The sequence below is a fragment of the Aegilops tauschii genome, chromosome 2 (genome assembly GCF_002575655.3).
Source record: "Aegilops tauschii subsp. strangulata cultivar AL8/78 chromosome 2, Aet v6.0, whole genome shotgun sequence".
Classification (NCBI taxonomy): Eukaryota; Viridiplantae; Streptophyta; class Magnoliopsida; order Poales; family Poaceae; genus Aegilops; species Aegilops tauschii.
The window spans coordinates 516422126-516494214 of NC_053036.3; positions in this window are offsets into that span (position 1 = coordinate 516422126).

Genomic DNA, 72089 nt, shown 5'->3' on the forward strand with positions numbered 1-72089 from the left:
CCCTTGGCGACGGACGCGCTTCCTTCAGCAGCGGCGGCTTCTCCTCCGGTGAGAGCACCAGCGGCGGTGGCTACCACGTCGCCGAGCTTGCATCGGGGAGGGCAACGTGTCGTCTTGTCGCCGCGCTTCGGTGAAGCGGGAGGAAGACTCGGACTGAGCCTAGGGGCCGCCGGAGCCTGGTCTCGGGAGCTGTTGCGGTCGTGCAAGCCACTTTTATTTAACCTTTCCTTTCTCCCGCATTTGAAAAAAGTAGAGGGCCCCGCTGGGCGTGTAACGAACCAAGGCACTCGTGCCATTATGCTATGTTTGTTATTTTGATATTATGCCGAGATACCGATATTCCGATCAGGTGCGGTTAGGATAACTTAGCTTGATATGCTTGTTGTAGTCTCCGGCCTCGCGAGGGTGCGCTTTCTCTAGCAACATCTGGCGAAGTTTTCTTCTTAATGACTCAGGAGCCGTCGGGCCTCAGGAGGCATCATGCTGCTGCAGATTTATTAGAAAACCTCACATGGTGTCATGCCCTTCCTGGCGCAAGCCCCCAAGCGTGGGTTGGTTGTGGCTGGTGTACCGCGTCGCGATGCCCGGAGGCATGGACTTGGGAGGGTGCGCGTGCCCACAAGCTCGTTCGAGAGCGTCTCGCGAGGATTTAAGGACCGAAGCTCTGGGACGACAGGGCTTTGGTAAGGTGTGGTCTTTGGTGAGTGCCAAGCGCACACCCCTACCTAGCCCCCGCGCGCGGGACGCGCGAGGAGGAGCGACGGGCAACTGCCGCTCTTCTTGGGACAAGGCTGGAGAGGTGAACGAACAAGAGAAAAAAAGCTCCAGCTTTGGCAAACGAGAAATGCGAAAACTCCAAATTCCATTAAGAAGTTGCAAACCAACTACAGAAAGGAAGCAAAAGAACAACCACGTCCGGCACCTAGTCTAGTCTTCTCACCAGCGCGTAGCTAAGTGCTGCCACTAGGACGTGGGAGGGAGCCCCCGTGAGGCCCGCGGGCGACACTCAGGAGACTCCGGGGTGTGTACAGCCCCACTCATTATTACGTGAGAGTGTCACGAGCGGAGACCTTCACAAGCACTGGGTCTTGCTTCATGGGTAGAACTTCCGGAGGTGCTGGATGTTCTAGGCGTTCTGGATGGGGACCCCGTCCTGTGTCTCCAGGCGCGCGGCGCCAGGCCTGGAGACGCGGGCGATCCTGAACGGGCCCTCCCACATGGGTGAGAGCTTATGCAGCCCCTCCCTGGAGAGCACCCGCCTCAGGACGAGATCACCCACCTCGAGCGTCCTGGAGCGGATGCCGCGGCCGTGGTACCGCCACAGCGCCTGCTGGTACCTTGCCGCTCAGAGCGAGGCTTGACGGCGGCGTTCCTCCCCCAGCACGAGGTCCATCCCCCGCGTGGCATCCTGACGTGCCTCGTCAAACGCCAAGACCCGCGTGGAGCGATGCTTGACCTCGTGAGGGAGAACTGCTTCGGCTCCGTAGATGAGGAAGAATGGGATCTCGCCCATCTGCTTGGTTGCTGTGGTGCAGATGGACCACAACACGGACTGGAGCTCATCGAGCCAGCCCCTGCTGCAGGCCTCAAGCTTCTTCTTGAAGGTCCTTGCCTTGAGACCTCTCAGGACCTCTGCGTTGGCACGCTCGGCCTGGCCCTTGATGAACTTGACGGCCGAGCCGGCCGGGATGGTGCGGACAGCTTCCACCTCCGCCCACTTGGTGAACTTGTCAATAGCGATGTATAGGTAGCGGTAGCCCCCGGGCGCCCGTGGGAATGGTCCCAAGATGTCCAGCCCACAGACCGCGAAGGGCCATGTGAGCGGGATGGTCTGGAGGCCCTGAGCGGGTTGGTGGATCTGCTTGGCGTGGAACTGGCAGGCTTCACAGGACTTCACCAGCTCGGTGGCGTCGTTGAGTGCCGTGGGCCAGTAGAACCCGCTGCGGAATGCCTTGCCCATGAGGGTGCGCGATGAAGAGTGATGCCCACAGTCCCACCATGTATATCGGCCAGCAGTTCACATCCCTGCTCCCTGGAAATGCACCGTAAGGAAACGTCGTTTGGATGCTTCCGATAGAGCTCACCGTCCTGGTTGCAGTATGCAGTGGCCTGGTGGGCCACACGCTCTGCGTCTTCCTCCTTCTCCGGCAGGGTGCTCCGCAGTAGGTACGCCTTGAACTCCTCGGTCCAACACCCCTCCTGAGGTTCCAGTGCGAGGAGGAGGCGGGCTCCTGAGGTCGGGCCACAAGCCGAGGCGCCCAACGGAGGAACCTGGGGGAGGTCCTCGTGAGGCGGTGCTGGTTCTGTGGTGGGTGGAGCTGCAGACGGCTTGAAGAGCCGCTCCTCGAATACGCCAAGCTCCTGAGGCAGACACCGGGATGCCCTCTTGGCGATATCATCTGCTTCCTTGTTTGTGCCTCGTGGCACGTGCTGCAATTCCAGGCCCAAGAATCATTTCTCAATTTTGCGTACCTCCTCAAGGTATGCCTCCATGTGCTCATCCTTTGGTGTGTACTCCTTGTTGGAGAAGTTGACGAGGAGTTGCGAGTCGCCCCTGATGGTGAGGCGCCTGGCCCCCAGTGCTGCAGCGTCCTTGAGGCCCGCGATCAGGTCCTCGTACTCTCCAATGTTGTTGGAGACCTTCTCGCCGTGTTGGAAGCAGAGTTGCACGGCGTAGTAGAGCTTGTCTTTGGTGGGCAAAATCAGCATAGCTCCAGCCCCCGCGCCCTGGCATGAGAACGCGCCATCGAAGTACATGATCCAACCATCTGGTGCCTCGTCGCCGGGTATGAGGGAGCAGTCCCCGCACACTTCACGGTCAGGGGTGTCAGTCCATTCCGCCACAAAGTTGGCGAGGGCCGCACCCTTGATGACCCTGGTGGTGCTGAACTCCAACTGGAACGCCTGCAACTCAATGTTCCATTCGGCGACCCTTCCCGCAGTGTTGGGGCTCCTGAGCACCCTTTCCAGAGGGTAAGCTGAGAAAACTTTGATGGGGTGGCCTTGGAAGTAATGGCGCAGCTTTCGGGAGGCGACGAGGAGCGCGAGAAGTAGCTTCTGTGGCATGGGGTAGCGCGCCCGTGCGTCTCGCAGCACCGTGCTGACGAAGTATACCGGGTGCTCAACAAGGGAGGAGGTGTTGGTGAGGTCTTGCAACTCCTGAGTCTGCGGGCCCTCAGGAGCCTTATCATTCGCCATGGCAGCCGTGACCTCAGGAGTACCGTCCTCAGGAGACCCACTGCCTGTGGGGTTGGCCGTGGTCTCAGGAGCATTGTTGGCCGGTGGTGCAGTCGGGGCCACATGAGCGTTGTTGGCCGGTGGTGCAGTCGAGGCCTCAGGAGTGTCATCTTGAGACCGCGGCGCCCCATCTGGTGATGTGGTGCCCCGTGATACGTCCATTTTGCATCATGTTTTCCTACTGTTATTTATGATGTTTTTATGCATAATAATAATAGTAATTCAAATGCCTTTTCTCTCATAATATGCAAGGTACACACAAAGAGGGAGAATTCCGGCAGCTGGAAATCTGGACCTGGAAAAGCTACGCTAGGCTACCTATTCTGCACAACTCCAAACAAGCTGGAACTCCACGGAGAATTTTTATGGAATATATGATGAATATTCGAGCAATAAGTACCAGAGGGGGCCCACCAGGTGGGCACAACCCACCTGGGCGCGCCAGGGAGCCCAGGCGCGCCCTAGTGGGTTGTGCTCACCCAGGCCCACCTCCGGTGCCCATCTTCTGGTATATAGGACATTTTTACCTAGAAAAAAATAAGGAGAGGACTTTCGGGGCAGAGCGCCGCCGTCTCGAGGCGGAACTTGGGCAGGAGCACTTTTGCCCTCCGGTGGAGCGATTCCGCCGGGGGAACTTCCGTCCCGGAGGGGGAAATCATCGTCATCATCATCACCAACAACTCTCCCATCTTGGGGAGGGCAATATTCATCAACATCTTCAACAACACCATCTCATCTCAAACCCTAGTTCATCTCTTGTATTCAATCTTGTTACCGGAACTATAGATTGGTGCTTGTGGGGGACTAGTAGTGTTGATTACATCTTGTAGTTGATTACTATATTGTTTGTTTGGTGGAAGATTATATGTTCAGATCCAATATGCTATTTAATATCCCTCTGATCTTGAGCGTGATTATCATTTGTGAGTAGTTACTTTTGTTCTTGAGGTCACGGGAGAAATCTTGTTGCAAGTAATCATGTGAACTTGATATGTGTTCGATATTTTGATAGTATGTATGTTGTGATTCCCTTAGTGGTGTCATGTGAATGTCGACTACATGACACTTCACCATATTTGGGCCCAAGGGAATGCATTGTGTATTAGTAAGTAGATGATTGGTTGCGAGAGTGACAGAAGCTTAAACCCCAGTTTATGCGCTATTCCGTAAGGGATTGATCGGATCCAAAAGTTTAATGCTATGGTTATTATTTATTCTTAATACTTTTCTCGTAGTTGCGGATGCTTGCGGGAGGGTTAATCATAAGTAGGAGGTTTGTTCAAGTAAGAACAGTACCTAAGCACCGGTCCACCCACATATCAAATTATCAAAGCAGCGAACACAAATCGAACCAACATGGTGAAAGTGACTAGATAAAATTCCTGTGTCCCTCAAGAGCGCTTTGCTTATCATAAGAGACCGTTTTGGCCCGTCCTTTGCCTCAAAAGGATTGGGCTACCTTGCTGCACTTTTGTTACTATTATCGTTACTTGCTCGTTACAAATTATCTTGCTATCAAACTACTCTGCTACTTACAATTTCAGCACTTGCAGACATTACCTTGCTGAAACCACTTGTTATTTCCTTCTGCTCCTCGTTGGGTTCAACACTCTTACTTATAGAAAAGAGCTACAATTGATCCCCTATACTTGTGTGTCATCACCCCGTCGTGAGCCCTTGACCGGACGCTCCTCCCTCACTGCTACCAGCGCTGCGCTGGCTGAGTGAGGCTTGGCGGCCAAGTAGAGCACCAGGGGCTCAAGGGGATGTGGTGCCACCATCACCGGTAGGTTGGTGATGTACTTCTTGAGTACTTGGAAGGCCACGTTGGCCTCTGGAGTCCACTCGAATGGTCCCTTCTTTTTCATCAGCTTGAAGAACGGAAGGGCGCGTTCTCCCAATTTGGAGATGAAATGCCCCAGCGAGGTCACGCAACCCGCCAGCTTCTGCATCTCCTTGAGAGTCTGCGGTGGGCTCATCCTTTCTATGGCCTTGACTTTCTCTGGGTTAGCCTCGATCTCTCTGTGCGACACCAAGAAACCCAGCAGCTTGCCGGATGGGACACCGAACACACATTTCTCTGGGTTGAGCCGCAGGTCCACCGTGCGCAGGCTGGCAAATGTTTCTTCCAGGTCTTCAATAAGGGTCCTTTCGTCCCGAGACTTCACCTCTATGTCGTTGACGTATGCCTCAACGTTCCTCCCGAGCTGCTGGCCCAGAGCGATGTGCATCAGCCGTTGGAAGGTGGCTCCGGCGTTACGCAGCCCGAATGGCATGCAGGTGTAGCAATACACCCCGCATGGGGTCAGGAAAGCCATCTTCTCAACATCTTGCACCGCCATCTTGATTTGGTGATAGCCTGAGAAGGCGTCCAGGAAGCACAGGAGGTCGCACTCGGCAGTGGAGTCGACGATCTGATTGATGCGTGGAAGCGGAAAGGGGTCTTGAGGGCAAGCCTTGTTGAGGTTGGTGAAGTCGGCGCACATGCGCTCCTTTCCGCCCTTCTTGAGGACGATGACCGGGTTCGCCAACCATTCTGGGTACCGCACCTCCCGAATGACACCAGCATCGTGCAGTTTCCGGGTCTCTTGGACGATGAACGACTGCTTCTATGTGGACTGCCGCCGCGCCTTCTGCTTCACCGGTCGCGCATTAGGGCACACCCTTAGGTGATGCTCGATTATTCCCTTGGGATCCCAACCCGATCCTTGGGCTCCCATGCAAACACTTCCTTGTTCGCGCGTAAGAAGTCAACCAACGCCTTTTCTTGATCTGGAGAGTGGTTGGCACCTATGGTGAAGGTGTCACCCGATACCCCATCTTCATCGACCAACACCTGCTTCGTCTCAGCCCGATCTTGAGAGAACAACTGCTTCTTCTTTGTTGGAGCAGCCCCCGGGATCTCTGCCGCCGCGGCCCTGAAGGTGAGCTTGAGGGCCAACAGGGCGTCCTTGGTGTCTCCTGCCACGGTGAGGACGCCGCTGCTTCCCGGCATCTTCATGAGGTTGTAGGCAGGGTGAGTCGCTGCCATGAACTTGGCCAGGGCCAGGTACCTGTAACGCCCACGATGCGGCTATATCTCCCACGTGTCGAGGCACGACTTAGAGGCATAACCGCATAGTGGTTTTGTCGCAAGAAGGGTCATCTTCACACAATCCCATGTAATGAACAAGAATGGGATAAAGAGTTGGCTTACAATTGCCACTTCACACAATACATAAATATTATTCATACATCATCCAAAATACAAACATATAGATCGACTACGGTCAAAATCCAGATGAAAATAAGACAACCCCAAATGCTAGATCCCCGATCGTCCCAACTAGGCTCCACTACTGATCATCAGGAAAAGACACATAGTAACGACCACGTTCCTCGTCGAACTCCCACTTGAGATCGACCCCATCATCTGACTGGCATCGTCGGCACCTGCAACTGTTTTGGTAGAATCTGTGAGTCACGGGGACTCAGCAATCTCACACCCGCGAGATCAAGACTATTTAAGCTTATAGGAAAAGGAGGTGTAATAAGGTGGAGCTGCAGCGGCAAAAGCATATATGGTGGCTAACTTGCGCAAATGAGAGCGAGAAGAGAAGCAACGGAACGGACGTCATCTAGCAATGACCAAGAAGTGATCCTGAACACCTACTTACGTCATGCATAACTCAGACCGTGTTCACCTCCCGGACTCCGCTGAGAAGAGACCATCACGGCTACACACGCAGTTGATGTATTTTAATTGGGTCAAGTGACAAGTTATCTACAACCGGACATTAACAAATTCCCATCTGCCTCATAACCGCGGGCACGGCTTTCGAAAGATATTACCCTGCAGGGGTGTCCCAACTTAGCCCATCATAAGCTCTCACGGTCAACGAAGGATAAACCTTCTCCCGGAAAGACCCGATCAGTCTCGGAATCCCGGTTTACAAGACATTTCGACAATGGTAAAACAAGACCAGCAAAGCCGCCCGAATGTGCCGACAAATCCTGATAGGAGCTGGACATATCTCGTTCTCAGGGCACACCGGATGAACACTACGTACAGCTAAAACCAATCCTCGAGTTTCCCCAAGGTGGCGCTGCAAGTGGCTCTAGTTTGGACCAGCACTCAGAGGAACACTGGCCCGGGGGTTTAAATAAAGATGACCCTCGGGCTCGCGAAAACCCGGGGGAAAAAGGCTTAGGTGGAAAATGGTAAAACCAAAGTTGGGCCTTGCTGGAGGTGTTTTATTCAAGGCGAACTGTCAAGGGGGTCCCATAAATCACCCGACCGCGTAAGGAACGCAAACTCAAGGAACATAATCCCGGTATAACAGTAACTAGGGCGGCAAGAGTGGAACAAAACACCAGGCATAAGGCCGAGCCTTCCACCCTTTACCAAATATATATAGATGCATTAATTAAATAAGAGATATTGTGATATCCCAACATATCCATGTTCCGACATGGAACAAACTTCAACTTCACCTGCAACTAGCAACGCTATAAGAAGGGCTGAGCAAAAGCGGTAACTTAGCCAAACAACGGTTTGCTAGGAAAGGATGGTTAGGGGCTGACATGGCAAAATGGGAGACATGATATAACAAGTGATAGGTAGCGTAGCATGGCAATAGAGCGAACAACTAGCAAAGCAAAGATAGAAGTGATATCGAGGGGTGGTCATCTTGCCTGCAAGGTTCTCAGAGTTGTCGAAAGCTTGATCCTCGTAAGCGTACTCAACAGGTTCCTCGTTCACGAACTCGTCTCCCGGCTCTACCCAAGACAAGAACACAAGCAACGGAACCACAATCAATCACGAGGAATGCACAAGCAACATGATGCAAAACATGTATGATATGCAAGATATGATATGCGATGCATATGCGTGCTCCGGAAGGAAAATGATGAACAAGGCAGTAACTTGGCAAACCAAGCATGCCACTGGAAATATGGGATGATTTCGGTCGAAATCAATATAAAGATCACCGGAATCGGATGCACGGTTTGCAAATGGCAAGCAAAACAAGAATGACACGAATCTGCGATTAACAGCATGATAGCACTTAAAATGCAACAAACAACAATACTACCGCACCCCAACATAGCAACAAAGCACATGACAGTAATCTACAGGAGATGCTTGACAAAAGATGAACACTGAGCTACGGCTAGTTCTCAACATATCAAGCTCAAACAAGCATGGCAAAAGTGCAAAAGATAACAGGTTCACAGACTTGGTGAAAAACTGGACATGGCAGAAAACAGCATCAGGTAGCAATGTTCAGAGCACGAAAACAACATGCTACAGGAACTTAACATAGCAAAACAAGGCATGGCAGTGTTCTACTAAATGCACATGACAAAAGTCCCTTACTGACCATAAGCTAAAAAGGACCAGAAGATATGATGGCAAGCATGTAAACATAGCAAGTTTCGTTATCAGGTTTCAGACTTTGCAGAAAACAGAGCATGGCAGAAATAATAATATGTAGGCCTCTTTGTGAGCTTGATGCACTCACTACAGAGAAATCCACTACAAACCAAGCACACCTACAGCAAGATGGCATGTTTATGAAGCTATCCATGGCAATAACAAAAGCATAGCATGTATGGATCAACTACAATAAGCTTGGCAAATTGCATATCATGTTAAGAATCTGCCAGAAATATTTTATAGCAAAAGTAGAGCAAGATTGAGTCATGCTATAGCTCTCCATAATTTCAAACAATTGCAGGAATGGATCAATCACAACTATATCTACAAAACATCCTTACTGAACATCTCCAAAATATGCATGGATCTCTCTGTAGCATCAAGTTTACATGGCAACAAAATAACAGCAGACAAGGACTTGGAGAAATCACTAAGACCCTGAAATCAGAAATATTACGGGGCCTACTTTGCATGCTTGTGATAGTCACCACAGAGATCACAAAAATACATGGACTATACCACTGGAAAGATGGCATGGCGTACTTCAAAACACATGTAGAGCTCATGCTCATAAGATGCACAGATTTAATGATACAAAAATGACAAATCTCCAAGTTCTGATAAGAACCAGAGAATAACAGCAACTAGCCCTCTTCCAACAGAGATTTGGGCATCAATATGATCTCTAGTGAACATGGTGCAATTGAACAAAATGAAGAGCATCACGAGACGAATAATTTGACATATTACACGCGCGAATCGGAGCTACATGCAAGGAGTTATGGCATCACGAACATGAGCATATGCTAAAAAATCAGGACTTAGAAAATATTGTAGGGTTACGGGAGTCAACGCTCCTCACCACATCCGATCGGGCCCGATGAACTCGCCGGCGGGAGAGAAGAGAGAGGGAGCGGCGGCCGTCGGCGGGGGAAGGAGGAGGCGAGGCGACGCCGGAGGGGGGCGCCGGCGGCGGGCTACGGCGGCGGGGCGCCGGCGAGCTCGCCCGGCGCGGCGGCGGCGCGGGGCCGCGGTGGCGCGCCGGCGCAGCCTCGGGCACGGGCAGGCGTCGCGGGCGGCGGCGGTTCGGGCCGGGCGGGCCCCGCCTGGGCCCGGCGGGCCGGCGCGCGCGGGGAGGAGAGAGAGGGCGCGGTGCGGGATGAGGTGGCGCGACGGGATTCGTCCGGGACGGTGGCGCGGACACGTCCGGCGGCGGAGGATTTCGTCCGGGCGCGAGGTGGAAGAAAGGTAGGGTTTGGACTGCGATTGTTATTTCGGTATGCCCACATATTTATAGGTAGAGGGAGCTAGGAGGCTCCAAATGAGGTGCGGTTTTCGCCCACACGATCGTGATCGAACGACCTAGACCATGGAAGAGAGTTTGGAGGGGTTTTTGCTGGACACTCAAATGGACTTTGCGGATGCCCGGTTAACCGTTGGAGTACCAAACGACCTCCAAATGGAACGAAACTTGACCGGTAGTCTCCGGGTGGTATATTAAGGCCATTTGACAAGTCTCGGTCCATTCCGAGAAAGTTTGACACCCGCACACGAAAGGAACCAGAGGGGTGCACCGGGGGAGATAGGAGCGCCGGATTGCAAAACGGACAACGGGGAGAATGCTTGGATGCATGAGACGAACACGTATGCGAATGCAATGCACATGATGACATGATATGAAAATGCATGACATGACAAAATGCAAAACGAAAGACAAAACCCGACCACGGAGGGAATATCATAACACATAGCCGGAAATGGCAAGAGTCGGAGTTACAAATATGGCAAGATACATGCGGGGTGTTACAGTACCCGAGGATGGCGTTGTACGGGAGGATGATGCGAGCGATGTCGAAGTCGATAAGCTCGGTACGGTAGTTGTCACGGGTGCCGAAGGTGACGGGGAGTCGGATCTGCCCGAGGGGGCTGGTGGAGCCGTCGACGAGTCCGGAGAAGGGCTTCGTAGGGCGGAGCCGGCCATGGGGCACATGAAGCAAGCCGAATACTTCCACCGAGAGCACATTGAGGCCGGCTCCACCGTCGATGAGGGTCTTGGTGACCGCCACGTTGCAGATGGTGGGGGTGCAGAGCATCGGGAGCGCACCGGCGCCGGCTGTGACCGCGGGGTGGTCCCCGGAGTCGAAGATGAGGTCGGCCTTGGGCGCCGCCCAACCTGGCGGTGCCGCCTGCTGCACGTGGAGCATGCCCGCTTGTTGAAAGAACTGCTTGATGTGGTGATCTGAGGGCGGCGCCTGCGAGCCACCGAGGATGGCTGCGACGGCGTGAGGTGCCGGCGCCCCGAAGCGTGTGACGAAAAGGCCTTGCAGCTCCTCCCAGGAGGCCACCGAAGATTCCGGCAGGCCTAGGAGCCAGGCGCGTGGGGCGCCCGTGAGGGCCATGGGGAGCCAATTCGCCATGACTTTGTCGTCGCTGTCGGCCGCCTGAACCGCCTCTTCATACGCCCGGTGAAACCCCACTGGGTCCACCGCACCGTCATAGTGAGGCGGCATCTCTGCCTAAACTTGGGCGGCCACTGCACTTGTCGTAAGGCGGGGGTGAAGGCCCGGAGACCCACGGTGCCTCCGTGCGCGCCTGTCGATCCGGTCGGAGGAGCGGCGCCCGCCATGAGAGCTAGATGACGTGTGCGGAGTACGGCGGACAAAGAGGCGAAGCTTCGATGCACCCCTACCTGGCATGCAAAATGTCGGATTTCGGGTTCCGCAAACCCTTGAGAGGTTCGAACTCTGGGGTGCGTGTGAAGAACTCGTCCTCCCCAGTCCGCCTACTCGCTAATCTCACAGCCTAGCTCGACGAACTAAATGGAAAAGAGACAACAGTTTACCCAGGTTCGGGCCACCTTGCGGTGTAAAACCCTACTCCTGCTTTGTGGTGGATTGGCCTCGAGGGGCCGAGGATGAACTAGTACAGTGGCGAACAACCTTAGGAGGAGAGGTGTTCTTGGGCTCGAGTGAGCTGGTGTATGTGATGGTGGAATGGATCCTCTGTCCCGTCCTATGGTGGTGGCTAAGTCCTATTTATAGTGGCCTTGGTCGTCTTGCCAAATGAAGGGCGGGAAGGGATCCCACAACGGCCAAATTCGAAGGGAGACAACTAGTACAAGCTATCCTAACAAAAGTAGTCTTCGCCTTCAAAAGCCTCTGGTCATGACGCCGTGGTGGGCTCGGAGATGACCTCCATCCTACCGTCCCGGCGGTCTTGGTCTTGTTGCACGGGAATGGAAACCTTTGGCTGATTCCTCAGGACTCCGCGCATGCACTTGCCTCCTTAGCACCAAAGAGGAAACTGGTACACTGCGCCCGCTGGCGCCCGCCTGGCCTTGGTCGTCATGGCTCGCGTCATCCAAGCCTCATGAGGTGACGCTTGCATAGAACTCTCTGCCCCTCGGGAGCTAGCCTGAGGAGGCCGCTCCTTGTGGGGGTCTTGGTGTCATCTGCCTCGCGAGGGTCTTGAGTTGTTGTCGCTGAAGTTGGGCCGTACCAGGCCGTCGATGGAGCCACGCCGTGGGCTGCAGGCAGGCAAGTCTAGGTACCCCTGTTCCCAGAACACCGACAGTTAGGTTTACCTTAATTCTTCTTTCGTAGTTGCGGATGCTTGCAAGAGGGGTTAATCATAAGTGGGAGGATTGTCCAAGGAAGGGTAGCACCCAAGCACCGGTCCACCCACATATCAAATTATCAAAGTAACGAACGTGAATCATATGAGCATGATGAAAACTAACTTGACAATAATTCCCATATGTCCTCGGGAGCGCTTTGCTTTATATAAGAGTATGTCCAGGCTTGTCCTTTACTACAAAAAGGACTGGGCCACCTTGCTGCTCCTTGTTTACTTTCGTTACTTGTTACCCGTTACGATTCATCTTATCACAAAACTATATGTTACCGATAATTTCAGTGCTTGCAGAGAATACCATGCTGAAAACCACTTGTCATTTCCTTCTGCTCCTCGTTGGGTTCGACACTCTTACTTATTGAAAGGACTACGATAGATCCCCTATACTTGTGGGTCATCACTGAAGCACGTCCAGCCACCGCGGCGGGATGGGGATTGGGTAGGTGGCGACCTGATCCTGCATGGAGTAGTGGACGCCGCACACGGTCCTCCCGTAGTCACCATAGGCGAACGTGTCAACGCAGGCGCAGGCGCAGTGGTACTCGGGCTTGCCAATGTCGCGGTCGATGAAGCGCTGCATCACCACCACCAGCACACAGAGGAGGGTAGGGCACAACCGGCACGACTGATGTCGCTTGAAGCTACGTGGTATTTCCCAAGAGAGGAAGGGATGATGCAGCATAGCGGTGGTAGGTATTCCCCTCAGATATGAAACCAAGGTTATCGAACTACTAGGAGAATCAAGCAACACAACGTAAACAGCCCCTGCACACAGATAACAAATCCTCGCAACCCGACGTGTTAAAGGGGTTGTCAATCCCTTCCGTGGTACGGTGCCTCAAGATAGGCAAACTGACGTGGGATAAATTGTAGTAGATTGATAGATCGAACGCCAAATAAAATAACTAGAAATAAAACACAACAAGGTATTTTTGTATTTTTGGTTTAATAGATCTGAAAATAAATGGAAGAGAAAAGTAGATCACAAAGGCAAATATAAGAGAAAGAAGACACGGGGCCGTAGGTTTCACTAGTGGCTTCTCTCGAGAAAAATAGCAAATGATGGGTAAACAAATTACTATTGGGCAATTGATAGAACTTCGAATAATCATGACGATATCCAGGCAATGATCATTATATAGGCATCACGTCCAAGATTAGTAGACCGACTCCTACCTGGATCTACTACTATTACTACATCGACCGCTATCTAGCATGCATCCAGTGTATTAAGTTCATGGAAAAACGGAGTAATGCAATAAGAACGATGACATGATGTAGACAAGATCTACCTATGTAGAGATAGACCCCATCGTTTTATCCTTAGTAGCAACGATACATACGTGTTGGTTCCCCTTCTGTCACTGGGATCAAGCACCGTAAGATCGAACCCACTACAAAGCACCTCTTCCCATTGCAAGATAAATAGATCAAGTTGGCCAAACAAAACCCAAATATCGGAGAAGAAATACGAGGCTATAAGCAATCATGCATATAAGAGATCAAAGAAACTCAAATAACTTTCATGGATATAAAAAGATATAAATGATCATAAACTCAAAGTTCATCAGATCCCAACAAACACACCGCAAAAGAGTTACATCAAATGGATCTCTAAGAGACCAATGTATTGAGAATTAAGCGAGAGAGAGGAAGCCATCTAGCTACTAACTATGGACCCGAAGGTCTACAAAGAACTACTCATGCATCATGGGAGAGGCACCAATGGAGGTGGTGAACCTCATCCGAGATGGTGTCTAGATTGGATCTGGTGGTTCTGGACTCTGCGGCGGCTGGATGAATATTTCGTCGACTTTCCTAGGGTTTTGGGAATATTGGGGTATTTATAGAGCAAAGAGGCGGTCCGGGGGGCACCCGAGGTGGGCACAACCCACCAGGGTGCGTCTGGGCCTCCTGGCGCGCCCTGGTGGGTTGTGCCCCCCTCGGGGCACCCCCTAGGTGCAGCCAGGGCCCATTATGTTCCTTCTGGTCCATAAAAATTCTCCGTGAAGTTTTGATGCATTTGGACTCCGTCTGATATTGATTTCCTGCGATGTAAAAAACATGCAGAAAGCAACAACTGGCACTTGGCACTATGTCAATAGGTTAGTACCAAAAAATAATGACTATAAAATGATTATAAAACATCCAAGATTGATAATATAATAGCATGGAACAATCAAAAATTATAGATACGTTGGAGACATATCGACGACCTCCTTGCGTCGCTCCTCACTGCCCACCCTACCCGAGGGTTCAGTGCATGGCTGACATGGCCTCCTTGCGCCGCTCCTCGCTGCCCGCTGATACGTCTCCAACGTATCTATAATTTATGAAGTATTCATGCTGCTATATTATCATTCTTGGATGTTTTACAATCATTTTATAGCAACTTTATAGCATTTTTTGGGACTAACCTATTGACATAGTGCCAAGTGCAGTTGTTGTTTTTTGCTTGTTTTTTGCATCGCAGAGAATCAATATCAAACGAAGTCCAAATGCAGCGAAACTTTTTGTGGATTTTTTGGACCAGAAGACATCCAGTGGGCCAGAGAAGCACGTGGGGGGTGCCCCGAGGGGGTACAACTCACCAGGGCACGCCTGGGCCCCCAGGCGCGCCCAGGTGGGTTGTGCCCACCTCGATGGCCTCCCACACCCCATCTTCGCCCTATAAATCGTCAAATATTCCAAAACCCTTCGGGGCAGCCCTAGATCAGAAGTTCCGCCGCCGCAAGGCTTTGTAGCCACCGAAAACCAATCTAGACCCCGTTCCGGCACCCTGACGAAAGGGGGAATCATCACCTGTGGCCATCTTCATCATCCCGGCGGCCACCACGATGAGGAGGGAGTAGTCCACCCTCAGGGCTGAGGGTTTGTACTAGTAGGTATGTGTTTAATCTCCCTCTCTCATGTTCTTGATATTGCATGATCTTGATGTATTGCGGGCTTCGTTAATATAGTCGGATCATATGGTGTTTTCCCCTCTCTATCTTGTTGTGATGAATTGAGTTTTTCCCTTTGAGATTTCGTTATTATCGGATTGAATACTTTTATGGATTTGAGAGCACTTGATACATGTCTTGCATACGAATACTCGTGGTGACAATGGGGTATCATATTGATTCACTTGATATATGTTTTGGCACTCAACTCGCGGATTCCCGCGGTGACATTGGGGTAATCTATGCATAGGGGTTGATGCACGTTCTCATCTTTTGTTTCTCCGGTAGAAATCTTGGGGCACTCTTTGAAGTTCTTTGTGTCGGATTGAGTATTACGAACCTGAATTTGCTTTGGTGTTATTTTAGTATGAACTCTTGGTTAGATCGATCGGAAAGAATAGCTTGTTGTTATTTTAGTACGAACTCTAGGATAGATTGATCAGAAAGAATAGTTTGAGGTGGTTTCGTACCCTACAAACAATTTATTCTTATGTTCTCCGCTAGATAGGAACTTTGGAGTGATTCTTCATCGCACTTTGAGGGATGGTTATATGGTCCAATTATATTAGCATTGTTGAGAGATTGCACTAGCGAAAGTACAGACCCTAGGCCTCATTTTCAAGCATTGTAATACCGTTTTTGTGCCTGTTTACTATTTGCTACCTTGCTGTTTTTATTTATTCAGATTATAAAAATATATTTCTACCATCATATTACACTTTTATCACCATCTCTTCGCCGAACTAGTGCACCTATACAATTTTCCATTGTATTAGGTGTGTTGGGGACACAAGAGATTTCTTGTATTTGGTTGCAGGGTTGTTTGAGAGAGACCATCTTCATCCTATGCCTCCCGTGGATTGATAAATCTTAGGTCATCCACTTGAGGGAAAATTGCTACTGTCCTACAAAACTCTGCGCTTGGAGGCCCAACACGTGTCTACAAGAATAAAGTTGAGAAGTGATACGTCCATTTTGCATCTTGTTTTCTTACTGTTATTTATGATGTTTTTATCCATAATAATACTTTTTGGAGTAATTCTAATGCCTTTTCTCTCATAATTTGCAAGGTACACACCAAGAGGGAGAATTTCGGCACCTGGAAAAGGTACGTCTGGCTACCTATTCTGCACAACTCCAAACAAGCTGAAACTTCACGGAGATTTTTTATGGAATATTTAAGAATTATTGGAGCAAATAACTACCAGAGGGGGCCCACCAGGTGGGCACAACCCACCTGGGCGCGCCAGGGAGCCCGGGCGCGCCCTGGTGGGTTGTGCTCACCCAGGCCCACCTCCGGTGCCCGTCTTCTGGTATATAGATCATTTTGACCTAGAAAAAAATAAGGGGAGGACTTTCGGGATGGAGCGCCGCCGTCTCGAGGCGGAACTTGGGTAGGAACACTATTGCCCTCCGGCGGAGCGATTCCACCGGGGGAACTTCCCTCCCGGAGGGGGAAATCATCGTCCTCATCATCACTAACAACTCTCCCATCTTGGGGAGGGCAATCTCCATCAACATGTTCAACAGCACCATCTCATCTCAAACCCTAGTTCATCTCTTGTGTTCAATCTTGTTACCGTAACTATAGATTGGTGCTTGTGGTTGACTAGTAGTCTTGATTACATCTTGTAGTTGATTACTATATGGTTTATTTGGTGGAAGATTATATGTTCAGATCCGTTATGCTATTTAATACTCCTCTGATCATGAGCATGTTTATCATTTGTGAGTAGTTACCCTTGTTCTTGAGGTCACGGGAGAAATCATGTTGCAAGTAATCATGTGAATTTGATATGTGTTCGATATTTTGATAGTATGTATGTTGTTATTCCCTTAGTGGTGTCATGTGAACGTCGACTACATGACACTTCACCATATTTGGGCCTAAGGGAATGCATTGTGGAGTAGCAATTAGATGATGGGTTGCGAGAGTGACAGAAGCTTAAACCCCAGTTTATGCGATATTCCGTAAGGGACCGATTGGATCCAAAAGTTTAAGGCTATGGTTAGAATTTATTCTTAATACTTTCTCGTAGTTGCGGATGCTTGCGGGAGGGTTAATCATAAATAAGAGGTTTGTTCAAGTAAGAACAGCACCTAAGCACCGTTCCACCCACATATCAAATTATTAAAGTAGCGAACATCAATTAAACCAACATGATGAAACTGACTAGATGAAATTCCCGTGTACCCTCAAGAACGCTTTGCTGACTATAAGAGACTGTTTTGGCCTATCCTTTGCCTCAAAAGGATTGGGCTACCTTGCTGCACTTTTGTTACTACTATCGTTACTTGCTCGTTACAATTTATCTTGCTATCAAACTACTCCACTACTTACAATTTCAGCACTTGTAGACATTACCTTACTGAAAACTACTTGTCATTTCCTTCTGCTCCTCGTTGGGTTCGATACTCTTACTTATCGAAAAGAGCTACAATTGATCCCCTATACTTGTGGGTCATCAAGGCTATTTTCTGGCGCCGTTGCCGGGGAGTGAAGCGCCTTTGGTAAGTGGAATTTGGTAAGGAAACATTTATATAGTGTGCTGAAATTTATTGTCACTTGTTACTATGGAAAACAATCCTTTGAGGGGTTTGTTCGGGGTATCTTCACCTCGACCAGAACCACAATTAGCTACCCCTCAACCTACTGCACCTACTGAAAATATTGAATATGAAATTTCTTCAGGTATGATAGAACAACCGCCAGCTAATCCTTATGCAGGAGATGGAACCGAACATCCTGATATGCACTTGATATATGTAGAACAAATTTGTGGATTGTTTAAGCTTGCAGGTTTACCCGAAGATGAAGTGCTGAAAAAGGTTTTCCCTTTATCTTTGAAGGAAAAAAATCATTGGCATGGTATAGGCTATGCGATCATATTGGATCATGGAATTGGAATCGTTTGAAATTGGAGTTCCACCAAAAAATTATCCTATGCATCTAGTTCATCATGATTGGAATTATATATATAATTTTTGGCCTCGTGAAGGAGAAAGTATCGCTCTAGCTTGGAGGAGGCTTAAGTCAATGTTATATTCATGCCCCAATCATGAGCTCTCAAGAGAAATTATTATCCAGAACTTTTATGCTCGGCTTTCTCGTAATGATCAAACCATGCTTGATACTTCTTTTGCTGGTTCTTTTGTGAAGAAGACTATTGAATTCCGGTGGGATCTTTTGGAAAGAATTAAATGCAACTCTGAAGATTGGGAACTCGACGAAGGTAAAGAGTCAGGTATTAAACTTGAATATGACTGTGTTAAATCTTTTATGGATACCGGTGCTTTTCAAAAGTTTAGCACTAAATATGGACTTGACTCTGAGATAGTAGCCTCCTTTTGTGAATCATTTGCTACTCATGTTGAATTGCCTAAAGAGAAGTGGTTTAAATATCACCCACCTATTAAAGAAGAAATTAAAGAACCAGTACCAGTTAAAGAAGAAACTATACTTTATAATGTTGGTCCAGTTGTTCCTTCTGCTTATATTGAGAAACCACCTTTTCCTATTAGGATTAAGGAACATGCTAAAGTTTCAACTGTGGTTAACAAAAGCTATATTAGAACACCTAAACCTGATGAACAAATTAAAGTAGAACCTAGCATTGCTATGGTTGAAGATCTCTTAGAAGAAGATATGAATGGGCATGTTATTTACTTCTGTGAAGAAGCTGCTAGAATTGCCAAACCTGATAAAAAGGATAAACATAGACCTGTTGTTAGCATGCCTGTCATCTCAGTTAAAATAGGAGATCGCTGTTATCATGGTTTATGTGACATAGGTGCTAGTGTGAGTGCTATTCCTTGCACCTTATATCAAGAAATTATGAATGACATAGCACCCGCAGAGATAGAAGAAATAGATGTTACTATTAAGCTTGCTAATAGAGACACAATATCACCAATTGGGATTGTTAGAGATGTTGAAGTCTTGTGTGAAAAAAAAAATACCCTACTGATTTTCTTGTTCTTGGTTCCCCACAAGATGACTTATGTCCCATTATTTTTGGTAGACCTTTCTTGAACACCGTTAATGCTAGAATAGACTGAGAAACAAACTGTCGGTGTTAGTTTTGGTGATGAGTCTCATGAGTTTAATTTTTCCAAGTTTAGTAGAAATCTTCATGAAAAAGAATTGCTTAGTAAGGATGAATTAATTGGTCTTGCTTCTATTGTTGTACCACCTGCTGACCCTTTAGAACAATATTTGCTAGACCATAAAATGATTTACATATGCATGAAAGGAATGAAATAGATAAGATTTTCTTTGAACAGCGTCCTCTGCTTAAACACAATTTGCCTATTGAAACTCTAGGAGGTCCTCCTCCACCTAAAGGTGATCCTGTGTTTGAATTAAAACAATTGTCAGGCACTTTGTGATATGCTTATCTTGATGAAAACAAGATATATCCTGTTATTATTAGTGCTAACCTTTCAGAACATGAAGAAGAAAGATTATTGAAAGTTCTAAGGAAGCACCGAGCTGCTATTGGATATACTCTTGATGATTTAAAGGGCATTAGTTCCACTCTATGTCAGCACAAAATTAATATGGAACCTGATGCTAAACCCGTTGTTGATCACCAACGTCGGTTAAATCCGAAGATGAAAGAAGTGGTAAGAACGGAAATATTAAAACTTCTGGAAGCAGGTATAATCTATCCTATAGCTGATAGTAGATGGGTAAGTCCTGTTCATTGTGTCCCTAAGAAAGGAGGTATAACTATTGTTCCTAATGATAAGAATGAACTTATTCCACAAAGAATTGTTACAGGCTATAGGATGGTAATTTATTTTAGAAAATTAAACAAAGCAACTAGAAAAGATCATTACCCTTTGCCTTTTATTGATCAAATGCTTGAAAGATTATCTAAGCACACACACTTTTGCTTCCTTGATGGATATTCTGGTTTTTCACAAATACCTGTTTCTCAACCTGATCTAGAAAATACCACTTTTACTTGTCCTTTTGGAACCTATGCTTATAGACGTATGCCTTTTGGTTTATGTAATGCACATGCTACCTTTCAAAGATGTATTACTGCTATATTCTTCGACTTTTGTGAAAAGATTGTTGAGGTTTTCATGGATGACTTTTCTGTTTATGGGAAGTCTTTTGACGATTGTTTAAGCAATCTTGATCGAGTGTTGCAGAGATGTGAACAAACAAATCTTGTCTTGAATTGGGAGAAGTGCCACTTTATGGTTAATGAAGGCATTGTCTTGGGTCATAAAATTACCGAAAGAGGTATTGAAGTGGACCAAGCTAAGGTTGATGCAATTGAGAAAATGCCATGTCCTAAAGATATAAAAGGTATTCGTAGTTTCCTAGGTCATGCTGGTTTCTATAGGAGATTCATCAAAGACTTTTCTAAAATTTCTAGGCCTCTTACTAGTCTTTTGCAAAAGGATATTCCTTTTGTTTTTGATGATGATTGTTTAGAAGCCTTTGAAACACTCAAGAAAGCCTTAATTTCTGCACCTATTGTTCAACCACCTGATTGGAACTTGCCTTTTGAAATTATGTGTGATGCTAGTGATTATGCTGTTGGTGCTGTTCTAGGACAAAGAGTTGATAAGAAATTGAACGTTATTCGTTATGCTAGTAAAACTCTAGACAGTGCTCAAAGAAATTATGCTACTACTGAATAAGAATTCTTAGCAGTGGTGTTTGCTTGTGATAAACTTAGACCTTATATTGTTGATTCCAAAGTATCTGTTCACACAAACCATGCTGCTATTAAATATCTTATGGAAAAGAAAGATGCTAAAACTAGACTTATTTGATGGGTTCTCTTGTTACAAGAATTTGATTTACATATCGTTGATAGAAAGGGAGCTGAGAACCCCGTAGCTGATAATTTATCTAAGCTTGAAAATGTGCTTGATGACCCACTACCTATTGATGATAGTTTTCCTGATGAGCAGTTAGCTGCAATAAATGTTTCTCATAGTACTCCTTGGTATGCCGACTATGCTAATTACATTGTTGCTAAATATTTACCACCTAGCTTTACTTACCAACAAAAGAAAAAAATCTTCTATGATTTAAGACATTACGTTTGGGATGACCCACATCTTTATAAAGGAGTAGATGGTATTATTAGACGTTGTGTATCTGAGCATGAACAGGGACAAATCCTACGGAAATGTCACTCCGAAGCTTATGGAGGGAATCATGCTGGAGATAGAACTGCTCACAAGGTAGTGCAATCTGGATTTTATTGGCCTACTCTCTTCAAGGATGCCCGTAAGTTCGTCTCATCTTGTGATGAATGTCAAAGAATAGGTAATATCAGTAAGCGTCAAGAAATGCCTATAAATTATTCACTTGCTGTTGAACCATTTGATGTTTGGGGATTTGATTACATGGGACCTTTTCCTTCCTCTAATGGGTATAGACATATTTTGGCTGCTTTTGATTATGTTACTAAATGGGTAGAAGCTATTCGAACCAGTAGTGCTGATCACAACACCTCTATTAAAATGCTTAAGGAAGTTATTTTCCCAAGGTTTGGAGTCCCTAGATATTTAATGACTGATGGTTGTTCACACTTTATTCATGGTGCTTTTCGTAAAATGCTTGCCAAGTATGATGTTAACCATAGAATTGCATCACCTTATCATCCTCAGTCTAGTGGTCAAGTTGAACTTAGCAATAGAGAAATAAAATTATTTTTTCAAAAGACTGTCAATAGGTCCAGGAAGAATTGGTCTAATAAATTAGATGATGCACTTTGGGCTTATAGAACAGCATATAAAAATCCTACGGGTATGTCTCCTTATAAAATAGTTTATGGAAAAGCTTGTCATTTGCCTCTTGAGTTAGAACATAAAGCATTTTGGGCAGTTAAAGAACTCAATTATGATTTCAAACTTGCTGGGGAAAAGAGGTTATTTGATATTAGCTCATTAGATGAATGGAGAACCCAAGCTGATGAAAATGCAAAATTATTCAAAGAAAAGGTTAAAAGATGGCATGACAAAAGAATCCAAAAGCGTGAGTTTAAAGTTGGGGAATATGTTCTTTTGTACAACTCTCGTTTTAGATTCTTTGCAGGAAAACTCCTCTCAAAATGGGAAGGCCCCTATGTCATCGAGGAAGTTTACCGGTCCGGAGCCATCAAAATAAATAATTCCGTAGGTACTAACCCGAAGGTTGTCAATGGGCAACGAATAAAGCATTATATCTCAGGTACGCCTATTAATGTTGAAAGTAATATTATCCAAACTTTGACACCGGAAGAACACATAAAAGAGTCCTTCCGGAACACTCCAGAATCGTGAAAATAAGGAGGAACGTGAGACGGTAAGTAAACGGACTCCGAAAATTCCGCAAAAATATTTTTTATCAGTTTTGTAATTTTTAAGAATTTAGAAAATAAGCAAACTTCCAGGAAGAGTCCCCAGGTGGGCACAAGACACCAGGGCGCGCCAGGCAGCCTGGCGCGCCTAGGTGGGTTGCGCCCACTTGGGACACCTCCCGGACTCTGTTTTTCTTCCGTATGCTTGTCCTCCAAGATAAAAAAAATTTATATGTACTTCCCGAACCTGTTGATCACCATATCGCGGAGAAATCCTCTGTTCTCTTTTCCTTGTTGTTTTTTGTCAGATCCCATCTACCATGGCTGATTCAAGCTCCTCCAAGGACAAGTTCTTCAAGAACGTCATCAACCCATATCTGCGAGAGGTGGTGCAGCACCCTCAAGTCATTGAGATGCATGAGGGGGTGCTTCACCTTCGTGATGTGCCCTGTCCCAAGGGGATGGGAACCGTGGAGTCTAGGCTCGATGCTATGGAGCAAGATGTCTTCCGATGCAAGGGGATGGTGGAGTGTGGACTCCATGCCAATCACCTCATGATCACGGACCTCTCCCGTGATCTCAGGGTGGATGGCAAGCCCATGAAGGACATCGTCTTCACCCTCAACGAGCAAATCAATTTCCTCCAAAGCCAGATCTATGATCTCCAAAACCATGTCTTCGAATATGAGGCAAGGTTTAAAGGTATGAGTTTGGCTGCTAGTTGCAGGACCCGTGAGACTCACTCCTCCTCTTATGATGGTGGACCACTGCCATGGAAACCCGAGGACAAGATCATTTCTTCATCACCACCACCATCTTCTTCATCACCAAAGGGGAATTGAGTATCAGGTATAGGCACTCCCCTTGGCATCCGCTAAGCTTTGGGGAGGTGCCCCGGTATCGTATCATCCCACTATCCTTTTGCTTTTACTTATCTTAGTTCGATCTTTTGCTTTAGAATGAATTAAAGTTTAGTTCGATCCTTTCTTCTTTGAGAGTTTGCTTAGTGATCTATCCTTGTAATCGTGTGCAAGTTATATAATAAAATTTAGTTTGAGTTTTTGCTTCTTTACTTTCATGTTGCAAATAAAGAAAAGAAACAAGAAAGAAAAAGAGAAAGTAAATAAATAAAAGAAAGAAAATAAATCAAGAAGATCATATACTAATCCTAAGGTAGGTGATGGCACCACATAAGGAAAAGTATAAGTAGAAAATTTTATTAGAGATTGGCAAACATAGCATTAGTCAATGATGCAACTCATGAAAGAATTAATAAGGGAAGAGAAGATTCACATATAAATGTACTATCCTAGAAATCTTTTGTGATTGTGAGCCCTCATCAAAATATTATATGTCAAAATTGTTGACATTGGACAAGGAAGACAACTTAATGGTTTATGTTTGTTTGTATTCACATAGAAGTCATATTGTCATAGATCCTTTAACATGTGATGCTTGCCCCTATCTTTGCTAGCCAAAAATTCCGCACTAAGTATAGATACTACTTGTGCATCCAAAAACCCTTAAACCCAAATCTTACCATCAAGTGTCCACCATACCTACCTAGGGATTGAGCAAGATCCCTCAAGTAAGTTGTCATCGGGCAAAAAGGCAATAAAAATTGCTTCTAAATGTGTGAGATCATTTAGTGTAAGAGAAAATTGAGCGTTGCACGAACTTGTGATGGTGAAGAATAAAAGAGACAGACTGCATAATAAAGGTCGCTATCACAAGGGGCAATGCAACGTGACGTTCTTTTGCACTAAGGGGTTGAGCATACAAACAAATAAGCGCATGGCAACCTCTGCTTCCCTCTGTGAAGGGCCTATCTTTTACTTTTATGTATTTACTTTTATGCAAAGAGTCAAAGTTTTCCTTCTATTCCTGTTTATTTTTCTCCTTTGGCAAGCATCATGTGGTGAGGAAAGATCTAGGCACATATGTCCAGTTGAATATAGATAGCATCAGTTATTATTTTTGACACCACCCTTGAGGTGAATATGTTGGGAGGCGAAACTATAAGCCCCTATCTTTCTATGTGTCCGGTTGAAACGTTTTGCTCATGTGTACGGGGTGAGTGTTAGCAATCATAGAAGACTATATGATGGTTGAGTATGTGGACTTGCCTAATGGCCCCGACACGTGACCCTTCCTGAAAAGATGATGAATTGTAGTTGCAAAGTTGACTGAGAACATAGTTTGTTGGTTTCTAATAGAGTTTTTGCTTTATACTTCGATTGTGTGATGAACTGTTACTTATTCATGAGAAGTGTATGATAAAAGTCTTATGTTTAAATTTGTTGCTGTTATAATAATCAACATGATGCTTCTGTGTCCGTATTTTGTTTTTATCGACACCTCTCTCTCAAAGCATGTGGACATGTTTTTCGATTTCGGTTTTCGCTTGAGGACAAGCGAGGTCTAAGCTTGGGGGAGTTGATACATCCATTTTGCATCATGTTTTCTTACTGTTATTTATGATGTTTTTATCCATAATAATGCTTTTTTGGAGTAATTCTAATGACTTTTCTCTCATAATTTGCAAGGTACACACCAAGAGGGAGAATTCCGGTAGCTGGAAATTTGGACCTGGAAAAGCTACGTCAGGCTACCTATTCTGCACAACTCCAAACACGCTGAAACTTCACATAGATTTTTTATGGAATATTTAAGAATTATTGGAGCAAATAACTACCAGAGGGGGCCCACCAGGTGGGTACAACCCAACTGGGCACGCCAGGGAGCCCAGGCGTGCCCTTGTGGGTTGTGCTCACCCAGGCCCACCTCTGGTGCCCATCTTCTGGTATATAGGTCATTTTGACATAGAAAAAAAATAAGGGGAGGACTTTCGGGACGGAGCACCGCTGTCTCGAGGCGGAACTTGGGCAGGAACATTTTTGCCCTCCGGCAGAGCGATTCCACCGAGGGAACTTCCCTCCCGGAGGGGGAAATCATCATCCTCATCATCACCAACAACTCTCCCATCTTGGGGAGGGCAATATCCATCAACATCTTCAAGAGCACCATCTCATCTCAAACCCTAATTCATCTCTTGTGTTCAATCTTGTTACCGTAACTATAGATTGGTGCTTGTGGGTGACTAGTAGTGTTGATTACATCTTGTAGTTGATTACTATATGGTTTATTTGGTGGAAGATTATACGTTCAGATCCATTATACTATTTAATACTCCTCTTGTCATGAGCATGTTTATCATTTGTGAGTAGTTACCTTTGTTCTTGAGGTCATGGGAGAAATCATGTTGCAAGTAATCATGTGAACTTGATATGTGTTCGATATTTTGATAGTATGTTGATGACCCACAAGTATAGGGGATCTATTGTAGTCCTTTCGATAAGTAAGAGTGTCGAACCCAACGAGGAGCAGAAGGAAATGATAAGCAGTTTTCAGCAAGGTATTCTCTGCAAGCACTGAAATTATCGGTAACAGATAGTTTTGTGATAAGATAATTTGTAACGGGTAACAAGTAATGAAAGTAAATAAGGTGCAGCAAGGTGGCTCAATCCTTTTTGTAGAAAAGGACAAGCCTGGACAATTTCTTATATGAAGGAAAACGCTCCCGAGGACACATGGGAATTATCGTCAAGCTAGTTTTCATCACGTTCATATGATTCGCGTTCGGTACTTTGATAATTTGATATGTGGGTGGACCGGTGCTTGGGTGCTGTCCTTACTTGGACAAGCATCCCACTTATGATTAACTCCTATTACGCATCCGCAACTACAAAAGAAGTATTAAGGTAAACCTAACCATAGCATGAAACATATGGATCCAAATCACCCCTTACGAAGCAACACATAAACTAGGGTTTAAGCTTATGTCACTCTAGAAACCCATCATCTACTTATTAATTCCCAATGCCTTCCTCTAGGCCCAAACAATGGTGAAGTGTCATGTAGTCGACGTTCACATAACACCACTAGAGGAGAGACAACATACATCTCATCAAAATATAGAACGAATACCAAATTCACATGACTACTAATAGCAAGACTTCTCCCATGTCCTCAGGAACAAACGTAACTACTCACAAATCATATTCATGTTCATAATCAGAGGGGTATTAATATGCATATAGGATCTGAACAAATGATCTTCCACCAAATAAACCAACTAGCATCAACTACAAGGAGTAATCAACACTACTAGCAACCTACAGGTACCAATCCCGGACTTGGAGACAAAGATTGACAAGAGATGAACTAGGGTTTTAGAGGAGATGGTGCTGGTGAAGATGTTGATGGATATTGGCCCCCTCCCGATGAGAGGAGCGTTGGTGATGATGATGGTGATGATTTCCCCCTCCCGGAGGGAAGTGTCCCCGGCAGAACAGCTCCGCCAGAGCCCTATATTGGTTTCGCCAAGGTTCCGCCTCGTGGCGGCGGAGTCTCGTCCCGAAAGCTTGCTTATGATTTTTTTCTCGGACGAAAGACTTCATATAGCAGAAGATGGGCACCGGAGGGCCACCAGGGGGCCCACTATTCTTGTAGCAAGAGAACCCATCTAATAAGTCTAGGTTTAGCATCTTTCTTTTCCATAAGATATTTAATAGCAGCATGACCAGTGTGAATAGTTACTTTAGAATCAACAATATAAGGTCTGATCTTATCACAAGCAAATACAACTGCTAAGAATTCTTTTTCAGTCGTGGCATAATTTCTCTGGGCATTGTCTAGAGTTTTACTAGCATATTGAATAACATTTAATTTCTTATCAACTCTTTGCCCTAGAACAACACCTACAGCATAATCGCTAGCATCACAAATAATTTCAAAAGGTAAATTCCAATCAGGTGGCTGAACAATAGGTGCAGAGATTAATGCTTTCTTAAGTATTTCAAATGCTTCTACACAATCATCATCAAAGACAAAAGGAATATCTTTTTGTAATAGATTAGTCAGAGGCTGAGAAATTTTTGAGAAGTCCTTAATGAACCTCCTATAAAAACCGACATGACCTAGGAAACTTCTTATACCTTTGATGTCCTTGGGACATGGCATCTTTTCAATAGCATCAACTTTAGCTTTATCCACCTCAATACCTCTTTCATAAATTTTATGCCCCAAGACAATGCCTTCATTTACCATAAAGTGGCACTTCTCCCAATTCAAGACAAGATTTGTTTCTTCACATCTCTGCAAAACTCGATCAAGGTTGCTCAAGCAATCATCAAAGGAGGATCCATAAACGGAGAAATCGTCCATGAAAACCTCACATATATTTTCACAAAAGTCAGAAAATATAGCCATCATGCATCTTTGAAAGTTAGCAGGTGCATTACATAAACCAAAAGGCATACGTCTATAAGCAAAAGTACCGAAAGGGCAAGTAAAAGTGGTCTTCGCTTGATCATCAGCTGACACAGGTATTTGAGAGAAACCAGAGTAACCATCTAGAAAGCAAAAATGTGTATGTTTGGATAATCTTTCTAGCATTTGATCAATGAAAGGCAAAGGGTAATGATCTTTTTTAGTAGTTTATTTAATTTGTGGAAATCAATTACCATCCTATAACCTGTAATAATTCTTTGCGGAATCAATTCATCTTTATCATTAGGAACGATAGTGATACCTCCCTTCTTAGGGACACAATGGACAGGACTTACCCACTGACTATCAGCAACAGGATAAATTATACCTGCCTCAAGGAGCTTTAATATTTCCTTTCTTACCACTTCTTTCATCTTAGGATTTAGCCGCCGTTGGTGATCAATAACTGGTTTGGCATCTTTCTCCAAATTTATTTTGTGTTCATATAGAGTGGGACTAATGCCCTTAAGATCATCAAGAGTATATCCAATAGCAGCACGGTGCTTCTTCATAGTTTTCAATAATTTTTCTTCCTCATGCTCTGAAAGGTTAGCACTAATAATAATAGGATATATCTCCTTTTCAGAAAGATAAGCATATTTAAGAGTATCAGGTAATGGTTTAAGCTCAAACACGGGATCACCCTTGGGTGGAGGAGGATCCCCTAGGATTTCAACAGGCAAATTGTGTTTCAGAATGGGTCCTTGTTTAAAGAATACTTCATCTATTTCCCTTCTTTCATTCATAAACATATCATTCTCATGGTCTAGCAAATATTGTTCTAAAGGATCACTAGGAGGCACGGCAATAGAAGCAAGACCAATAATTTCATCCTTACTAGGCAATTCCTCATCACGAGGTTGTCTACGAAATTTAGAGAAATTAAACTCATGAGACATATCATCCAAACCAATAGTAACAACATCCTTTTCGCAGTCTATCTTAGCATTAACAGTATTCAAGAAGGGTCTACCAAATATAATGGGACAAAAGCTATCTTGTGGGGAAACAAGAACAAGAAAATCAGCAGGATATTTAGCTTTCCCACACAAGACTTCAACATCTCTAACAATCCCAATCACTGAAATAGTATCTCTATTGGCAAGCTTAATGGTGACATCGATTTCTTCTATCTCAGCAGGTGCAATATCATGCATAATTTCTTTGTATAAGGAAATAGGTATTGCACTAGCACTAGCACCCATATCACACAAGCCATGATAACAATGATCTCCTATTTTAACAAAAATAACAGGCATGCCTACAACAGGTCTATGTTTATCTTTAGCACCCGACTTAGCAATTCTAGCAGTTTCCTCATAGAAATAAATAACATGCCCATCAATATTATCAGCCAAGAGATCTTTAACAACAGCAATATTAGGTTCAAATTTAACTTGCTCAGGGGGTGTATAAGTTCTAATATTACTTTTACGAACCACAGTTGAAGCTTTAGCATGATCCTTTATTCTAACAGGGAAAGGTGGTTTCTCAACATAAGCAGTAGGAACAATAGGATCATTATAAGTGATAGTCTTTTCTTCAACTTTAATAGGTTCAACTACTTTTACTTCTATGGGAGGATGATATTTAAACCACTTCTCCTTATGGAGATCAACATGAGTAGCAAAGGATTCACAAAAAGAAGCTACTATCTCAGAGTCAAGTCCATATTTAGTGCTAAATTTATGGAAAACATCGGTATCCATAAAAGATTTAACATAATCAAACTTAGGTGTTATACCTGACTCCTTACCTTCGTCGAGATCCCAATTTTCAGAGTTGCATTTAATTCTTTCCAATAAATCCCATTTGCATTCAATAGTCTTCATCATAAAAGAACCAGTACAAGAAGTATCGAGCATGGAGCGATTGTTGTCAGAAAGCCGAGCATAATTTTTTTGAATAATCATATCTCTTGAGAGCTCATGATTGGGGCATGAATATAACATTGACTTAAGCCTCCCCCAAGCTTGAGCGATGCTTTCTCCTTCGCGAGGCCAAAAATTATATATATAATTACGATCACGATGAACAAGATGCATAGGATAAAACTTCTGATGGAATTCCAATTTCAACCGTTTGTAGTTCCATGATCCCATATCATCACATAGCCTATACCATGTCAATGCATCTCCTTCAAAGATAAAGGGAAGACCTTCTTCTTGATAACATCATCGGGCATACCTGCAAGCTTAAATAATCCACAAACTTCATCCACATAGATTAATTGTAAATCGGGATGCAATGTTCCATCTCCTGCAAAAGGATTAGCTAGCAGTTTCTCTATCATACCCGAAGGAATTTCAAAGTAAACATTTTCATTTTCAGTAGGTTCAGTAGGTTGAGGAGCAACTCTTTGCTCTACTGGTCGAGGTGAAGATACCCCGAACAAGCCCCTCAAAGGATTACTTTCCATAGTAACAAGTGACAGTAAATTTCAGCACACTATATAAATTTTTCCTTACCAAATTCCACCTACCAAAGGCGCTTCACTCCCCGGAAACGGCGCCAGAAAAGAGTCTTGATGACCCACAAGTATAGGGGATCTATCGTAGTCCTTTCGATAAGTAAGAGTGTCAAACCCAACAAGGAGTAGAAGGAAATGAGAAGCGGTTTTCAGCAAGGTATTCTCTGCAAGCACTGAAATTATCGGTAACAGATAGTTTTGTGATAAGATAATTTGTAATGGGTAACAAGTAATGAAAGTAAATAATTTGCAGCAAGGTGGCCCAATCCTTTTTGTAGCAAAGGACAAGCCTGGACAATTTCTTATATGAAGGAAAACGCTCCCGAGGACACATGGGAATTATCGTCAAGCTAGTTTTTATCACGTTCATATGATTCACGTTCGGTACTTTGATAATTTGATATGTGGGTGGACCGGTGCTTAGGTGCTGTCCTTACTTGGACAAGCATCCCACTTATGATTAACTCCTATCGCAAGCATCCGCAACTACAAAAGAAGTATTAAGGTAAACCTAACCATAGCATGAAACATATGGATCCAAATCAGCCCCTTACGAAGCAATGCATAAACTAGGGTTTAAGCTTCTGTCACTCTAGCAACCCATCATCTACTTATTACTTCCCAATTCCTTCCTCTAGGCCCAAACAATGGTGAAGTGTCATGTAGTCGACGTTCACATAACACCACTAGAGGAGAGACAACATACATCTCATCAAAATATCAAACGAATACCAAATTCACATGATTACTAATAGCAAGACTTCTCCCATGTCCTCAGGAACAAACGTAACTACTCACAAATCATATTCATGTTCATAATCAGAGGGGTATTAATATGCATATAGGATTTGAACATATGATCTTCCACCAAATAAACCAACTAGCATCAACTACAAGGAGTAATCAACACTACTAGCAACCTACAGGTACCAATCCCAGACTTGGAGACAAAGATTGGATACAAGAGATGAACTAGGGTTTTAGAGGAGATGGTGCTGGTGAAGATGTTGATGGATATTGGCCCCCTCCCGATGGGAGGAGCGTTGGTGATGACGATGTCGATGATTTCCCCCTCTCGGAGGGAAGTGTCCCCAGCAGAACAGCTCCGCCAGAGCCCTAGATTGGTTCCGCCAAGGTTCCGCCTCGTGGCGGCGGAGTCTCGTCCCGAAAGCTTGCTTATGATTTTTTTTCTCGGATGAAAGACTTCATATAGCAGAAGATGGGCACCGGAGGGCCACCAGGGGGCCCACGAGGCAGGGGGCGCGCCCGGGGGGTAGGGCGTGCCCCCCACCCTCATGGCCAGGGTGTGGGCCCCCTCTGGTATTTTCTTCGCTTAGTATTTTTTATTATTTCCAAAAATAACTTCTGTGGAGTTTCGGGACTTTTGGAGTTGTGTAGAATAGGTCTCTAATATTTGCTCCTTTTCCAGCCCAGAATTCCAGCCGCCGGCATTCTCCCTCTTTATGTAAACCTTGTAAAATAAGAGAGAATAGGCATAAGTATTGTGACATAATGTGTAATAACAACCCATAATGCAATAAATATCGATATAAAAGCATGATGCAAAATGGACGTATCATATGTATGTTGTTATTCTCTTAGTGGTGTCATGTGAACGTCGACTACATGACACTTCATCATATTTGGGCCTAAGGGAATGCATTGTGGAGCAGCAATTAGATGATGGGTTGCGAGAGTGACAGAAGCTTAAACCACAGTTTATGCACTATTCCGCAAGGGACCGATTGGATCCAAAAGTTTAATCCTATGGTTAGAATTTATTCTTAATAACTTTCTCGTAGTTGCGGATGCTCGCGGGAGGGTTAATCATAAGTAGTAGTTTTATTCAAGTAAGAACATCACCTAAGCACCGGTCCACCCAAATATCAAATTATCAAAGTAGCGAACACGAATTAAACCAACATGATGAAAGTGACTAGATGAAATTCCCGTGTACCCTCAAGAATGCTTTGCTCACTATAAGAGACCGTTTTGGCCTGTTCTTTGCCTCAAAAGGATTGGGTACCTTGCTGCACTTTTTTTACTACTATCATTACTTGCTCGTTACAATGTATCTTGCTATCAAACTACTCCACTACTTACAATTTCAGCACTTGTAGACATTACCTTACTGAAAACTACTTGTCATTTCCTTCTGCTCCTCGTTGGGTTCGACACTCTTACTTGTCGAAAAGAGCTACAATTGATCCCGTATACTTGTGGGTCATCACGTAGTAGACATTACCCGCCCTGCCCTGGGGTTCCACGATGGTGGCGACGGTAATGGCGTCGTCTCACGGCGCCATGACCTGGAATCTGCAATGGCGGCAGCGGTAGTCTCGGAGGTCAGTGATACGTCTCCAATGTATCTATAATTTTTTATTATTCCATGCTATTATATTATCAATCTTGGATGTTTTATATGCATTATTATGCTATTTTATATCATTTTTTGGGACTAACTATTAACCTATTGTCAAGTGTTAGTTGTTACTTTTCCTTGTTTTTCCTTTACAAAAAATCAATGCCAAAAGGGGTCCAAATGGAACGCAACTTTTTGACGATTTTTCTTGGACCACAAGACACCCTGGAAGCTTCGGGAGGATGTCAGAAGGGCCACGATATGGCCACAAGCTCGGAGGATGCGCCCCAAGCTTGTGGGCCCCTCGTGACACTTTCCAACCCTAATTTTTCTTCTATAAATATCCCCGTAGACTAGAAGGCACACCAAAAATACTTTTCCGCCGCCGCAAGCTTCTGTCCTCGTGAGATCCCAACTTGGGGCCTTTTCTGATACTCCACCGGAGGGGGATTCGATCACAGAGGGCTTCTACATCAACCTTGCAGCCCTTCCGATGATGTGTGAGTAGTTTACCACAGACCTACGGGTCCATAGCTAGTAGCTAGATGGCTTCTTCTCTCTCTTTGATCTTCAATACAATGTTCTCCTCGATGTTCTTGGAGATCTATTCGATGTAATCTTCTTTTGCAGTGCGTTTGTTGAGATCCGATGAACTGTGGGTTTATGATCAGATTATCTATGAATATTATTTGAGTCTTCTTTGAACTCTTTTATGCATGATTTATATAGCTTTATATTTCTCTCCGATCTATTGATTTGGTCTGGCCAACTAGATTGATTTTTCTTGCAATGGGAGAGGTTTTTTGTAATGAGTTCAATCTTGCGGTGCTCGATCCCAATGACAGAAGGGGACATGACACGTATTTGTATTGTGGCCATTAAGGATAAAAAGATGGGTTTTATTCATATTGATTGAATCTATCCCTCTACATCATGTCATCTTGCTTAAGGCGTTACTCATTTATTGTTAACTTAATACGCTAGATGCATGCTAGATAGCGGTTGTGTGGAGTAATAGTAGTAGATGCAGGCAGGAGTCGGTCTACTTGTGTCAGACGTGATGCCTATATACATGATCATTACCTTGGATATTGTCATAATTATTCTCGTTTCTATCAATTGCTCAACAGTAATTTGTTTACCCACTGTATGCTTTCTTTCAATAGAGAAGCCTCTAGTGAAAACGATGGCCCCTGGGTCTATTTTTATCATATTATTTTCAGATCTACAAAATCCCAAAAATACCTTGTTGCAATTTATTTACTTATATCTTATTTTGCACTTTTACTTATCTTTTATATCCACCTCGATCTCATCCTTGCAAGTAACCATGAAGGGATTGACAACCCCTTTTTCACGTTGGGTGCAAGTATTTGTTTGTTTGTGTAGGTGCGATAATTGGAGACTTGTGTGTTCCTCCTACTGGATTGATACATTGGTGATTGCTTGTATCTGCATTGGTAATTCTCCAAAGAGGAGAGGATGATGCAGCACAACAAAGGTAAGTATTTCCCTCAGTTATGAAACCAAGGTTAGTTATCAATCCTGTAGGAGAACCAAGCAACACTATGTAAACAACACCTGCACACAAACAACAAATACTTGCAACCCAACACGTAAGAGGGGTTGTCAATCCCTCCTCGTTACTGAGATAGATTAAATTTTATGAGATTTGATAAATAGATCTAGCAAAAACACAAAATAAAATAAACAAAGAAAAAGTGCATCAAGGTATTTTTGGGTTGTAATATGATAGGAAATAGACTTGGGTGTCATAGATTTGACTAGAGGATTCTCTCGAGAAAATAACATACAGTGGGTAAAAAAATTACTATTGGGCAATTGACAGAAGAGCAAATAATTATGATGATATCTAAGGCAATGATCATGTATATAGGCATCACACCCAAGATTAGTAGACTGACTCCTGCCTACATCTACTACTATTACTCCACTCATCGATCGCTATCCAGCATGCATCTAGTGTATTAAGTTCATGGAAAAATGGAGTAATGCAATAAGAATGATGACATGATGTAGACAAGATCTATTTATGTAGGAATAGACCCCATCTTTTTATACATGCGTGTCATGTCTCCTTCTGTCACTGAGATTGAGCACCACAAGATCGAACCCATCACAAAGCACCTCTTTCCATGGCAAGAAAAATCAATCTAGTTGGCCAAACCTTACCAAAGTTTCGGAGAAGAAATACAAGGCTATAACAATCATGCATAAAAGAGTTCAGTAAAGACTCGAATAATATTCATGGATAGATCTGATCATAAACTAACAATTGATACATCTCCAACGTATCTATAATTTTTGATTGTTCCATGATGTTTTATTATCAATGTTGGATGTTTTATAATCATTTTATATCATTTTATGGTACTAACCTATTGACATAGTGCCAAGTGCTAGTTGTTGTTTTTTCCATGTTTTTTACATCGCAGAAAATCAATACCAGATGGAGTCCAAATGCCACGAAACTCCATGGTGATTTTTTATGGGCCAGATGGAAGATGTTGGGCCCTGCTTGCACCCAGGGGGAGTCCCGAGGAGGGGACAACCCACCAGGGCGCGCCAGGAGGCCCAGGCGTGCCCTGGTGGGTTGTTCCCACCCTGGGTGCCCCCGGACCGCCTCTTTGCTCTATAAATACCCCAAAAATACCAGAAGCCTAGAAGCATCAACGAAATATTTATCCAGCCGCCGTAGAGTCCAGAACCACCAGATCCAATCTAGACACCATCTCGGATGGGGTTCACCACCTCCATTGGTGCCTCTCCGATGATGTGTGAGTAGTTCTTTGTAGACCTTCGGGTCCGTAGTTAGTAGCTAGATGGTTTCCTCTCTCTCGCTGAATTCTCAATACAATGGTCTCTTGGAGATCCATATGATGTAACTCTTTTTTGCGGTGTGTTTGTTCGGATCTGATGAACTTTGAGTTTATGATCAGTCATATCTTTTTATATCCATGAAAGTTATTTGAGTTTCTTTGATCTCTTATATGCATGATCTTATAGCCTCGTATTTCTTCTCCGATATTTGGGATTTGTTTGGCCAACTTGATCTATTTATCTTGCAATGGGAAGAGGTGCCCGGTAGTGGGTTCGATCTTACGGTGCTTGATCCCAGTGACAGAAAGGGAACCGACACGTATGTATCGTCGCTACTAAGATGGCACTACAGGAAACAGCTACTTTGCCGTCTGCCACGGCGGACGGCAAAGGCTCGAAAGGCGGACGGCAAAGACCTTTGCCGTCAGCCGCGGACGGCAAAAGGCTCCGGCAAAGAAGGCTACGGTAAACAACTGCTTTGTCGTCTGCTTCCTGGCGGCGGACAGCAAAGGCTCTTTGCCGTCTGCGGCGGACGGCAAAGAGGGCGGACGGCAATAATTGCGCTATCAGTCCGTTAAGTGGCTAACGGCAGACCTTTGCCGTCCGCCGCTGACGGCAAAATTTCTCTGGTCTTTGCCGTCTGCCGTATGATGTCATCTACACGTCACTAGATGGCAGGTTTTTTGCCGTCTGCCACAGATGGCAAAGTGCAGGTTCTTTGCCGTCTGCCACAGATGGCAAAGTCTTTGCCGTCTGCCACTGTAGGCAAACTGACCAAATGGGTCAGCTCCCAGGAAGCACAGTTGGCTGCCACGTGGCTTCTTTGCCGTCCGCGGCAGACGGCAAAGAGCTCTTTGCCGTCGGTGGCAGACGGCAAAGAGCCTGCATATTGGCTGTTTTTTCTGTTTTTTATTAAATCCCACAATTTGCACAGAAAATATATATGACATATATAGATATATTTCCATATCACATATCCAGCACATAAGTTTCATATCACATATCACATATCACATCAGTTTCATCCATACACTTTGTTCATACATAAGCAAGTTCCATCCATACACATTGTTCCATCCATATATATATTACAATGCAAAGTTTCATCAAGATAGCAAGTTCCATCATAGCAAGCTAGATACAATGCAAAGTTTCATCAAAGGAAAAGCAAGCACTCCATCATAGCAAGCTAGCTTCCATGAAGTGAATGAAATCTGCAAAATGGTAAATAAGAAAGTTAGAAATAGGTGACTAGAACAAGAAGAAGACTAGAACAAGAAGTATAAACTGGATCATTTATAAGCTAACCTAGGAGCTACTCAGGTAAATTGGGTCATTTTAGAGCTAACTTGGATAAACTGGAACATTTATAAGCTAACCTAGGTAAGATGGGTCATTTTGGAGCTAACCTAGGTGAAATGGGTCATTTTGGAGCTAACCTAGGTGAAATGGGTCATTTTAAAGATAACGTATGTAAAATGGATCATTTAGGAGCTAATCTACGTAAAATGGGTCATTTTAGAGCTAATTTAGTTGAAATGGATCTTTTTGAGCTAACTTAGGTGAAATGGATCATTTAAGAGCTAATTTAGGTGAAATGGATCGTTTTTTAGCACACTTAGGTCAAATGGATCGTTTATGAGCTAAATTAGTTGAAATGGATCGTTTATGAGATAACCTAGGTAAGATGGGTCATTTTGGAGTTAACGTAGGTGAAATGGGCCATTTTAAAGCTAACGTAGGTAAAATGGATCATTTAGGAGCTAATCTAGGTAAAATGGGTCATTTTTGAGCTAACTTGGATGAACTGCATCATTTATAAGCTAACCTAGGTAAAATGGGTCATTTTGGAGGAAAATAAGCTAACTCTAGGTCATTATGGTAAGCATATTGGAGGAAATAAAGCTAAGTCTAGGTCTTTATGGATTTGTTAAGCAAAACACTAGAGAAACTTACCGTGATCAGGGAGGTGTAGGAGCGGGGTGGCTAGTGCCGCTACCTGGAGAAGGATCGTGCGATGCGTTTCTGGAGTTAAGCTGCACCAAAGATCATTTCCAATGTCTCGTTAGCATTACGACACTCAAATGTTAAGACTACCAAGTAATGTCCATTAAAACTAAACTCACCGTGCGCCCAGGAGCAATCACTGGCATCGGCGGAGCGGGCTGACCGGACTTCTCGCCCACAGACTGCACATTTGGTTTTCAGAACAGAGTCATACTAGTTAGTAATGAGACTCAAATGTTAAGACTAGCAAGTAATCTGCAGAAGAAACTTACCACAAGGAGCTCGTACATGGCCCTTGCCTGCATGTCATTCCGTGCCCTCTCCTCCTCCATCATCTTTCTCGTCCTCTCCTCCATCTCCCGCTGCCTCTCCGCCGCCTCCGCCAGAAGTTTCTCCGTTCTATCTCTCTCAGTCTGTATAGCAGCCTGCAACACCACTCACATGACCATTTGTAATCATTGATGGAAGCGCACACAATGTAATGGAGAAAGATAACTGAGTACGTACCACTAACCTTGATGGTGAGTTGCACTGGCCGTTCACGAGGCCTTATCTCAGGAGCGGAGCTCGACTGGCGCGCCTTGATCTCCGGGAGAGTGCTAGGACAACGGATAAGTCCATCTCCAATGGCTATGGAGCCATGGGACCTCCCGCCACCAGATATCATCACCAGCTCTGGATCAATGGGACCCTGGCTCGGGTTAAAGTCCTCCCCTTTCCTCGCCTTCCCCTCATCTCTATATCTCACGAGCTTGTTGTGGGAGGAGATGTTGGTGAAGTTGTTTGCATCATCGAGGTCAGACTGAGAGAAAGCCTTGACTTTCTTGAAAGAGCCAGTGTGGGCCATGGCATACAGGTCGTACACCTCTGGCACCTTATCCGCCTTATTGTGGCGTGCCTGAAAGAGAGAAACAATGAAAATTAGTAATTAAAGGGCTCAAGCTAGCATGATGAATGAATTGCATGAATCATGAAGCAAACCACATACCCAGTTGCGCCCGAACTGATATAAGTTGGAGCTGCCTTGATGGTGTGGCACACCTTCCATTTGGGCACGTTTGTCCTTGGCCTGGTTATGGAGGGCTAGCCATTCTTGTGAGCACCACTCATCGACCAACACCTCCCAACAATCCATCCGATCCGCACACCATCTCGGAGGCGCCTAAGTTAGCAAATAGAAACTTGAGCGCTACGGCTAAGAATTACTAAATGAAGGAACTTAAGTAGAAGGCCTTAAGAATTACCTCATGTACTGCTCCTTACTCAAGAACTTATCGCGGCACGCCGGCTTGGTCTTCTTGATACCACGCAAGGCATAGTAGTCTCGATCAGCCTGCACCCGAGCCTCGTGCCGTAAGTTCTGGAGTAGGCGCTTGCAGACGTTCTGGATAACATTTGCGCTGTCCTCCTCGTATCCCTCCTCACACCTGTAGAATGTCTGCAATAAAATGAGACAATATTGATTAGTACAATTAATAACTAGCTAGTTGAAGATTTTGAAATGTGTAAAGGAGAAATTACCCAGAACGTCCTGATCACCATGTCTGCCCTCGTGTCGCACACGACACCGTCGATAATGACATCCGGCGGGGCCGGGGCAGCCACGTAGTGCTCCCAGCTCAACCCAAGCTCTGGAAGCCGACCCTCACCAGGCAACGTGACAAACCCCGGGAAGTTTTGCTGGCAAAGAACTCCAAGGACGGAGTTGGGCCGGCGGACACTATGATGGTGGTCCCAACCCCTGCAGCATGACAAGGCCAAGGCATTAGTTATTTGAAGAAACGTGAATGCAGAAGGTACAAAAATATTAAATGCACTTACGTACCTCTCCCCATCAGGGAAGATCAACCACCTCTGCTCGCGGGTCGCCGGCACGGACGGGAGCCGTGTAGCACCACGCTGGTAGACGGTGCCACCCTCCTCCTCAAGATCAGTCGGATCCCCGCCATCATCAGCATGGCCACTCGGCTCCTCGGGCTGATCCGGCCAGGTACCCCATCCGGACGTGTGCTCCTCCGGGGTCTCGTGGGCCGAACTCTCGTGGGCCGAAGGCCAGTCGACCCGAGGCTCGTGGGCCCAAGACCCGTGGACCGGAGGCTCGTGGACCGGAGTCCGTGTAGCCTCCTCCTCGGACGAGTCCACCCTAGCAGTCACGTGCTCGGGTGAAACAGCTGGGGGTGGCGGCGAGGAAGACGCCGTAGCAGTCACCCTACCTCCTCTCCCTCGACCACGTGCCCCACCTCCTCTCTTCCTACCTCGTCCCCTGCTGGGCACCGCGGTCGACGAAGAAGGGCCCGGCGGTGTGGACATACTGTCCAGCAACGCTCGGCGGAGAGGTACGTCTGGAATCGAAGACCTCAGACCACGCGCCGACGAAGAAGGGGCCTTGGCGCGCTCCCGACCAGCGCCCACCATCTTTCAACACCTGCCATGACAAACAGTAAACGAAATTAGTACAACATAAAAAAAAGGCCGACATGAATAATAATATGTGTATGACTTAAGTGTATCATCATCAAGTACAACATTAAAATTTTTAATACCTGACACTACTAATAATCTCGATCAGTATCATCAATAAATGCATAATCATCATCATCACTATAATCAATGACGGGCTCATAGGGTTCAGTGGCATCAACATGTGCAAGGCCACCTTGACGTAATCGGTCAAGCAATGACAGGTCATCCGCAGCAGTAACCTCTTCTTGTTCCGGCTCTTCTTGTTCCTCCTCTGGGGTGATGTCGGATTCACTGTCGCTTTCTACTTCAATGTTTTGGGGTGAAGTATAGCGGTTCTTGAAACGCTTTTTGGAAAGACGTGTCTCTTGGAAGAATTCTCCTTCATATGTGTCTGGGTTAATGTGAGGTTCATAATCCTCTTCCGTTGGGGGAGATAGTCTAGCACGTGGCGGCACTTCATAAACGACATCCCAACCTTTCAGATTTGGATTAGTTTGGCAGGCCCACGGTAGATAGAATACTTGGGTCGCCTGTTGAGCCGTAATATAGACATCAGGAACATCTAAATGGGTGCTTTGGTTGATTTCAACTAGCCCTATATGTTCATGAGTCCTTCTAGTCTCCTTCGGCTGAAACCAATAACATTTGAAGACTACGACATTCGGTGGGTTTTCACCATAGAATAGAAGTTCATAAATTGCTTCAACTCTCCCATAATACTCGGTACCTCCTTCGCCGATAGCAGATACACAACAATTTGTAGACTTTCGGTCGGCCATAGATAGCTCTTTGCCATAGGTACGAAAGTGATACCCGTTGATGTCGTATTTGTCAAATGAACGGACCTTATAGTCAAAACCATTAGCGACTTGTCTCAATTCGGCGTCCATAGACTCTGAATTAGCCTACAAGTTTAATATGAAAGGATTGTTGCATTACGCACAAATTAGCGAATGAAACCGGGATAGCCTACAAGTTAGCCTACAAGTCTAATAGAAATTACCGTTTGTTTGAACCAAGAGATGAAACCGGGATAGCCGCCTCCTTGCTTTGCGAGAAGCTCATACTCTTCGACAGAATCCTTTTGGATCACTGCTCCATACGAGAATAAGGCGACGTATCGACTGTATGAAATATCCAGGAATAAGAGCAGTTCAAAGGAAATAGAAGTTGCGAAACTATGTACCGAGAACTTACTCGATGTACGGCCGCACTTCTATCAGGTTGTTGAAGATATACAACGAAATGGTCCGCCATTGTTCGTTATCCAAAGATACTGGATTTGTAACACTGGCTGGTGCGAGATTCCCTTTGAATAGGCTGAGGTTGGATCCACCCTTTTTAGGGTCGTCAGCATTGTACCGAGGCTTCGGATTATGCAAATGACGATTTTTGGCTTCGTAGTGTGCTGTCACGAAGTTTGCCGCCTCCTCAGTGATGAATGCCTCAGCCATCGATGCTTCAATTCTACGTTTATTTTTACATTTTTGTCGAAGCGTCTTCTGCATCCTCTCAGTTGGGTAGCACCAACGATTTTGCACGGGCCCCCCCAATCTTGCCTCGGTCGGGAGATGCAAAATCAAATGTTGCATTGGATTAAAGAAGCCCGGTGGAAAGATCTTCTCTAACTTGCAGATCAACTCCGGCGCCAACTCTTCCATTTCTTCTAGCACGACAGGCGATAGTTCTTTCGCACAAAGAACACGGAAGAAATAGCTGAGTTCTGCCAGTACTAGCCATTCATCCTCAGGGATGAAGCCACGCAACATCACCGGCATTACCCGCTCAATCCATATGTGCCAATCATGACTCTTGAGACCAAATATCTTCAATTTATCAAGACTGGCTCCCCTCTGTAGATTCGCTGCATACCCATCGGGGAACATCAACTGCATTTTCACCCACAAGATAATTTCCCTCATAGCTGGCCTTCCAAGATTGAACCATGCCTTTGGCTTCGTCCAGTTCTGCTTTCCTTTCGGTTCTTTCATGTTTTGTAACGGCCTATCACATAGCGCCTCCAGATCGACTCTAGCCTTAGTATTATCCTTTGACTTCCCATCTATGCCGAACAATGTACCAAAAAGTGCCTCGGCGATATTCTTCTCAGTGTGCATCACGTCGATGTTGTGTGGGCAAAGGAGGTCTTTGTAGTAAGGCAGATCCCATAAGCATGTTTTGTGAGTCCAGGCGTGCTTAGAATTATACCCCTTGAAGTACCCTGGACGCTCTGGATCTGGCTTGAGAGCGTTTAATTGATCCAGGGTCTGTTGGCCTGTCAATGCATGTGGTGCAGAGTTTTTGACAACTCTACCTCTGATGAAGTTCTTCTTGTCTTTCCTGAACTTATGGCGAGGATTCAGGAACTGTCTATGCATGTCGAAGCAAGAAAACTTGCGACCGGCCTGAAGCCAACAAAACTCAAGAGCTCCCTTGCATGTGGGGCACGGGAACCTTCCATGCACACACCAGCCAATGAATAGCGCATACGCCGGCAAGTCATGCGTCGAGTACATGTACCAGACATGCATTATGAAGTTCCGTTTGCTATAGGCATCGTATGTCTTGAACCCATTATCCCAGGCTTCTTGCAATTCGTCCTTAAGAGGTTGCATGTACACATTCATATTTTTCCCCGGATAGTTGGGCCCTGGAATTATCAACGTCAGGAAAATGTTCTTTCTTTGCATAATCTGTCCTGGGGGGAGATTGAGTGGAAAGACAAATACGGGCCAACAACTGTATTGGGCTGCCGTCATACCAAACACACTGAACCCATCCGTGCTGATGCCGACTCGAGGATGCCTCGGATCTGCCGCTTTGTCACCATGTAATTCATCAAACTTTTTCCACGCAACACCATCCGATGTGTGTACAATCATCAGATTCCCATCTGCATCTAGTTCGGTTCTTTTGCCCGTTTTGTGCCATGTCATCTGTCTGGCCGTCTCTTCGACCATGAAAAGACGTTGAAGTCTTGGTACGATTGGTATATACCGAAGAACACTAACGGGGATTTTGGTCTGTGTCTTCTCACCCATACCATTGTCTACCACAACATACCTGGAAGACTTGCAAATGGGACAATAGTTCAAGTCCGCATAGTCAAGCCTAAACAAGACACATCCTTTCTCACATGCATGTATCTTATCATAGGGCATCTTCAGTGCACGGAGGATTTTGTCCGACTGGTACAGGTTTGCAGGCATTACATGGCCTTTGGGTAGAAAGCGTCCAAATACTGTCATCATTGCATCGTAGCATTCTCTGCCCAAGTTGAACTGAGCCTTCAGAGCCATTACTTGTGAGATGGCATCCAACTGACAAAGCTCAGTGTGCTCATGGAGCGGACGTTTTGAAGACTCCAACATTTCATTGAAGGCCTTTGCAGATTCCTCCATCTCCTCGTCCGAGTCCCGAGCATCATCAAAGTCTTGCACCATGTTTTCCATCCCGGTACCATGCTCGTCAGTGCGACGACGATCCACCTCAGCTCGGTCACGTTGGGCAGACTCACCATGAAATGTCCACACCATATAATCGGGCGTAAAACCACTCTTCTGCAGGTGTTTGCCCATTTCAGCCTCTGTCCTCTTGTCCCAATTGCCGCACCGTAAACAGGGGCACCAGGTTTTCCTCTGGCCATTTGCAAATGCGGCTCGCACAAACTCCTTGGTTTTTGTGAACCATTCAGTGCTCCATTTGTTCTGACCAGTGTGACCGATGTACATCCACGCACGATCACTCATCTTGACTTTCAGAGCTACTAGACACACAACAAATATATATATATATATATAATTCACCATGTATGTATTCATCAGTTGATCTACTTTGTCAATTTTATTACGTCCATGCAACCTACACTCTAATAGGTAATGATAGGTCCTAATCCCACCCGAGTATGTTCAGATTGGGTTCATTTTCCCATGCTATGCCCCGGATCCTACGCAAAATTTCGGCAGCACCTCCCCGCTGTTCTCCTGATACACGTCTCTGCAATAAACAGAGAGGATGTGTACCCGGAGAACAACAGGGGAGGCACTGACGAAATTTATGCTTCGGATCCGGAGCAAAGCATATGGGAAAACGAACCCAATCTAAACATACTCGGGCTGTCCATGGATAGCGTTGGAGAATTCGAAATAATCAAGGTTATAAATATGCAAATGCATGCATATTTATAACTATGACGCTTTCGAACGGGAGACACATATTGGTTACGCATACTGATGATTCAAGACACATATATATCTAGCTATCAAGTTTCATCGGAATAGATCAAATAATTAATGGGGGAGGAGGACATGTCATTTGTGCTCACCCACGAACGAAGGGGCAGAGCTCGTCAAACGCACGGCGAGGTCGTCGAACACCAAACCTCGCAGCGATGAAACAACTGCACATTTAAAACTACCCGATCAACACAATTATATATGATGTTTTTCATAACAAAATCGAAAGATATATGACCTAACTAATAATTCACAAATATATGACCCCGTCGGCTTCTGGAAGGCCAAAGAACACCTTTTCGGGAGGTGTCGGGGGTCGGGGTGTCGTGTCGGTCTCGGGGTGCCGTGTCGGGGTCGGGGTCGGGGTGTCGGGTCGGGGTGCCGGGTCGGGGTCGGGGTGCCGTGTCGGTGTTGGGGTGTCGGGTCAGGCTCGGGGTCGGGGTGTCGGGGTCGGGGTCGGGGTCGGGGTCTCGGGGTCGGGGTGGCGGGGTGTCGGGGGTGTCGTGTCGGGGGTCGGGGTGTCGTGTCGGTGTCGGGGTGCCGTGTCGGTGTCGGGGTGCCGTGTCGGGGTCGGGGTGCTGTTTCGGGGTCGGGGGGTCGGGGTGTCGTGTCGGGGTCAGGGGGTTAGGGGGTCGGGGGGTCGGGGTGTCGTGTCGGGGTCAGGGGGTTAGGGGGTCGGGTGTCGGGGTGGAGTCGGGGTCGGGTGTCGGGGTGTGGTGTCGGGGTTGGGGGTCAGGGGGTCTTCTCATTCTTCTACTACTTCTACTTCTTCTCATTCTTCTACTTCTTCTCATCCCCCGTCTTCTTCTTCTTCTTCTTCTCCTTCTTCTTCTTCTTCTTCTTCTTCTTCTTCTTCTTCTTCTTCTTCTTCTTCTTCTTCTTCTTCTTCTTCTTCTTCTTCTTTCTCCTCCTCCTCCTCCTCCTCCTCCTCCTCCTCCTCTTCTTCTTCTTCTTCTTCTTCTTCTTTCTCCTCCTCCTCCTCCTCTTCTTATTCTTCTTCCCCCTTCTACTTAACCTTAACCTAAACTAAAAACCTAAACTAATTAAAACTAAACTATTTAAACTAATTAAACCTAAACTAATTAAACTAAATAACCTAAACTAATTAATTCTAAACTGAAAAAAACTTAAACTAAAAAACCTTATCTAAACAGAAAAGAAAAACAGAAAAAAATGGGAGGAGCTCACTGTGGGGGGCGGCGACGGGTCGGGGAGGGGCCGGCGACGGGGGGCCGGGGCGGGGCGGTGGAGGAGGCGGGGCGGCGGGGGGGCGGGGCGGGGCGGTGGAAGAGGCGGGGCGGCGGGGGCCCGGGGCGGCTGTGGGCCGGGGCGGCGGTGGGGCGGCGGGGGGCGCGGGGCGGCGGGGGGCCGGGGCGGCGGGGGGCCGGGGCGGGGGGCGACGGGGCGGTGGGGCGGTGGGGCGGCGGGGAGCCGGGGCGGCGGGGGCGACGGGGCGGCGGGGGCGACGGGGCGGCGGCGCGCGGCGGGCGGCGGCGGCGGCGGCGGGGTGGGAGGAGAAGGGCGAGGAGGAAGTGAGTAACGGGCGGGGGGGGGGGGGGTACCTGCCGTTAGTCAAGTGCCCTCTTTGCCGTCCGCCAGCCTTTGCCGTCCGCCTTTTTGCCTCTTTGCCGTCTGCTAGCGGACGGCAAAGAGGTGGGCCGTTAAGATTTATTCAAACGGGCGGGGGGTGGGGGCCACCACACTCTTTGCCGTCTGCCTGTTCTTTGCCGTCTGCTTTTGGGTAGCTGATGGCAAAGAGCTTCTTTGCCGTCAGCTAGCAGACGACAAAGAGCTGGCAGATGGCAAATTAGCTGATTCCAGCAGTGTGGGATCTATATCCGCCGCAATAGATAAACGGATCTTGTCTACATCATGTCATCGTTCTTATTGCATTACTCCATTTTTCCATGAACTTAATACACTAGATGCATGCTGGATAGCGGTTGATGTGTGGAGTAATTGTAGTACATGTAGGCAGGAGTCTTTCTACTAATCTTGGACGTGATGCCTATGTATTGATCATTGCCTGGATATCGTCATAATTATTTGAGGTTCTATCAATTGCCCAACAGTAATTTGTTTACTCACCGTTTGCTATCTTTCTCGAGAGAAGCCACTAGTGAAACCTACGGCCCCCGGGTCTTCTTTGTCATATATTTGCTTGCGATCTATTTTTCCTTTGCATTTTTATTCAGATCTATTAAACCAAAAATACAAAAATACTTTGCTTCACTTTATTTATTTGCGATCTATTATTTCAATCTACTACAATTTTTTGGCATCGTCACTACAGGAATCAGCTACTTTGCCGTCTGCCACGGTAGACGGCAAAGGCAAGGATGGCGGACGGCAAAAGGCTCCGGCAAAGAGCTTCTTTGCCGTCTGCTTTTTGAAGCGGACGGCAAAGGGGCCTTTGCCATCAGCAGCGGACGGCAAAGAAAGCCGACGGCAATAAATTCGCTGTTAGTCCGTTAGGCGTCTAACGGCAGCCTTTGCCGTCCGCCGCAGACGGCAAAGAGCATCAAGCCTTTGCCGTCTGCCACTGTAGGCAAACTGACCAAATGGGTTAGCTGACAGGAAGCACAGGTGGTTGCCATGTGGCATCTTTGCCGTCCGCCGCGGACGGCAAAGAGCCCGTTGCCGTTGGTGGCAGACGGCAAAGAGCCTGCATTGCCTCTTTTTTTTCCTGTTTTTTCTTATACCCAACCATTTTCACAGCAAATAGATGATACATATATATTTTTCACATGGCAAGTTCACAGCAAACATATGAGATATCCAACACATATAATTTCATCATACATGCATGGTTCCATCAACCATACATAGTAAGTTCCACATACATGCATCCAACCATACATATTATAATAGTGTCATCCTACCATACATGCATAGTTCATCGATACAAAAGAAACATAGTTCATCCAAACAAGCACTCCATCTATGCAAGCTTCCGTGAAGCGAATGAATTCTGCAAAATGGGAAATAAGAAAGTTAGAAGAAGAAGATTAGAAGAAGAAGAAGAAGAATATATGACATTTATGAGCTAATTTAGGTGAAATTGATCATTTGTGAGCTAACCTAGGTGAAATGGGAAACTCAAGAGCTCCCTTGCATGTGGGGCACGGGAATCTTCCATGCACACACCAGCCAACGAATAGCGCATACGCCGGCAATTCATGCGTCGAGTACATGTACCAGACCCGCATTATGAAGTTCCGTTTGCTATAGGCGTCGTATGTCTTGAACCCATTATCCTAGGCTTCTTGCAATTCGTCTTTAAGCGGCTGCATGTACACATTCATATTTTTCCCCGGATAGTTAGGCCCTGGAATTATCAACGTCAGGAAAATGTTCTTTCTTTGCATAATCTGTCCGGGGGGGAGATTGAGTGGAAAGACAAATACGGGCCAACAACTATATTGGGCTGCCGTCAGACCAAACACATTGAACTCATCCGTGCTGATGCCGACTCGAGGATGCCTCGGATCTGCCGCTTTGTCAGCATGTAATTCATCAAACTTTTTCCATGCAACACCATCCGATGTGTGTACGATCATCAGATTCCCATCTGCATCTAGTTCGGTTCTTTTGCCCATTTTGTGCCATGTCATCTGTCTGGCCGTCTCTTCGACCATGAAAAGACGTTGAAGTCTTGGTACGATTGGCATATACCGAAGAACACTAACGGGGATTTTGGTCTGTGTCTTCTCACCCATACCGTTGTCTACCACAACATACCTGGAAGACTTGCAAATGGGACAATAGTTCAAGTCCGCATAGTCAAGCCTAAACAAGACACATCCTTTCTCACAGGCATGTATCTTCTCATAGGGCATCTTCAGTGCATGGAGGATTTTATCCGACTGGTACAGGTTTGCAGGCATTACATGGCCTTTGGGTAGAAAGCGTCCAAATACTGTCATCATTGCATCGTAGCATTCTCTGCCCAAGTTGAACTGAGCCTTCAGAGCCATTACTTGTGAGATGGCATCCAACTGACAAAGCTCAGTGTGCTCGTGGAGCGGACGTTTTGAAGACTCCAACATTTCATTGAAGGCCTTTGCAGATTCCTCCATCTCCTCGTCTGAATCCCGAGCATCATCGAAGTCTTGCACCATGTTTTCCATCCCGGTACCATGCTCGTCGGTGCGACGATGATCCACCTCAGCTCGGTCACGTTGGGCAGACTCACCATGATATGCGCACACCGTATAATCGGGCGTAAAACCACTCTTCTGTAGGTGTTTGCCCATTTCAGCCTCTGTCCTCTTTTCCCAATTGCCGCACCATAAACAGGGGCACCAGGTTTTCCTCTGGCCATTTGCAAATGCGGCTTGCACAAACCCCTTGGTTTTTGTGAACCATTCAATGCTCCATTTGTTCTGACCAGTGTGACCGGTGTACATCCACGCACGATCACTCATCTTGACTTTCAGAGCTACTGGACACACAACAAATATATATATATATAATTCACCATGTATATATTCATTAGTTGATCTACTTTCTCAATTTTATTACGTTCATGCAACCTACACTCTAGTAGGTAATGATAGGTCCTAATCCCACCCGAGTATGTGTAGATTGGGTTCATTTTCCCATGCTATGCTCCGGATCCGACGCAAAATTTCGGCAGCACCTCCCCGCTGTTCTCCTGATACACGTCTCTGCAATAAACAGAGAGGATGTGTACCCGGAGAACAATAGGGGAGGCACTGACGAAATTTATGCGTCGGATCCGGAGTAAAGCATATGGGAAAACGAACCCAATCTACACATACTCGGGCTGTCCATGGATAGCGTTGGACAATTCGAAAGAATCACGATTATAAATATGACTATAGCGCTTTCGAATGGGAGACACATATTGGTTACGCATACTGATGATTGACACCTATAGCTAGCAAGTTTCATCGGCACGAAGACCGGAACAGAGCAAATGAAGGGGAGGAGGAGATGTCATTTGAGCTCACCAACGAACGCAGGGACGGAGCTCGTCGAACGCACGGGGAGGTCGTCAAACACCACACCCTCGCAGCGATGAAACAACTGCACATTTGAATCCACCCGATAAACACAAATATGTATGATGTTTTGCATAACAAAATCAAAAAATATATTACCTAACTCATAATTCACAAATATATGACCCCGCCGGCCTCTGGAAGGCCAAAGAGCACCTTCTACATATTCTTCTTTTCTTCTTTTCTTCTTCTTCTTCTTCTTCTTCTTCTTCTTCTTCTTCTTCTTCTTCTTCTTCTCCCCTCCTCTTCTTCTCCTACACTTTCTTCTTCTTCTTCTCCCCTCCTCTTCTTCTCCTACACTTTCTTCTTCTGCCCTCTTCTTCTTCTCCTACACTTTCTTCTTCTTCTTCTCCCCTCCTCTTCTTCTCCTACACTTTATTCTTCTTCTTCTTATTCTTCTTCTTCTTCTTCTTCTTCTTCTTCTTCTTCTCCCATCCTCTTCTTCTTCTTCTTCTTCTTCTTCCCCTTCTACATATTCTTCCTTTCTTCTTCTTCTTTTTTCATCTTGTTTCTACTTCTTTTAATTATATGACTAATTATCTAAAATCCATGCACTAAATCTAACACTAACACATATATATCTAGCACTAAACCTAACACTAACAATTAAACAGCAAAAAAAGAAAAAAAGAAAAATAACTCACCGGACCCGATGGGGGCCGGGGCTTTGCAACGGAAGGGTGGCGGTGGCGACGGGGGCCGCAGGGCTCTGGCCGGGGCGGTGGAGCTCATCAGGGGGAGGGGCGGTGAGCGGCGGCCCCGAGCCGGCAGAGAGGCGGGGGCGATGGGGCCGCGGTGGCGGGTGGCGGGGGCAGCAGCGACGCCGGGGTGGTGGGGCGGCGGGGCGGCGGGGTGGTGGGGCGACGGCACGGGGTGGGGGCGGCGGCGGGTGGCGGGGGCGGCGGCTGGTGGGGGTGGCGGCGGGTGGCGGGGGCGGCTGGTGGGTGGCGGCAGGTGCTGGGGGCGGCTGGTGGGGGTGGCGGCGGGTGGCGGGGGCGGCGGCACGGGGCATGGGGGCGGTGGCGGGGGCGGCGGCAGGTGGTGGGGGCGGCGGCGGGCGGCGGGGGCGGCGGCGTGGTGGCTCGGGGAGGAGAGAAACAGAGAGAGATGGATCAAGGGCGGGGTGGGTCTCGCCGTTAGTTAGGTTATTTCTTTGCCGTCCGCCAAACCTTTGCCGTCAGCTTTTCTTTCTCTTTGCCGTCCGCTAGCTGACGGCAAAGAGGGGGGCCGTTAAGTTTTTTTAATCGGCTTGTTAGTGGGGACCTCCACTTTCTTTGCCGTCTGCTAGCTGACGGCAAAGATTCTTTGCCGTCCGCTAGCTGACGGCAAAGAGCAGGCTGATGGCAAAGACCGTTCTTTGCCATCAGCCTGCTCTTTGCCGCCCGTTTTCTGTAAGCGGACGGCAAAGACCTTCTTTGTCGTCAGCCAGCTGACGGCAAAGGCTTGGCTGACGGCAAATTAGCTAATTCCAGTAGTGCGTTACCAGAAAGGGATTGACAACCCCTTTAACACTTCGGGTTGCGAGGTGTTGCTATTTGTGTGCAGGTGCTATATACGTTGTGTTGCTTGGTTCTCCTACTGGCTCGATAACCTTGGTTTCTTCATTGAGGGAAATACCTACCTTCGATGTGCTACATCATCCACTACCGCAGGATGCTGCTAACGCGACACTACGATCAGAGACCCTTCGACGAAACTGTGTGCGATGCCATAATCGCAAACGGTGGTGTAAAATAACCGTCAAAAAAGGTGCAAAATGTTTGCGATGGAGGATGCATCAAACACGGTTCATATTTTAGTTGCGTGTGAGATGTAGGGCATACGGTTCAGCTCTCTTAACTATTTGCGATGAGGAGGAACAAAATAAACGGGCAACCAGATGAAGGTGTGTGATGTACAACATACGGTTCACTCGGATGAACTATTTGTGATTAGGCAACACAAAAGAAACGGTCAGCCCAATCAAGGAGTGTGTGATGTACAACATACGGTTCACTCGGATGAACTGTTTGTGATTAGGCAAGAGAACAGAAACGGTTCAATATAACAAGATGTGTGTGATACGCGGCAAATAGGTCTGTAATCAGAAATGTGTGCGAAGACCGATAATAACACAGACGATTGCTTCTAATAAGACGTATGTGATATGCTCTGTCTACACAACATCTATTGGCCATTGTGGGACGGGCGGTCATCCGAATACGCCATAAGGATGCGAAGAGGCATTCCTATCGGCAAGGACTAGCTATTCCACCAGTAGCTCATGTAAGAAAACTATCAAGTTAAGTGTGCTCAGGCTGGAGCAGCCATCAGATGGATGACTGGATGGGAAGTTGTGTTGATGTTAAATTAACTGATAGGATGGGTCATTCCTCAGCTACTTTAACCTCGAGGTCCTTGTTTTTTATTCTTTTTATTTTTTAACACATGTTAAAGAAGGTCTACCGCATTACTTTTTGACAATGTGCGATACGTGGCATACAGTTGATCCATCCGACATGTTTGTGATGGAATAGGCCGTGTGTGTTGTGGGCAAATGCTTGCTAGTATTCAACCATCTGGGATTGATGAATTCATCACCGATGGGTTCCCTAGTGTTGTCCGTGTTCATCTGATCATCATCTACTTCTAGTGTTAGCTCGATGTTCCTTCTATGCTAAGTTTCCATTAATTGATGGAGTTTTATGAACACGCCACTGTTTCCCGCCATTTCCTCACCTGTTTCCCGCTACCCTGCTATATTGCGCATAGGCAGCGCACGACGCACGGAGGCGACAAGCGTAGCCTGTAGCACATCCACCTTTTCCAAGCATGCCAACCCACCAAAGCGCCGCCTCTGCCATCAACCTCGTCGATGAGGAAAACGAGCAGGCGCCACGGCCCGTCGAGACCGAGGCGCTCCCTGACAACGCGATGGATGACGCCGTGATGCGCGTCATCGCCAGGGTTGAGCAGACCTTTGGCGCATGGCGCTTGAGTGCCACGGATCAAGATAGGCATGTCAGCGCCGCCAGGCTGTAGCTCGCCGCACAACATGATTGATGGCGCACCGCAGAGCAAGCTAGGCGCGTCTGCGCCGATAGGCTGTGGCTCGCCGCACGGTGAGACCGTTGGAGCGCCGCAGAGCGAGAGGCGCGGCGCGCCGCACAGCAAGAGCGGATCCATCGGCGCTTGCCTGCTATCGACACGACGTCGCAGCTGGGTACATGTCCCGTCAGTACCCCCATTCCTCGCCAGGAGTGGGCAGGGGCCCTCAGGGCCGTACTTGCACCAGAGGCCAGCCGCGCCGTACTTACAGCGGACGACCGCCGCGCCGTTCGCATGGGTGCCGCCGTTCGCCTTGTCTGCGGCCCGCCGGATGCCAACGCGCTGGTCCGTTGGCTCGATCGCCTCCTTGGCCCAGGTGTCCACCAGGGCGCAGTAGAGGAACATGGCCATCATATCCTCGAGCTAGTGATCTCCGATGAAATAGCCAACTTGGAGCTCGAGATCGCGCTTGGACAAACGCCTGCACGAGTTCAGGCAGAGCCAAGAGCTGCCCTAGGCAAGGGCTACTGGTCATGGTCTCATGGACGTGTTTTATTTTGAAAAGTCATTTCGATGTGGATAGCTATGTATTCACAGCAATCATAGTATTGCTCTGTTTCAATGTGTGTACTCTGTTTTCCATTCTTATATGTTCTGTTTCAATGTGTGTATATACGCTTTCCATTCTGTATGTGTGGATGATAACAGCTAGATTCAAATTAGTATAAAAAACAAATAGAAAATGGAATTCATAATATATATATTAATTGTTCATTAGTTCATCACAGAATATATATATATATATATATAAAATATCATCACATATACGTGATGATACTTAACTACTAGGTACAATGCATAAAATTGAAAACGAACAATAGTAAAACTAATAATCCCTCCTGGGGCCAGTATTCCGGCAGCCCCTCGCCAGCAGCTCCCTGGTGCGCGGCGTCTTCCTAGTGCGGAGGCAGTACTCCGACTCCTCCGCCTCGCAGCGCTTGACGTACCGATCTGCCTCTTGCTGGCGGACGCGCGCGACCGATCTTGCCATTTCATTGGGCGCCCACCGGAGCTCCTCGTCGGTGGCACGCTAGAGCTTATCGGCCCACCTCCACGCAGCGACGAGGCGCCCAACGCCTATGACCTCCTCGCGAAGTACCAATCTTCGTACAGCTCCTCAGCACGACGACGCGCCCGCCCCCAAAGCTCCGCCGCTTCCTTTTTCCAGGGGACATCACGGGCTTCACAGGCCGCATGGTACCTGGCTTCCTCCTCCGCCATCTCCTTCTTGAACGCCACTTGCCTGGCTTTCTCAACCGGCGGCAGCGAATTCCACAGACAAAGATTGTACTGGCCCCAAAACCAATCCAAAGTTGGGGGGGTCCGGCGCAACCTCATCAGGCGGCGCGTAGGGGTCCTCGTCACTGCTAATCGAGTGAGCGCCCTTGGGTGGCGGCGACTCCTCATCGGCGCGTGGGTAGACCGGCGGCGCCATGGCAGAGATTTGAGAGAGAGAGGGCGAGCGAGGGCAGGATGTAGATGAGAATGCAGGCGGGACGACGTGAGCCAGGTAGTATTTATTGGTGGCTAGAATCTAGATCGACGGGGACAGTACACACGCCGGTCACCGGAATTTACGAGTACTGCAGTTTGAATTACACACGATTCCTGCAGCAAAATCCGTGTGTGAACATAATAGCTGACGGTTTCCAATACAGAACCGTGTTTGATTAATGATCCCCACCAATCACCTACCAAACCTCGAGCCGCGAGATACAGTGCCAATCGTGTGGGGGCCGGTTGTCTTTCCAGATCTTTACATTTTCTTTTTTGAACACCAGATATTTACATCGTCTGATAATTTTTTCACTCGCACACAAGTACACAAAAATATGATTTTTCAAACCGTTTTGGTTAGGCATTGCATGTAGATGTATCAAATTTGAATTACGGTCATTAGATGGTTAGAAAATCACTTAAATGTCTTTAAAAGGTCAAATGACCCCTACAATTTTCCAAATTTTCACATGACAGTTGTACTAGTGCACGTTAAACGTAGGAAAAAATTGAAGGCCGTAAGAGGAAGCTATCTCCCGTCCGTCATCAAACATGCATTGTTCCCTCTTGGAACCACGAACCTTCTAGTGAGTTGCTCCGGTTTGTGAGGGGTGTGTGTCCAAACTCTCGTCAAACAGGCCAATTATTTTACCACATCATCTTGGTGGCATGACATTAAAGCAAGCAAGGTTTCATGTTTTTCTGATCATTTTTTTACTTTTTGGAATTAAAATGCCATGGCATGCACTCCATGCATGTGCCCATGCCTTGAGACCAATATGTTTGAAAATTCCTTCTAATTTACTGCACATGGAATTAACTCGCACACAAGTACACAAAAATATGATTTTCAAACCGTTATGGTTAGGCGTTGCATGTAGATGTAGTTCAAATTTGAATTACGGTCATTAAATGGTTATAAAATCACTTAAATGTCTTTAAAAGGTCAAATGACCCCTGAAATTTTCCAAAGTGTCACATGACAGTTCTATTAGTGCACGTTAAACGTAGGAAAAAAATTTGAAGGCCGCAAGAGGAAGCTATCTCCCGTTCGTCATCAAACATGCATTGTTCCCTCTCAGAACCACGAACCTTCTAGCGAGTTGCTCCGGTTTGTGAGGGGTGTGTGTCCAAATGTTCGTCAAACATGCCAATTTCTTTACCACATCATCTTGGTGGCATGACATTAAATCAAGCAAGGTTTCATGTTTTTTCTGATCATTTTTTATTTTCTGGAATTAAAAGGGCATGGCACTCCATGCATGTGCCCATGCCTTGAGACCAATATGTTTGAAAATTCCTTCTAATTTACTGCACATGGAATTAACTCGCACCCAAGTACACAAAAATATGATTTTTCAAACCGTTATGGTTAGGCGTTGCATGTAGATGTAGTTCAAATTTGAATTACGGTCATTAAATGGTTAGAAAATCACTTAAATGTCTTAAAAGGTCAAATGACCCCTGGAATTTTCCAAATTTTCACATGACAGTTGTATTAGTGCACGTTAAACGTAGGAAAAAGTTTGAAGGCCGTAAAAGGAAGCTATCTTCCGTTCGTCATCAAACATGCATTGTTCCCTCTCGGAGCCACGAACCTTCTAGCGAGTTGCTCCGGTTTGTGAGGTGTGTGTGTCCAAACGTTCGTCAAACATGCCAATTTCTTTACCACATCATCATGGTGGCATGACATTACATCCACCAAGGTTTCATGTTTTTTTGATCATTTTTTTTGGAACTAAGATGTGATGGCACTCCATTGATACGTCTCCATCGTATCTACTTTTCCAAACACTTTTGCCCTTGTTTTGGACTCTAACTTGCATCATTTGAATGGAACTAACCCGGACTGACACTGCTTTTAGCAGAATTGCCATGGTGTTATTTTTGTGCAGAAATAAAAGTTCTCGGAATGTCCTGAAACTTCACGGAGAATATTTTTGGAATAAATAAAAATACTGGCAAAAGAATCAACACCAGGGGGCCCACACCCTGTCCACGAGGGTGGAGGGCGCGCCCACCCCCCTGGGGCGCGCCCCCTGCCTCGTGGGTCCCGTGAGGCTCCACCGACGTCAACTCCAACTCTATATATTCACGTTCGGGGAGAAAAATCAGAGAGAAGGATTCATCGCGTTTTACGATACGGAGCCGCCGCCAAGCCCTAATCTCTCTCGGGAGGGCTCATCTTGAGTCCGTTCAGGGCTCCGGAGAGGGGAATCCATCCCCATCTTCATCATCAACCTTCCTCCATCACCAATTTCATGATGCTCACCGCCGTGCGTGAGTAATCTCATCGTAGGCTTGCTGGACGGTGATGGGTTGGATGAGATTTATCATGTAATTGAGTTAGTTTTGTTAGGGTTTGATCCCTAGTATCCATTATGTTCTGAGACTGATGTTGCTATGACTTTGCTATGCTTAATGCTTGTCACTAGGGCCCGAGTGCCATGATTTCAGATCTGAACCTATTATGTTTTCATGAATATATGTGAGTTATTGATCCTATTCTGTAAGTCAATAGTCACCTACTATGTGTTATGATCCGGTAACCCCGAAGTGACAATAATCGGGACCACTCCCGGTGATGACCGTAGTTTGAGGAGTTCATGTATTCACTAAGTGTTAATGCTTTGGTCCGGTACTCTATTAAAAGGAGGCCTTAATATCCTTAGTTTCCAATAGGACCCCGCTGCCATGGGAGGGTAGGACAAAAGATGCCATGCAAGTTCTTTTCCATAAGCACGTATGACTATATCCGGAATACATGCCTACATTACATTGATGAACTGGAGCTAGTTCTGTGTCACCCTATGTTATAACTGTTGCATGAGGAATCGCATCCGACATAATTATCTATCACTGATCCAATGCCTTCGAGCTTTTCACATATTGATCTTTGCTTAGTTACTTTTCCGTTGCCACTGTTACAATTATTACAAAACTGCTACTGTTACTTTTGCCACCGTTACCGTTACTTCCATACTACTTTGCTACTAAATACGTTGCTGCAGATATTAGGTCTTTCAGGTGTGGTTGAATTGACAACTCAACTTCTAATACTTGAGAATATTCTTTGGCTCCCCTTGTGTCGAATCAATAAATTTGGGTTGACTACTCTACCCTCGAAAACTGTTGCGATCCCCTATACTTGTGGGTTATCATCCATGCATGTGCCCATGCCTTGAGACCAATATGTTTGAAAATTCCTTCTAATTTACTGCACATGGAATTAACTCGCACACAAGCACACAAAAATATGATTTTTCAAACCGTTATGGTTAGGCGTTGCATGTAGATGTAGTTCAAATTTTTATTACTTAAATGTCTTTAGAATGTCAAATGACCCCTGAAATTTTCCAAATTTTCACATTACAGTTGTATTAGTGCACGTTAAACGTAGGAAAAAATTTGAAGGCCGTAAGAGGAAGCTATCTCCCGTTCGTCATCAAACATGCATTGTTCCCTCTCGGAACCACGAACCTTCTAGCGAGTTGCTCCGGTTTGTGAGGGGTGTGTGTCACACCCTGATTTTCATGCTACTACACTTAAGCTAACAATCATGATAAAATGTGGTTTGACAAAAACTTTTGAGTGTTTTGTCTTTGCTTTGATTGAATGTTTGACTGCTGTTTGCAAGTGCTCTAAAAATCAAATAAATTCTCCAACTCTTATACTCCTTCCCCTTGATCCAAAAACCTTCCCCAATGATCATGCCATGTGTGTAGGACATAAAAATAATTTGGCCAAATAGTATTTTCAAAAATTAGTTTTCCAAAAACCTCTGAATTGAGATTTGCACCGCAAGTACTTAATTAAGGGCAGTAAAAATCTTTCCAAAAATATATTTGACTCCTATTAGATATAGGACACCCAGAAACCACAAAAATATAATTTTAAAAGTTATTTTCCTATTTTATTTAAAGGCTTTTTCTTAAGTCCAGAAATGGTCTTTAATAGGTTAAAATTATTTTAATGCTTTAAAAATATTTGGAAAAAACATAGGGAAACTCAGTGGACATATATTGTCCATATATAAGAGTTTCAACACATGGTCATGTTCAAAATAAAGGTCAAATCCCTCAAAAGCCCTTTATGGATATTTCAAGCTTTTGAAATATTTACAAAGGCAATATTCGCGAAAAATTAAAAGAAAATTCTAGCATGTCACATATGGCATGTTTGATGATCTGGACAAGTCTCATGTCATGGAGAATAGTATAACCCCATGAAATCCCCTCAAAACCACTTCTGTCGTTTCTCAAGTTTGAACAACTTTGCACTGTCAAACATGTCCAAATGCTCTCAAACTTGGTGCACATTCTCAAATGGTGTAATAATGCATCTAGACCAAATGGCACAAGTTGGAGAGAATGTTATCTTGATCAAAGTGCCCCAAAACCCTCTCTGTCCAGAACCAAATTTGAACAACTTTACATTGGCAACTTTCTCCTTTTGATCTCAAGTTTTGTGGACATGTTCAGAACCTCAAATGATGACACTACACTAAGTGGTGCATCAAGGAGAATAGCTTTGCATGACTAAATCTTGAAAAGTCCATTTCTGTTGATTTCTAGGGTTTATAAAAGTTGCATTAGCAACTTTGCCCAAATGAACTCAATCTTGGTGGAACCTCTTATTTTCTCTGGCCATTTGACCGTGTCAAGCCTCATGACAAGGTAAGTCCATTTGCTTGCCCAAACCTACATCAAACACCGTCTGGCAGAAATTTAAAATGCATGTTTTGTCCATTTCCACTAATCTCCTTGAGTCCAAATTTGTACCACAGCCTCATGTGATACTCCTCTAACCCCCTGCATCTTTCCCTGCCCGAGAAGCCATGATGAAGGTGGTGAAAAGCTCTTTTCCCCTCTGTGGACAACATCCTTTCCACTCTCTCTCAATCCCCTCTCTCGTCCAGTGACTCCCCATGGCATCCAATGCCTTTGCCACTTTGTTTACTCCCCCCTAGAGCTCCCAGACACCAGTGGCCGCGCCCACTCCGCAAAAAGACATGCCCATGTCGGCCAAAGTCACGCTCTGGAGCACCAGAGCACTGTTGCTCGGCCCTCCCGAGGTCTCCCACAGGCCTTGGGCAGAGGTATGATGTCCCCCGAGGTCGCCTCGACGTCCACAGTACGTCAGCGTGCTGGCCCCCTCCTTCCCGTCTCCCTCTCATCTCCTGCGGCTCGTGCCCGACGCCGCCCGGCTAGGCCAATGCGTGGCCTTGCACGCGCGAGCGCCAAAGCCCTGCCCCTCCTCTCCTCTCTCTCCCCCACGACCTAGACAACTCCCACGTACACCGCGGACACGTTCACCCCCCTCAAACGGTCGCCAGCGCCGTTGCAGCGGAGGCCGAGCGCCCTGTCCACGGTGCAGCTCGTCCCTTCTATTTAAGGCCACCCCGAGCCCCCTCTCTACTCCTTTGGCTCTCTCTCCCTCCCGTGCACCCCTGGACCGACCCACTTCCCTCCTCGTGCCCTCCAACTACCTCCATGGCCGTCGCCTTGCCGTCGGCCTCCGCCAAAATTCGCATCCACCACTCCTCCTCCTCCCCTCTAGACTGCACCAGAGCATCTCCACCATCACCGCAAGCCATCCCGCGCTTCTCCCTCTCCTCCCCATGGTCTTGCCGTCAAGTTCCATCGTCACAGTCAGTCTCGTCCGCCGCGGCCGACGCCCTGCTCAACCCGGTGCCCCTGGGCGACCGTGCCACCCACGGTTGGACGCGGCCGGGTCCCCTGAGCACGCCGGTGGTCAGCTCACCGGAAACGGTGGCCTGTGGCACCGGCAAGCCGCCGTCGACACCGACCCTGCGCCTGCTTTGTTCGAGCGGGAGGTTTGGGATGAACCGGACAGATGGGTCCCGTGTGTCGGCGACCCTGAGGGCCGGGCCCGCAGATTAAGTGGACACGGTTTCTTCGGGAACCGTCTCCCCGAGGCCAAGGTGTATTCTGGGCTGGTGCCTTCGACGTCATCGCTGTCGCCCCGTGCGGCTGGGCCAGGCCTAGTGCGTTGCCCCGCCATGTCTCGCCCAGTGCACGCGGTAGCCGCCCAGATCCAGCCCGTTTGGGTAAAAAGCTTTTCCTTTTTCCTTTCTGCACAGTTTGTAAAATCCATAAATAATTCAAATTAACTCCAAATTTGATGATTCAAATTTCTAGTAGCTCCTAAACTCATGATCTATCTCATGGTGCAACTTGCACATTTTTCCAGGAACTTTATCTTCACACATATTTATCAAATACCATTTTTCCATTTCTGTCATAAACTTTAGAAAATCACAAAGGGCTCAAATTTGATCAAAATGCCTTGATTCAAATTCCTAGATGCTTCTAAGTTCATAACTTAGCTTATGAACATTTTTCTTAATACTTTCTGCCCCACATAAAATAATGACCCATTTCTTCATATTTGTCAACTTTGCAAATTCATAGGAAATTCATTTGAACTCCAAATCCAGTGAAACCAACTCCTAGACGCTTCTAAAATCATGTTTTGTTAAATGGGTGCCTTTGCTCATTTTTAAAATATATATTTCTGTACACTTCTTGCAAATCCATAAACCCCTTGATTCCATCATAACAAAATGTTTAGAAATATCCACTGACCCAATTCCAATGAAACCACTCTGGTTATTTTTCATATAACCAGAGATGTCCTAGAAAAGTCAAATTAATATTTTTAGAGCACTTTTATTTTCTGCCTTGTTGTGTTGCTTATTATGATTGTTTCGACGTTTGTTGACGAAGTAGACGGAGTACTTGGAGAAGGGCCAGAAGACTTGAAGACTCTGATGGACCAGGCAAGCAGCCCTTTGACCATGTCCATGAAACCCTTTTTATGCATGTCATATAGCACTTTACTATTGTTGCATCGGAATCATGATGAGATGGTAACCACTTCGGTGGGTTGCCTTTGTTGCTTCCTTGTTGATACTTGCATTGTGCATGACCCTACCTTCCTACGAGGGTTATGCGGGCGTGAGTAGATAGGATGCTAAAGTAGATGCTACGCAAATGGGACGGGTAAATGCATGGTGATGGGGGCAAGTATGCTCCCAAAGACTTTTTGAAAACCCCGTCGGGTGCCACTAATGCCCGAGGGAGATGTTGAGCTAGGTAACCACTTGACAAAGAAGTGGTGTACGGGAGAAGGATATGTGAGTGTGGTTTCAAAAACGGATTGGTTTAAGTTGCGACCGTTATTCCAACCTTACATGCGCAACCACTCTACCCTTATATGGGAAAGGGCATTATTGATTACCTAGGCCGATACTAGCTTGGAGCCCGCACTACTAGTGACGGGAGATTTGTTGGTGCGCTCTCTCGGGACGGGGTCGTGCCAGGTAGGACGGCCATGAACATTTTTATGGGGCAACGGACACACCGTTGGTACCCCGTGCCAGTGGCATGTGATAAATATGGGAGCGAGGCTCCACAATTTTAAGATGTGAAATGTTGGGCACGGGGGTTACTACCAATCGAGTGGACTCCATGTTAGTGTCGTCTAGGGAAAGATAGTGATCGGGTGCTTACCCCGGGTACTTGAGGTACCGCGGGTCGTGGATGACACGGAAGTTCCCTGGATCTTGTGGGTAAAGTGTGCAACCTCTGCAGAGTGTAAAACTATTCGAATAGCCGTGTCCACGGTCAAGGACAGTTGGGTAACCGCTCTTGGGCTACGTCAAAATGTTTGCGAAACCAGTGAGTGTGTATGGAAAAGTGGAAAGAACTTCTTGGGTCAAGTCAAAGAACTTGACAAGATTGAGTTGGGTTGATGCCCACTCTAATTATGTTGATATCTGTAACCTGTTCTCATGGTTACTCGAATTCTCCTGATGCATGTCTTACAAGTTGTTGAACATGTCATTGCACTCAAAACTAGTTTTCTGCAAAATGACCTTCTTAGTGCTATATCATGCATTGTTGTACCTTGTTCTCAAAACACGGGTTGCTTGCGAGTACATTCAAAGTACTCATTGGCTTGCCACTGGTTATTTTATTGGCCAGGCATGAAAGACAAGATATATTGAAGAGTTCTTTGGTGATGATCGTGCGAGCTAGGACGCTTCCCAGTCAGAATGCCTGTAGGGTTAAGGCAGATGGCATGGGTCCAAGTTATTGATGAAGATTTCCGCTGCAATGTTATACTCAAGGCTTGACCATAATGGTCATAATTTATGTAAGACGGTATGTATGGATGTAAGACTCTTATTATTCAGCTTCTGTGTGTTCAGTGAGCATTGATCTCTGGGATCACTGTACACGTGCATTCGGTGATCACGACTTAGGAGTCGGGGTCCCCACAGAGCTGGTATCAGAGCCAGGTTGACTGTAGGAAACCTTAGTTAGCATGGTCGTTAGTTAGGGTAAAACTATTTCCAAAACTATTACCGGTTTTCAAAACTATCTATACTTCTCTTCCCTTCTGAGTTTTCCGAAAACTAAGGTATACTTTCCTTATTGATATGATCTCTTCCCCTTCAAAACTTTTGGTCGCTAGAACCCTTATGCCCCTAACCACGGGATTCCTTGTAATCCTCGAAGGAGTACACCTTGCCAAACACTCACCCACCTCTTCTGAACACAAGATTGGCGACACCCGAGCAAACGATGCCAACAGAAGATACGTCTTCGGGGAATGATGACATGAAGACCCAGAGGATGGTGATACCTTTGAATTTGCCCCATGATGATGCAACCTTGGCCTACGATGATAAGGGCATAGGATATGCAAGATAAAGATTTACATCGCTAATAGAGCAACCCTGTCCTTACTGTTGTTGTATCGGCCACCACCGGTGGATGAGAACCTCGCCATTAGGTCCGCCTCACTATAGTGAGCAGGAAAATGGTTCTCTTCATCCCCCGGTCTTGGTGCCGATGTTGTCATCAACATAACCGACATGTTGGACCTTTACTATGCTTTGTTAATGTCATTGCATAAAGGATTACCTACATGGTACCATCGACGCCTTAAATGACAAAAAGGGATCGTCATGATTAAGGAGACAACAGAAGACCAAGTCAATGCCCTGCTACGAGAAGCCATCTTCACCCCACCACTTCAACAGGCGAGAAGTTGTTGAAGAATCTCCAGGCTGAACCCGGATTGTTTCATCGAACAACTACAAGAGACGTAGAAACACCTGAGGGAAACCCAGAAGACTGCACGAGGCACGGAGCAAAGCACGACTACTGAATCCGAGAACCCCTAGGGTAGGATGAGTCATGTACCCCCTATGCGCAGTCGAGTCCGTATGATGGTTCGAATAGAACCACGATTGTGTGTTGCTTGTTTTTATTTGTTTGAGTTTTGATATCAGTCGCCCTTTTGGCCCTAGGCAACAAGTACGCGACTATATCACCTTCCTTGTTTTCTTTTGTTTGGCCCTTTTTGCACTTGTTTGTTGCACTGGCACTATAGAACCCCCTTTAGGCATTCCCCTCCTCTATGCTACTTCTCCCTCTCATATCTCTCATCAACTGAAGATAAGCAAGACAAGATGCACTACCTTGGACCCTGGGAGAATAGGATGAGCACTTGGATTGTCATGTTTAACTCAAGCTTGGAAGCTTGTATACCCATGAATTTTTAGGGGTAGACATACGTACGAGTTTGGGGATCGTAGACATGTATGATCCTGTTAAACCTCCTCTCGGAAGTCCTGAGAATAATAATAGCATGAGTGATGATTGGAGCTGACCTACATGAGTTGATGCTTTCGGTGGTATAAGGTTATTTGTTTAAAGGACTAGATAGAACAATTGGCCTCTCAGAATTCGTGCTCAAGGATAAGATGATAAATGTTCACCCGCACACTAGAATCCTTGAGAATCCTTAAACCCTGCCAAGCCACAACATGGTCGGATCATGACCATGGGCCTTGACTCGAGGACGATAAGACTTTGGCCATACTCAAACAAACCACCACCAATGCCCTAGTCTACTTTACGTACCCCATATACTTCATGGAGTACTAGGACAAGTTAGTTGTCATCCTCATTTGATGACATACTTGTCTACCCGAAGATGGAAGAAGAATCGTTCAGCTGGTTAAGGAACATCTGAAGACCGCCATGTCAAGGAGGAAGAACTAAACCAACCGCCATCGTGAAGAAGTAAACTCCTGCGTCGAAGACCATGTGTACCAACGGGTCACTCCTCTCAGAAGAACCAAGCATCTCCGTGTCAAGGGAAAACCCACACCAAGATTTAACAACCCCCTCCGAGATTGCTACGAGACGAAGGGAAGACAGTTACCAGCTAGAGTTGCCACCTGAGTTACCTGATGTGCACAATGTTTTCCATGCATCACAACCCTGGAAGTGTTTCCAACTTCCTAATAAGCCCGATCTCTACAAGGATATCGATCACCAAACCATCGACCCCTAGCCCAATCTAACCTAACGCGAGCTACCCATTAGCAGCCTAGATCAAGAAGAACGTCATACACGAAGCCACATCATCAAGTACTTCAAGTTAAATGGAGCACCACCCGGAAGCAGAAGCAACATGAGGACTTGAAGACTACCCCAGATCCAAGTTTCTGCATCCCTTTCCGCGCCTAGTCTGGGAATCTCGGGGACGAGATTCTTGTAAGGGGGGTAGGTCTGTCACACCCTGATTTTCATGCCACTACACTTAAGCTAACAATCATGATAAAATGTGGTTTGACAAAAACTTTTGAGTGTTTTGTCTTTGCTTTGATTGAATGTTTGACTGCTGTTTGCAAGTGCTCTAAAAATAAAATAAATTCTCCAACTCTTATACTCCTTCCCCTTCATCCAAAAACCTTCCCCAATGATCATGCCATGTGTGTAGGACATAAAAATAATTTCTTACAAAAATAATTTGGCCAAATAGTATTTTCAAAAATTAGTTTTCCAAAAACCCCTGAATTGAGATTTGCACTGCAAGTACTTAATTAAGGGCAGTAAAAATCTTTCCAAAAATATATTTGATTCCTATTAGATATAGGGCACCCAGAAACCACAAAAATATAATTTTAAAAGTTATTTTCCTATTTTATTTAAAGGCTGTTTTTAAGTCCAAGAAATGGTCTTTAATAGGTTAAAATTATTTTAATGCTTTAAAAATATTTGGGAAAAACCTAGGGAACTCAGTGGACATATAGTGTCCATATATAAGAGTTTCAACACATGGTCATGTTCAAAATATTGGTCAAATCCCTCGAAAGCCCTTTCTGGATATTTCAAGCTTTTGAAATATTTACAAAGGAAATATTCCCCAAAAATTCCAAGAAAATTCTAGCATGTCACATATGGCATGTTTGATCATCTTGACAAGTCTCATGTCATGGAGAATAGTATAACCCCATGAAATCCCCTCAAAACCACTTCTGCCCTTTTTCAAGTTTGAACAACTTTGCACTGTCAAACATGTCCAAATGCTCTCAAACTTGGTGCAGATGCTCAAATGGTGTAATAATGCATCTAGACCAAATGGCAAAAGTTGGAGAGAATGTTATCTTGATCTAAGTGCCCCCAAACCCTCTCTCTCCAGAACCAAATTTGAACAACTTTACATTGGCAACTTTCTCCTTTTGATCTCAAGTTTTGTGGACACGTTCAGAACCTCAAATGATGACACTACACTAGGTGGTGCATCAAGGAGAATAGCTTTGCATGACTAAATCTTGAAAAGTCCATTTCTGTTGATTTCTAGGGTTTACAAAAGTTGCATTGGCAACTTTGCCCAAATGAACTCAATCTTGGTGGAAACTCTTATTTTCTCTGGCCATTTGACCCTGTCAAGCCTCATGACAAGGCAAGTCCATTTGCTTGCCCAAACCTACATCAGACACCTTCTGGCAGAAATTTAAAATGCATGTTTTGTCCATTTCCACTAATCTCCTTGAGTCCAAATTTGTACCACAGCCTCATGTGATACTCCTCTAACCCCCTGCATCTTTCCCTGCCCGAGAAGCCATGATGAAGGGGGTGAAAAGCTCTTTTTCCCTCTCTGGACAGCATCCTTTCCACCCTCTCTCAATCCCCTCTCTCCTCAAGTGACTCCCCATGGCATCCAATGCCTTTGCCACTTTGTTTACTCCCCCCTAAGGCTCCCAGACACCAGTGGCCGCGCCCACTCTGCAAAAAGACATGCCCATGTCGGCCAAAGTCACGCTCTGGAGCACCAGAGCACTGTTGCTCGGCCCTCCCGAGGTCTCCCGCAGGCCTTGGGCAGAGGTATGATGTCCCCGAGGTTGCCTCGACGTCCACAGTACGTCAGCGTGCTGGCCCCCTCCTTCCCCTCTCCCTCTCATCTCCTGTGGCTCGTGCCCGATGCCGCCTGGCTAGGCCAATGCGTGGCCTTGCACGCGCGAGCGCCAAAGCCCTGCCCCTCCTCTCCTCTCTCTCCCCCACGACCTAGACGACTCCCACGTACACCGCGGACACGCTCACCCCCCTCAAACGGTCGAAGCGCCGTTGCAGCGGAGGCCGAGCGCCCTGTCCACGGTGCACCTCGTCCCTTCTATTTAAGGCCACCTCGAGCCCCCTCTCTACTCCTTTGGCTCTCTCTCCCTCCCGTGCACCCCCTGGACCGACCCACTTCCCTCCTCGTGCCCTCCAACTACCTCCATGGCTGGAGCCTTGCTGTCGGCCTCCGCCAAAATTTGCATCCACCACTCCTCCTCCTCCCCTCTGGACTGCACCAGAGCATCTCCACCATCACCGCAAGCCATCCCGCACTTCTCCCTCTCCTCCCCGTGGTCTTGCCGTCAAGTTCCATCGTCACCGTCAGCCTCGTCCGCCGCGGCCGACGCCCTGCTGAACCCGGTGCCTCTGGGCGACCGTGCCACCCATGGTTGGACGCGGTCGGGTCCCCTGAGCACGCCGGTGGTCAGCTCACCGGAAACGGTGGCCTGTGGCACCGGCAAGCCGCCGTCGACACTGCCCCTGCCCCTGCTCTGTTCGAGCGGGAGGTTGGGGATGAACCCGATAGATGGGTCCCGCGTGTCGGCGACCCTGAGGGTCGGGCCCGCAGGTTAAGTGGACACGGTTTCTTCGGGAGCCGTCTCCCCGAGGCCAAGGCGTATTCTGGGCGGGCGCCTTCGACGTCATCGCTGTCGCCCCGTGCGGTCGTGCGGCTGGGCCAGGCCCAGTGCGTTGCCCCGCTATGTCTCGCTCAGTGCACGCGGTAGCCGCCCAGATCCAGTCCGTTTGGGTAAAAAGCTTTTCCTTTTTCCTTTCTGCACAATTTGTAAAATCCATAAATAATTCAAATTAAATCCAAATTTGATGATTCAAATTTCTAGTAGCTCATAAACTCATGATCTATCTCATGGTGCAACTTGCACATTTTTCCAGGAACTTTATCTTCACACATATTTATCAAATACCATTTTTCCATTTCTGTCATAAACTTTAGAAAATCACAGACGACTCAAATTTGATCCAAATGCCATGATTCAAATTCCTAGATGCTTCTAAGTTCATAACTTAGCTTATGAACATTTTTCTTAATACTTTCTGTCCCACATAAAATAATGAGCCATTTCTTCATATTTGTCAACTTTGCAAATTCATAGGAAATTCATTTGAACTCCAAATCCAGTGAAACCAACTCCTAGACGCTTCTAAAATCATGTTTTGTTAAATGGGTGCCTTTGCTCATTTTTCAAAAATATATTTCTGTACACTTCTTGCAAATCCATAAGCCCCTTGATTCCATCATATCAAAATGTTTAGAAATATCCACTGACCCAATTCCGATGAAACCACTCTGGTTATTTTTCATATAACCAGAGATGTCCTAGAAAAGTCAAATTAATATTTTTAGAGCACTTTTATTTTCTGCCTTGTTGTGTTGCTTATTATGATTGTTTCGACGTTAGTTGACGAAGTAGACGGAGTACTTGGAGAAGGACCAGAAGAATTGAAGACTCTGATGGACCAGGCAAGCAGCCCTTTGATCATGTCCATGAAACCCTTTTTATGCATGTCATATAGCACTTTACTATTGTTGCATCAGAATCATGATGAGATGGTAACCACTTCGGTGGGTTGCCTTTGATGCTTCCTTGTTGATACTTGCATTGTGCATGACCCTACCTTCCTACGAGGGTTATGCGGGTGGGAGTAGATAGGATGCTAAAGTAGACGCTACGCAAATGGGACGGGTAAATGCATGGTGATGGGGGCAAGTATGCTCCCAAAGACTTTTTGAAAATCCCGTTGGGTGCCACTAATGCCCGAGGGAGATGTTGAGCTAGGTAACCACTTGACAAAGAAGTGGTGTACGGGAGAAGGATATGTGAGTGTGGTTTCAAAAACGGATTGGTTTAAGTTGCGACCGTTATTCCAACCTTACATGCGCAACCACTCTACCCTTATATGGGAAAGGGCATTATTGATTACCAAGGCTGATACTAGCTTGGAGCCTGCATTACTAGTGACGGGAGAGTTGTTGGTGCACTCTCTCGGGACGGGGTCGTGCCAGGTAGGGCGGCCAAGAACATTTTTATGGGGCACCGGACACATCGTTGGTACCCCGTGCCAGTGGTATGTGATAAATATGGGAGCGAGGCTCCACAATTTTAAGATGTGAAATGTTGGGCACGGGGGTTACTACCAAGAGTGGACTCCATGTTAGTGTCTTCTAGGGAAAGATAGTGATCGGGTGCTTACCCCGGGTACTTGAGGTACCGCAGGTCGTGGATGACATGTGCAACCTCTGCAGAGTGTAAAACTATTCGAATAGCCGTGTCCACGGTCAAGGACAGTTTGGTAACCGCTCTTGGGCTACGTCCAAATGTTTGCGAAACCAGTGAGTGTGTATGGAAAAGTGGAAAGAACTTCTTGGGTCAAGTCAAAGAACTTGACAAGATTGAGTTGGGTTGATGCCCACTCTAATTATGTTGATATCTGTAACCTGTTCTCATGGTTACTCGAATTCTCCTGATGCATGTCTTATAAGTTGTTGAACATGTCATTGCACTCAAAACTAGCTTTCTGCAAAATGACCTTCTTAGTGCTATATCATGCATTGTTGTACCTTGTTCTCAAAACACGCGTTGCTTGCGAGTACATTCAAAGTACTCATTGGCTTGCCACTGGTTATTTTATTGGCCAGGCATGAAAGACAAGATATATTGAAGAGTTCTTTGGTGATGATCGTGCGAGCTAGGACGCTTCCCAGTCAGAATGCCTGTAGGGTTAAGGCAGATGGCATGGGTCCAAGTTATTGACGAAGATTTCCGCTGCAATGTTATACTCAAGGCTTGACCATAATGGTCATAATTTATGTAAGACGGTATGTATGGATGTAAGACTCTTGTTATTCAGCTTCTGTGTGTTCAGTGAGCATTGATCTCTGGGATCACTGTAGATGTGCATTCGGTGATCACGACTTATGAGTCGGGGTCCCCACAGTGTGTGTCCAAACGTTCGTCGAACATGCAAATTTCTTTACCACATCATCTTGGTGGCATGACATTATGTCAACCAAGGTTTCATGTTTTTCTGATCATTTTTTTATTTTTTTGGAATTAAAATGCCATGTCACTCCATGCATACGTATGCGTGTGTCCATGTCGTGAGACCAATATGTTTGAAAATTCCTTCTAATTTACAGCACATGGAATTAACTTGCACACAAGTACACATGTATGATTTTTCAAACCGTTCTGGTTAGGTGTTGCATGTAGATGTAGTTCGAATTTAAATTACAGTCATTAAATGGTTAGAAAATCACTTAATGTCTTTAAAAGGTCAAATGACCCCTTGAATTTTCCAAAATTTCACATTACAATTGTAGTAGTGCATGTTAGACGTAGAAAAAATTTGAAGGCCGTAAGAGGAAGCTATCTCCCGTTCGTCATCAAACATGCATTATTCCCTTTCGGAACCACGAACCTTCTAGTGAGTTGCTCCGGTTTGTGAGGGGTGTGTGTCCAAACTTTCGTCAAACATGCCAATTTCTTTACCTCATCATCTTGGTGGCATGACATTACATCAACCAAGGTTTCATGTGTTTCTGATTTTTTTGGAATTAAAATGCCATGTCACTCCATGCATACGTATGCATGCATGTGTCCATGCCTTGAGACCAATATGTTTGAAAATTCCTTCTAATTTACTGCACATGGAATTAACTCGCACACAAGTACACAAAAATATGTTTTTTCAAACCGTTATGGTTAGGCGTTGCATGTAGATGTAGTTCAAATTTGAATTACGGTCATTAAATGGTTAGAAAATCACTTAAATGTCTTTAAAAGGTCAAATGACCCCTGAAATTTTCCAAATTTTCACATGACAATTGTATTAGTGCATATTAAGCGTAGGAAACAAATTGAAGGCCGTAAGAGGAAGCTATCTCTCGTTCTTCATCAAACATACATTTTTCCCTCTCGGAACCACGAACCTTCTAGCGAGTTGTTCCGATTTGTGAGGGGTGTGTGTCCAAACGTTCGTCAAACATGCCAATTTTTTTACCACATCATCTTGGTGGCATGACATTACATCAACCAAAGTTTCATCTGTTTCTGATTTTTTTGGAACTAAAATGCCATGTCACTCCATGCTTAATTGTGTCATAGCCGTTAGACCAATATGTTTGAAAATTCCTTCCAATTTAGTGCACATGGAATTAAATCGCACACAAGTACATGAAATATGAGTTTTCAAACTGTTATGGTTAGCTGTTGCATGGACATGCAGTTCAAATTTCAATTACGGTCATTAAATGGCTAGAAAATCACTTAAATGTCTTAAAAGGTCAAATGGCCCCTGAAATTTTCCAAAATTTGACATGACAGTTGTATGAGTACTACAAAATTTATTGTTCATTTAAAACACCATCCGTTGGCACGTTACTCCAAATTCGTCTTTCACTGCTAATAAAAAATATCTACGACATCACACACAGTTGTTTTCTAGGAACCGTTTGCGATGAAATTATCTGGGTCTATTTAAGTCTCCCTCCTTAAGCTTCGCCGGCTCGTCTGCTCTAGTGCCGGCAACCCCCGAACCCACGAATCCCAATCCCCATTCCCGCACCCCCTTCTTGCAAAGATGACGCCGTGGAAACGCTTCGTGAATGCCCGTTTGACGGCCGTGTCCCCCCGAGTGCCACCGCCTGCACCGAGAGCGCGCCCACCTACGCCGAGAGTGCCGCCGCATCCGCATTGAGGGCGGCCGCTTCCGCCGAGAGGGCGTCTGCGGCAGCCGACTGGGCAGCTGCAGCAGCCGAGACGGCTGCAGCAGCTGCTGCAACAGCGGCTGCAAACACCGAGGGCGCTCGAGCTGCCGTCCGTGCCGCTCATGTCCGCTGCCCGGGTCGAGGCCATCCACGCCAAGATCGAGGATGCACACGCCAAGATATTCCAGGCCACCTCGGACTCCAGCATGCAACCCACATCTGAAAAGGCGGCGGCAGCCATGGAGCACCTGCTTCCTCATGAGGTCGCCGAGCGGGAGCTGGAGATGCAGGAGGCGGCAGAGGTCAAGTAGCACCGGGAGGAGGAGTTGTGCGTGGCCGAGGTGGAGGCAGAGAAGAGTCTGTCTGTCGAGGAATCGGCGGTGGAGTACCAACGTGAGTTCTGGCGTAGCCACTACTATGAGTACTACAACCTTGAGGGCGGCGCCGAGGACGAGGACGAGGACGCGGTTGACTTCAGCAGGGGGGACGCGGAGTCCACCAACGGCGGCATGTCGCCAGGACAAGTCATCGACGTCTCATCTCACGCCGGCAATGCATAGGCCGGCGCGGCGGCAGATTTGTTAAAATTATGCGTACTTAGGCTTTGTTTTTAATGCTGGTCTTTTGTTAGAGCAATGTTTAGGTCAACTGGCTCTGTTTAATTACTTAAATTGCTCAATTCAGTAAGTGTGGTCTGTCTGCTATACGCTCTTTTGTGTGCCCAAATTAGCAAGCGATGTTAAATTATGCAATGACGTACCAGGGGAAATTTTGACCAAAATTTGAATTATCAAACTCATCCCATGCGCATAAAGCAGAAGAATCGTTTGTGATGCACACAATCATTCAAAGTGAATGGTCCGGCGGCACCGCACGCAAAGTTTCCCTCCACAGTTCCAAAATTTTGGCCTACCGCCAAAATATCTACCCCGCCCCCTTCCCCACCCCCTTTTCTCCCCAACCACAAGTCACATTTCCCCTGTTTCCTCCTTCCTTCCTTCCTTGCTAAGCTATAGCCGCTTCCTCTCTGTCGCCGTCTCGCATCCTACCGCCGGG